General features: G+C 32.2%; 2 protein-coding genes across 2 annotated transcripts; both read left to right on the top strand.

Annotated features, from left to right (window-relative positions):
* The first annotated feature begins 24,662 nt into the window (after window positions 1-24,662).
* On the top strand, window positions 24,663-61,052 carry LOC123670193. The gene is made up of 11 exons (XM_045603701.1): window positions 24,663-24,878; window positions 33,466-33,574; window positions 36,312-36,336; window positions 36,590-36,745; window positions 44,500-44,644; window positions 44,929-45,152; window positions 47,439-47,937; window positions 48,324-48,521; window positions 54,721-54,828; window positions 55,933-56,445; window positions 59,608-61,052. Exons 1-11 carry the CDS (start codon window positions 24,663-24,665, stop codon window positions 59,623-59,625), a joined length of 2,211 nt encoding a protein of 736 aa, XP_045459657.1. The 3' UTR covers window positions 59,626-61,052.
* Window positions 61,053-63,995: 2,943 nt separating this feature from the next.
* LOC123670387 lies at window positions 63,996-64,961 on the top strand. The gene has a single exon (XM_045603883.1). The coding sequence runs from the start codon at window positions 63,996-63,998 to the stop codon at window positions 64,959-64,961; it is 966 nt and encodes a 321-aa protein (XP_045459839.1).
* Window positions 64,962-65,140: the final 179 nt, after the last annotated feature.

Here is a 65,140-nt window from a genome sequence, read left to right as displayed (position 1 = left end):
GATTTTAGAAATAAGTTAAGCCTTTAATGGAGTTATATACTTTTATTGTTACGAAATTGTACGAGTAAGTAACGATATTTATATTTTTTATAGGCACGTAAGTGTATTCAAAACAATTATTTACGTTTTATTGAATAAAATCCTGAAACTTTATATTAATAAGTAACAAAAATGCAATAGGTAAATCCCGCTTAGTATTCAGTAACATGGAACATATAAGATTCTGATACTTTTTTAATAATATGATCCGGTCCACAAATATGGTATTCCAAGTGTGTTATAGTTGCTGATTAGTAGAAAGTCGTTGGCATCAGGATGTGTAGTTTTGGTAATCTACTAATTGAATTTTGTCATGAGGATTAAGTAAAAGCGTCTTAATGACACAAAAATTTATGAAATATTAGCTAATTTCTACTTAATTCAACGTCTATATACATTTATTAAAAGCTAACAAATATTTTAAGATTAAGTAAAATCGACAATATCTTAAGTTTTTATGCAATTTTACTTAAAACCTAAAAACAACAACTGTTAGATAATAGATTACCTAACAGTTGTTGTTTAATATATAATATATACGAAAATACCTCTCTTGCATTGCGCTTTTAAATAGCCATCTTTATTTTTTTAAAAAGAGTATTTGTTTAAAAGGCATTTAAATGTGGACTGGAATTTGACGGCCGTCTAAATATGCGTATTGTGCAGTTCTGGAGGATTATGAGTAGAAAGAGAAAGGGTAGAATAATATATCATATTAAACAGTTACTAAATTAGTTTTTCCAGATTATTATAAAATATCATAAACATAACCGTAGTTACGTACAAGGTACCGTAATAAGCGGATATTACTTTTACCAACAGCATATAAAGGAAATTGTTATAAAAATTATTAGATTCTATAGTCCGTTTAAAAATAAAATTATCAGGCTCAAATTTTTATGTAGTGCATATTATAGGAGATGTACGAGTACGTCCAGTTATGGTATCATTAATTCATCCGTCTTCATTCCGTAAATCTTTTTTTTTTACATTATTACTTATAATTGAATTAGTAATCGCTCAATAATCAAAATATTTAGAAACTATACTTTATCTTGTTTACTAATATATGTACGTATTTAGACACGATACACGGTGAGGCATATGTACATGCCTACTAAGTGTAAGTAATTTACGTAGTCTAAATTATTTACCTTCATTGTAAAATAATTATTTATTTATTGATTATTAATATAATCCTTCTATTTTTTGTTGTTTACGAGTAATAAAATAGTTCTGTACTAGACTGAATGATCCTAACTTTTAACTTAATATTGTTACATTTTCTATTTTTACTTTAACTTTGATATTTTTAAATTTACTGTAAATTTTATTGTTCGGGGATAAAGTTAAAGTAATTATTAAATTATGATCTAGATAATACATTGTCAGGCACAATAAACTTTTATATAAAACGTATTTGTAAAACGTATTTATGATGAACATTTTAAGTATCTACTTTTTATCTTATACTGATTTTGTATTTGTTGGATAAATTTTTTATATAGGTTGTTCAACTCCTAATTTTCCTTCAAATGGGAGGTTCTGTAGGTGTAATAGATCACATTCCGTTCCGTCATTTTGTGTACATAAATAGACGAGCTACTTTGATAGACTCGTTCTGCATGATACATTTCGTGAGCGCGTAAGCAATAATTTACAATATATTATATTCTACGAGTAAAATAATTCGATTCCATGGGGGGTTCGTTAGTTGTATGGAGCTTTATCGACTTTTTTAAGGGCTAACATAATAGTAATTGCCGGTTATGCAGAACTATGTTCCCAGAGTAGCTCATATATTTAGACAGAGTAGAATTAAAAAAAAGGGATATACCTACCTATATTTTTTTCACTTGGAGCCATCTTGGAGCGTGATTATACTTTGTGCACATTTGAAGAAACGTTGTTTGGAATCGAACATTCTATATATGTATATACATATATTGTTTTAGTTATGTTTTAACTTTTAGTCCTTATGGGCTTTCTGAGATGCCAATTAATTGTTATTACATCCAAGTTACTAAGTAAATTAAATAATGCTTGGGATATATCAAAATTTGTAAGAAAAAACTGCAGAAATATAATGTTTGTTTTTACGTTGCTTTTTCTATTTGATAAGGCGTACTCATTTTTTATCAAACCTTATTAAAATTCTATATCTCCACAATTAATACCTACAAGATAATAATTTTAATTTTACAATATGTGCATGTTCTATAAAATACCTCTGATTAGGTAGAGGTTTTTATTCTTAATTTGTATTTTCTGTAGTTTATAATTTAGGAGCCATAATTACAATATATCAATTGGTATTAATTTCCAAAGTTATTTCGAATTATTAAAACAAGCATCATGTTCTTTAATTTTGTGAATAAAAATGTAAAAGTAATGATTAGTTAGAAGATAGAAGCAGAATTGCAACATTCTATGAGTAAAATAAATCTATTTGAACAGTTGCGTATAAAAGTAGGTACGTAGGTACCGTATGATATACTGTTCTATTAAATCTGATTAGAAATAGACTAGTTGTTTAGAAACTTTACTCAATTTTTAGACTTATAGCCTGTAGGTAATGATGTTATTAATCCTATCATTTTTTAGACGAATTTATTTTGATAACTATCAAAGTTTTATTCTTATACCCGATAGGGTAAAAAATTTAATTTTGTACCCAACTTTACAAATTAAATTGGCCCATTTGGTTTGAAAATAACGATGTAGCAAATTTTTAATTATTATTGTAGGAAGGAAATATCGTTTGTAGTTAACAGTGATGTTAGTTGGAATTAAGATCTAGGTAGGAGCTTAGGTGCGCGTTGGAGTTGTCGGTTATTGTAGTCATACTTACCTTGTAAAGTGCCATGGTTAGCATGGGGAGTGACCTTCGTCGAGGGAAATCGGGGCCGAACTCGACGTTGCAACAGCATGGGACGAAAATGATTCCAGTATTTTTTACAACTGTCATTTCCCTTAAAATACGTATGTTGCTATAAATGTATATTGCCTAAGTACATAGACATTGTTGTTAAATCTTGATGTATTTTAGATAATTATTGATTAAATCGATGTTACATAGATGTTTATTATGTAAATATAGTATATCTATATATTATGCAGTTGAAGAATGAGATTTGAATGTTTTAGAAGGCTGTATTTTTGGGTGATATTTTAGATTCGGAATGTGTCATATCTTTGATAACATTATTAAAAATGGATATCGAAAGCGAACGTAATAGAAGATGTAATGATGTGATATACATAAGACAATTAGTTTTAGTGTTGTTGTGCTATTATAATAAAATATGTTCAGATGTGGTTACGGTGTTTTTTTCATTACCTGATTCTTTTTACGACTCATTGCAAACGAGAAACTCTCTTACTTATTTGATATTTTATTTTTGATTATTAGAGTATCAAGGACACATTGTTGACATCTATTCGTTAGTACAGTTATCTACACGAGCAACATGAATTATTAGCTTTCAATTAAGTTAGTGAGCAAGGCTTTTAGCATGGTGTGTGACGTCGAACTTTCTTTGAGTACCTAGTGCACTGATTTTACCATTCGTATCGGTTCGGAGTGCGGAGCGCACGTCTGCCGCGAGCGCTCCCTAACAAAGCCATAACTCTAACGGCTTGCCGTCATTGTCGCCATAATCCAACCGTGAATTTGTTTTTCAAACCGTAACATCAACGTTAACAATTATACTCATACATTTTTTGTAAAGTGAACCAGTGATAGTAATCGCGAATTGTTACAGTCCAGTGAAACTACGAGACACTGATCAACAATGTTCAGTTATATTCATTTAAGTCTTGGAAAAATGTACTTGTTTTAAAATATTGAAGCCTACGCTGGACACGCAAAGGTTTGTTGCTTGAATTATTTTATCATATAAGTACAGTTTAACTTAAAAAAGAGCTGATATGATGTCAATTGATTTGAATGGAGATAATGGTCAATATTATTCTGAAGATTACTTTTCTGAGATAAAATATCTTGTCTGTAAAATTTATACTTTACGTGACAAACAACTTTTAACCATATGACCAGTTCATGTTTTTATAATATTGAATATATTATATTACTTGATATTCCACTGTGAAGTTCCTGGTTCTCTGTTGGTAAAGGCGTTAGAATTAGAAAAGCTCGTTTTATTAGGTATTAGGTCAATTAAGTTTTTTATGTAAAATATATATTCATAAATAGAGACTAATACTACACATTTTTGACAAAATATTAAACATAAAACTTATTTAAATATATAAAGTTTTGGACATCACTTTGAGATAAAAATTAAAAAATATAAGTATTCACATACATGTACGTATCGAGAAAGTCCGTTATATTTGTAAATCTAAAGCTGTTTTATGACGATTTAATAAAACTAATTTGTTTTTTTTTTTATAAAGTAAGCATAAAAAAACATGTTATGCAGCAGCAGCAGCACTAATAATAATAATAATAATAATAATAATACACTTTATTGTACACCTGAAACAGAAATAATACATAGCAAAGAAAGAAAATTTTTAACAATATATTCATTAGGTACAAAGGGCGGCCTTATCGCTAAAAAGCGATCTTTTCCAGGCAACCTTAGCGCAAAGAAAATGGTCTAGCGTCAGCATAGGTAGCACTATTTATTTGTAATAGTAAAATGTAATAGATTATTTATCGGCTACCCTCGATATCGCTATACCATATTTATGAATTAGGTACTTTAAATTTAATAACCTATTATGAAAATATTAAGTTAGTTAAACTAATGTTACAAAAATAACTGTTATATTATTTTTTAAATTGATTTGTTTGTCTTTATGCGTAAATGTCATGAATGCAATAAATTTGAATTATTCAAAATAACGTTTAACTACTATAAGTTGATGATAGTAGAATTTTATTGATGTAAAAATATTAAGGTTTAATCAATAAAACATTATATTAAAAAAGTCGGGCGTGTTATTTTGTAACAATTAATGAAAAGAAAACAACTTATGTCAAAATTGTTTCGTAGTCTAAGTGGAACATCCGCAGCCAACCCACAGTGGAGTAGCATGGTATTAAGTAAACTCCGACCCTTCAACTACATGTAGAAAGAGGTCTATGCCCAGCAGTGGGATGTTACAGGCTGAATCGTACTATGTAAAAATGTGTTTGTTTGCTTAATCAATAATAGTTTATTTTAAAGATTTTTTTTTTTTTTAGATTACCTATCTATATATTGTGTTTCCTTTTCACAGTTATAGTAATCTATACTTTATTCAGTTTGTTATTTTGTATACATAAGTTTGATTTTTCTACCACGTGTTTTTCGTTTAAAAAATACATTTTGATTAAAATAAAAAGCACTGATTGAGTAAAGATAATTAAAGACAATAGCAACACTTGACTAATTCACAAATTACACAATTTTTAATTTTAAGAAGCTTTGTTACATTCACTATTTTATGGTTTTTGTTACTGTTGCTAATTAATGAAAATTGTAAAATATCGAAAAATATTTTTCTATAAGTAAATTAGAAACATGAAGGATGATAGCTATTAATATTCTTACGATTAAACGGAATTCGTTATACCTAATAATATTGTTTCGTCATTGTTGCACATATTTATATCCTGAAATAGCAATAAGTTGAACTAAAAAAGCAAAGTATGTAATTAGCTGACTACTGGTCAAAGTCGTCTTACTCTATAATAATTTCCCAATTTAAAGTAACCTACGCTATCAAATGTTTATTAGGATTTCCGGACTGACGGTTGAACATATTGACAAAGGTTCCTTTGGGATACACACTAGGACAGACAGAAACAACCGATCCAGGAACAATTATTTGTTTAAATACATCCGTTTCAAACGGGAATGCAACCCGCAACCTACGATCGATCATTCCTAAGTAGAACTTTCGTCAATAGTAATGTTAGTAGAATTTGAGTGGCCATACGCTTGTATAGCTGTGCTTTGCTGTTATGTTATTTCCGATCTCAAAATGTAATGTATTTTTTAATGTGAGATTTATTTTTAACCGACTTCCAAAAAAGGAGGAGGTTCTCAATTCGACTGTTTTTATTATTTTTATTTTTTTATGTATGTTACATCAGAACTTTTGATTGGGTGGAGCGATTTCGACAAATTTTCTTTTAATCGAAAGGTGGTGTGTGCCAATTGGTCCCATTTAAATTTATTTGAGATCTAACAACTACTTTTCGAGCTATATCTAATAATGCGTTTTTACTTGACGCTTTTTTCGTTGACCTACGTTGTATTATACCGCATAACTTTCTACTGGATGTATCGATTTTGATAATTCTTTTTTTGTGGGAAAGGAGATATCCCAAGTTTAGTACCATGATAAGGAAACCAGGATCTGATGATGGAATCCCAGAGAAATCGAGGGGAAACTTTTGAAAATCCACAATAACTTTTTACTGGGTGTACCGATTTTAATAATTTTTAATTTAATCGAAAGCTGATGTTTGTCATGTGGTCACATATAAATTTTATTGAGATCTGATAACTACTTTTTGAGTAATCTTTGATAACGCGTAGTTACTTGACTATTTTTTCGTCGATCTACGTTGTTATTACTAGTCGATGTAATTGAAGTCGGTTTTTTTTTCGTTTGCGAGCAAACACAATTATTTATTTCTTTCTTCATTCCTAGGTTTTGCATTAATAAAACATTCATATATACATGCCCAATAACTTTCGCATTTATCATATGTACATATAATTATGTATAATTTACACGTATTTGTGTTACTCTCGACTAAATCTTTCAATTTCGACGTCATTATTTTATTAAGTTATGAGTTATCATGCCGTTACATAACAACTAAAGATCTTATATATAAAATTCTCGTGTCATAATGTTAGTTACCTACAATACTCCTCCGAAACGGCTGGACCGATTTTTATGAAATTTTGTGTGTATATCGGGTAGGTCTGAGAATCGGCTTTAACTGAGGTGGGGCAGAGCAGGAAATTTCCTGCTAAAAAATGGAGCAGCCCGACTGGTGTACTACCTCGACCTTACAGAAGATCACAGCTAAATCATAATGCTTTCAAGCAGTGTTCTGTTCCTGTTGGTGAGTAAAGTGACCAGAGCCCCTGCATTGGGGATAGGATTGGCAACGCGCTTGCGATGTCTGTGGTGTTGCAGACGTCATATAGGCTACGGTATTTACTTACCATCAGGCAAGCCGTACGCTTGTCTGCCGACTTAGTTATATTTCAAAAACAAATCGGCTAAAATCTATTTTTTAATACCCCTAAGTTATAAGGAGGGTGGATTAAGGGGGTTAATAACATATATGACAAACCAACGTTTGCAGGGTCAGCTAGTAATATATAAAATCTAAAACCAATTCAAGTTTAGAATCAGTAGAAAATAAGTGTAATTACAATAATATTATTTAATGAATGTTAGTTTGAAATGTTATACCTATGTGAGTTTTATGCAGCATCGTGTGAACAGAAACTGCCACATCTCGCTCGTCAGCTCACTTTCCATCCATTCAAGGTATCTCCTGTTTTTTCAAGCGATTTCTTTCGACCTTCTTTAGACATTACTAACTTGTGTTAAGCTATTACTGGCTTTCTTGTTAAGTTTTTTTAAATATTTCACTTGATTGCAACCATCTATAATCGTATAGAAATCTTAGTTAAATAAAAAAAAAGACTTGACATATCTGTGTTTTATTTTTTAATTAATGGAATTGACTGCGAATTTTGTTTTAACAATAAATATGTGAGTTTGCTTATAATTAGCTACTATTTTATTATCAGTGTGATACTTATAATTGATATTTACATATATCATTGTGTTTGCGCCTTGTCCAATACGAAGTAGAAAGTTGATAAACAATCAATTAAAAACGCATTGTTAAGAGGAAAAGATACCAGAGAGACTTTTGAAAAATAGGTATTTGAATAAAATGTCTCTGTCTCGCTGTACATAGGGTCATGGTCATGGCAGTTAAAGTTTTTATGTTAAAAAAAATATTTGATCTAGTGTCATTTTCCAAAGAGAAAACAGTCGACTACGTTTGTATGGAGAAAAAATCGGTATCCAGAACTCAAAGAGTATTCTTCAGACCTCCATCAAATTTAAATGGGACTACGTGACAAGCGCCAGGTTTTCATAAAAATATAAAAAGTCATCAAAATCGACACACCCAGGAAAAAAATGTGGGGTTAAACACATAAAAAAACTACAGTCGAATTGAATACCATCTTGTTTTTTTTTTTTTTTTTGAAGTCAGTTAAAAAGCAAGTGTTTAGTTCTTTCATGGAGGAGAAGTCTGGTCTTTTCGCCGAGGCCAGCCTGTCGCTGAAGGGATCCTGTTGCCTGCAGTTCCGGGACCCTCCAATTAAAGCGGCTGAAGGCTCCCGCAGGGGTTTTGGTCGGTAGTGCACCCTCAAGTGCTAAGCCGACATACGGTCTAGGAATGCCTACCCGGGCATCCTGGATATCACCCGTAAATGGGTTACCCTGCGATATCAAAAAAAAAAGTGTTTAGTTCTTGTGTTGTTTAGTGTAAATAATTTTTAATGTTTTGATTGCTATTATTACAAATAGATGTTTTGATTGCTATTTTTACAAATAGGTAATAGAAAATAATTATAGGTAGTGCTTGTAAGTTATTTTTTTTAATGTAGGTACTCGTACTCTGAAATTCTGAATAACTAGACCATTGTGAAATATATTAAGATATTGATGTAAATCATAAAGATAACCATCAAAACTTAGTTTCCACTTCAAATAGGTTTATTTCGTAAAGGAAGTTAAGAATATAATTTATTGAATAACTGATCGTAACGGACGGCAAAAGATTTCACATATTTTAGGACGTAATAGAACGCAATTCCGGTGGATTTTAATTTTTTAAGTTGAACATTAGTCTGTGATCGAAACGAATTTTGTGCAATGTTTCAACTTATTTGCCTTCTACCCGATGATTCAATCTTCATCTTCCTACAAAATCAGGAAAAGGGTGAAATAAAAACATAATCAAATTCTTAGAAAGAAGATAACGAGTTATGAGAAAGCAGCGGACTAAACTTTTTTTTAGTATCCAAAATTAAAATTATGATCCAGACACACTCGTTTTAAAGTTCTTCCGACGGATATTTTCCGTTAGTCGGATTTATTGTACAGTTGAAGTCGCCCGTATAAAATTTTATGTATTTATAACGTTTTGAAGTAATTTTTCGAAAAAGGAGGTGGTTCTCAATTCGACTGTATTTTTTTTTTTTTTTTTATGTATGGTACATCAGAACTTTTGACTGGGTAGACCGATTTCGACAAATTTTGTTTTAATCGAAAGGTGGTGTGTGCCAATTGGTCCCATTTAAATTTATTTGAGATCTAACTGTAGCGAACGCAGCCTTACGCTGTCCTGAACGCAGCGTAAGTGTTGTCCGATATATATATAAAAATATATCGCGATATACAAGAGACATGTAATTAGCTCATAAGTATTAGATATTAAAGTTGTACACTATTATAAATAATTTTTTATTAATCCATCAACAATACATGGCGCAGTCGCTAGGAACTACTTTTCGAGTTATATATAATAATGCGTTTTTACTTGACTCTTTTTTTGTCGACCTACGTTGTATTATACCGCATAACTTTCTACTGGATGTACCGATTTTGATAATTCTTTTTTTGTTGGAAAGGGGATATCCCTAGTTTGGTACCGTGATAAGGAAACCAGGATCTGATGATGGGATCCCAGAGGAATCGAGGGAAACTCTCGAAAATCCGTAATAATTTTTTACTGGGTGTACCGATTTTGATAATTTTTAATTTAATCGAAAGCTGGTGTTTATCATGTGGTCACATATAAATTTTATCGAGATCTGATAACTACTTTTTGAGTAATCTTTGATAACGCGTAGTTGCTTGACTATTTTTTCGTCGATCTACGTTGTATTACTTGTCGATGTAATTGAAGTCGGTTTTTTTTTCGTTTGCGAGCAAACACAATTATTATGAAAATTAAGCGGACGGAGGAGTATGAAATTTCGCACACTTATAGTTTATAATATAGAAGAAGTGCAGAATGCTCATATTTTTTTTAAACTATGCTCAATAAGTACATTAAATCAATAAAAAAACATTACACACACTACAATGTATTTGACACACACACGCTTATTATACTTTTTTGTTGATTGTCAGTTTGTAGTCAAATTGAAAATTTAAAGAAAAGGTTCTTTATTTTCATTATTATTTGGTTTTCTTTAATTTAAATTTGTAATTATGGTCGATTTTCGACCTCTGGGCGACCACTAGTTCTTATAATTTTGTCAATTTTGCTGTTTGGTTTAATACTTACCTAACTGTTGCGTTAAAATGGTCATCCAGCTTCGCTTATGAAGGTACAATACCTGGGTGACCGAGCTTAGCTCGGTATTTTTAGTAAATCGTGTTTTTTGGAAATCATATTCAAATACGAATTACATATTTATAAAATATGAATAATATTATTTTTACCGACAGTTATAAAAAATATAAATATATAAAAAATCAAAAATTAAAAAATAATTAAAAAAATATAAGATAAAATATAAATAATATTTTTCGATTTTACATACATTATTAAATAAAAAATAACGAGTGCAATTAGAAAAAAAAAGAAAAAATAACTAATCGATCGGAGATATGAACCATGGTTCTCTCGGTCGATCGCGACTGGCCGATTTCCCACCTTAGCTATTACAACTTTACCGACATTGGCGAAATTTACCCTCTTATTCTAACGATATTTTTTCATTGTCTAAAAACTTGAATAAAACGAAATTTTTTAAAAATGAATCCGAGCTAGATTTATTTATCTCCCCCGAAATTCCCTGCATACTAAATTTTATGAAAATCGTTGGAGTCGTTTCCGAGATTCAGATTCTGTATATATATAAGAATTGCTCGTTTAGTAGTATAAGATTTTCAAAGATTTCCTAACTTGACAATCAAACAATTTCGATTTATGTTACAACTTAAATATAAATCATAGATATAAGTAGCTGACGAAGATAAAATTTGTTATATTAAAAAAGTTAACCAAATTATTGAAGTTAAACTAGTCTAATGTGATGATGAAACGAAAATGCGTCACGATAAAGAAAGAAACACAAAAATGTATGGGAGAGAATGAGATAGAATGTATTACACGGAAGATTGTGTGATATTCTCAGTGAAAAAAATATCACTTAAGGCTACTTTACAAAAATTTAACTTCTATCGTGTGTCAATTACACATACACATTTTTTTTTAAGAAAATTCGGAATTGAAAATTTTATATGAAATATCAGGTGTTTATGCTTGAGAGAATATTAGATTTAATTAAATGTAATTGCACAAAGATGTGCTGCCGTTTCGTCACACGTTTATTTTTTTTATAGCGTCAATTGTAATAAAAAATAATATGAAATGTGTATTGAAACAAAATATATGTATATATATTTAAGATAATATGTTTTTTTTTTTGAGTAAGCTAAATTGCAAATAACGTTTTAATATTTTTAAAAAGCTGAAGATGTAGAAAATATATTTACCTAAAGATCTTTTACCTCTAATAGAAAACACACTATAGGTGTTAAGATTCAAACTACTTGGTTATTTAGTTATGTAATGCGGTTGAGTCACATTGTTGAAGCGAGTTGCAATATGTCCAGATGGTGGTTTGGGGAGTTGCGCTTGGTATCTATGAATAGCATCAGAGGCTCGCGGGGCTCAGCCTCAGAGGTCGGACGCGGTTAATTGGCGATGAGTTGCTGAGGCCGGTTTCTCCGCCGATTATTCGCGGCATTTCTAACATACTCGCCTTCCTTTAGTCTTGCGAATGTCCGTACTAAATTATTTCATTACAATAATTATAATGTATTGCTTTTAATTTTTAAAAAGTAATTAAGATTATTATCCCATTATATCCCATTATAGTTTTATGTTAAGGGTAACCTAAGTCAACGCATCAACTTTCACGGTTTAGCCGGAAATAATGAATCCCTACAAAAGCGTAGGGAGTTGTGTATCCTAAAAGTTTTTGTTTTGTTGTTACTTAGCAATATTGATCGTCACACAGTCAAATATACTCTATAGTATAGTTTCTTTACGTCTAAAACAATACTATCATGTACGAATCTTATTATTTAAAACTTTTTAATGAATTGATTATCATAAAATTTCTAACGTAACTTTTAACCATATGACCTTGTTGTTGAGGGGTTAGTTTTAGTTTTGACAGTTGTAGTTGTATTTAAGCGGGGCCATTGCACTTTACCAGACTGAGAGAAAAAACGGGGAACAGTTGCTGTCGACAGGGGCGAGAGGGGGATTCACGGTTGAGCGGCCCCGCCACCTGCGCTCTAGCTTGCCGAGTGCTGACCTGCCTATGAGTTGTCACTGTTTCGCATAATCTACAAAATACATGGTATCAGGTCCTATTATTTAATTTAAGTACTGTGAAACACTATCGCGCAAAACCTGAACAAACAATTAAAATATTATATTACTATACAATTTTATAAGAAAGAATAATAAAATAAAACCATTTAACATAGTCATGGAGTACCAATCGTCAATGTATCACTTCGGTGTTTAAGTTATATAGTTATAAAAATCTTTAACACTTTCTCTTTTTATAAACACTACGATACTGATACTTTGTTATGTGTAAGTTGAAATGCTAAAATTATTACTTTTTATGTCATAAATCCTGACCAAAATAAATATTCTACTGATGGTGATCAGAAAAATCAAGTATTGGTGACCCAGAAAGAAGCGAAAAGCGATCGTTTTATTCGTCTTACAAATGGTAAGGCCATTCTACTACCTGGAATTTATGTTAACTAACAGCTTATTACCATAATAGTGAACGCTATTTGATCGTTAAGGTATCAAGCAGAATATAAGTATAAAATATTAATTCATTTTCTTAAATCGATATTCATTTTATATCATTCAGAATTTATTACAGTGTTTATTTATTAAATTTGTAAACATAATCATTTTACAAACAAACAAAAATAAACTTAACTATCGTTATTAAAAAATAAAAAGTGGTAGCATGTCGTCCATACATTCATTGAAGTGCAATTAGGTATTAAAAAAGATAAAAATAAAAGTTTGCTTTAAATACTAAAAATTATATTAAATATTATATTATACTTAAAATACTATAATTTTTACAAGGTTCTAGATTTTTTTCGCCGCTCAAAATTTCGTAAGTTAACTAGCTAACTCGGCAAACGTTGTCTTGCCGCTAAACGCTATTTAAAAATAGGGGTTGGTGGTAGAAGGGTAAAAATTTAAGGTTGTATGTATTTTTCAACGCCAAATCATAATAAAATAAAAAATAAATAATTTACCTAAAAATTAAAAAAAAAAAAATAGGGGTGGACTACCCTTAACATTTAGCGGGATGAAAAATAGATGTTGTTCGATTCTCAGACCTACCCAATATGCACACAAAATTTTATGAGAATCGGTCAAGCCGTTTCGGAGGAGTTTAACTACAAACACCGCGACACGAGAATTTTATATATTAGATTGTATTTGAAAGATCAAATGTAGAGGTTTTGACAGAAAGTTAAGTGTTTAATATGTATACTCTATAGATACAAATAAATAAAATTGAAGCGTCTGTCTGTAAAATTAAATATACCAAAATAACATTTTTTACAATTTTTGTCTTTCTGTTTGTCTGTCTATCTGTTTGTTCCGGCTAATCTTTGAAACGGCTGGACCGATTTTGACGGGACTTTCACTGGCAGATAGCTGGTGTAATAAGGAGTAACTTAGACTTTTATTTTAGTTTTTTTTATAACTCTGCGAACTGAACAATAACTTTTTTGTTAAATTCCACGCGCGGACGAAATCGCGGGCACAGCTAGCTTAATATATAAAATTCTCGTGTCGAGCTGTTTGTTAACAAAGTTCTCCGAAATGGCTGGACCGATTTTTATGAAATTTTGTGTGCATATCGAGTAGATCTGAGAATCGGCCTACATCTATTTTAAATATATATTATTTATTTATTTTTGTCCATTGTTTTTAAATTTTCTTTTATTATGATTTAGAATTGAAATTTACATACAACTTTAAATTTTCATCCTTCTACGATCAGCCCCTGTTTCTTAATAGGGTTTAGCAAAACAACGTTTGCTGTGTCAGCTAGTGTATACATAAATCCTTCCCTGAAGCCTTAATATTTATTTACTTTTTTAGTTTGCAGATGTTGTCAACTGGATATGAAATATAAAATCAACACTAAGGATTGCTTCAGTTTTTTGGTACAAATATAATGATGTAAGGTTTCTTATGTATATGCTATAGCATTTCTTACAATTTTAGGTAGTGAATTTAAACTGATTATAACACAGATCGATCATATTGTTGAAACTGTTGTAGGAGGTTTGTGCATTTTAAATTAGAAAAACATGAAAAACTTCATACGCAGTGGCGTCGACGAGGATGATTTATTTTGATAAAAACCTCAGTCCTGCTGTCAGATTTATTGTGATGTAGTAACAGGGCTTAGAATTCCATGAAATGGCCTGAAGCAAAGCGGGCAAAAAAGAAAGGTTAATGGGTAACAAATTATTGGAAACATAAAGACACAAATTAAGCATAATAATAAACTACTGTATCGTAAAATATTAAATTTGTCTAACAACAAGTTGAAATAAAACGAAGTGGTCTTGACAAACTGGAAAAGGATTATGGGCTGTTAAAATCTTCTTAAGTGGAACATTAAATAGCTGGCCCACGTCCTGGACGATCGCTCAAACGATTACTACGATACTTAGATGGCCGCATAGAAAAATCTCAGTTTTTAGTGACTTTTTGTCGTTTGGTCTCACACACTTATTGGAGTAAAACTGCTTAAAACTACTTCACTTACTTAAAGAGTTACAAGAATTTAATCGGCTGATAAATGCACAAACAGTTTACTTCCTAAAGCTGTTTTGTGTTATAAATATCGATTGAAAAACTTGTTTCATTATTAGCGTGGCAACTGACAGCCTCGAGACGGTGTCAGGTTCATCATACACAAGATGTTAATGTAATATATGCTTTCCAGTCAATATTTATTTAAGGGGTTACATTTACGCTAACATCGAAATATTTCGCAAGATTTATAAGAATACCTCAAAACACTTATCTTGTACACTATACATAACACAAAAAGCCGGCACCAAAAATAAAAGTTAGCTGACCTGTAGTTGTTTTATTTATATATAGGTATGATATACCAAACTCAAAACAACCAAAAAAAATGATTATGATATACCAAACTCATTGAAACCGAGATTTCACAGCATGAAATTAGTATTCTCATTTAAAAGATTTCGTTTTACAATCGGTTAGTGAAAATATGCTACTTGTAGGAGGTTAAAACATAGGCTTAAAATATTTGTTTGTCTAACTCTGCAGTTTGAACCCCTAGCTCCTGCCACGGTTCAGAGCCTCAAGTCAACGTTGAGGCTTAGGATTGACCAGTGACGTATTTTAAGATTCAGCGCCCCGTGCCATTTTAATTTGCCGCCGCATAAATTAAAGGAATAATTGTGTTTCCTCGCAAACGAAAAAAAAAACGACTTCAATTACATCGACGAGTAATACATCGTAGATCGACGAAAAAATAGTCAAGTAACTACGCGTTATCAAAGATTACTCAAAAAGTAGTCATCAGATCTCGATAAAATTTGTATGTGAACACATGATAAACATCAGCTTTCGATTAAATTTAAAATTATCGAAATTGGTACACCCAGTAAAAAGTTATTGCGGATTTTCAAGAGTTTCCCTCGATTTCTCTGGGATCCCATCATCAGATCCTGGTTTCCTTATCATGTTACTAAACTAGGGATATCTTCTTTCCAACAAAAAAAGAATTATCAAAATTGGTACATCCAGTAGAAAGTTATGCGGTATAATACAACGTAGGTCGACGAAAAAAGCGTCAAGTAAAAACGTATTATTAGATATAACTCGAAAAGTAGTTGTTAGATCTCAAATAAATTTAAATAGGACCAATTGACACACACCACCTTTCGATTAAAAAAAAATGTCGAAATCGGTCCACACGGGCAATAACGTAAAAAAAAAATACAGTCGAATTGAGAACCTCCTCTTTTTTAGAAGTCGGTTAAAAAGGTAAAAGCAGCGTATGTATCAGAGTTGGGTTGATAAATAATCGATTATTTTTGGTGAAATTTTTAGGCTAATCTTTTTTTAAGCCGCCAATTCCATAAAATAATCGAGTCAAGGAAATATCCGAAATATATTGCTGTTGTTGTTGATTTTAATTGACCCATAACCATTATTGTGTCACCGGTCCATCTTGCTACAGTGCATGTTTTTTTTCACCGTTGACAGTTGGCAATTCCCAAAGTAGTCTTTTCATAGAATGAAGGTATTGGACAGTTTGTCAGCTCTATAGGATGTGAAGGACATATTGATTGAATTTCACCTTGATCTTTAGATACTAAGACGCCGATAAAGAAAAGTCCTGACAAAGTTTGCAAATTATTATTAAAACCGTTTTTTTGCTGGTTTCTACATCGAAATTTATTTCTACCAAGCAGGTTGTTAATTGTTGATTGATTTCAACACTGTGTTAAGTCTACCTCTTTACCTTAAGCAAGCCTTTAGCTTTCCTGCGTTTATTAAATACTTAGAATTATGTAAATTACTAATAATATAAAACAAAAACGTTTTAAGCTGTTTTCATATTATTTTCTTGTTTTTTTTTTTAAATTCGATTTTTAAGTAAACCAACTCTTAAATGGCACGCACATATTTAGCACTTGTTTTTGGATAATTTAAATTGTAATTTAAATAAGGTTTAACTAAGAATTGTTTGTAAATCTGTGCATGTAATGTTTTTATTAATTAATTATATTATTTACTAAGCTGTGTGGTTACGGCAGTAAAGAATATAGCCACCCCCTCTCTTCCCATGGGTGTCGTAGGAGGCGACTAAGGGATAACACAGTTTCACTACCACTCTGGAACTTAAAAAGCCGACCGATGGCGGGATAACCATCCACCTGCTGGCTTTGAAATACACAGGCCGAAGACGGGCAGTAGCGTCTTTGGTGCGACTAAGCCAGCCCTGCGGTCATCAACCCGCCTGCCCAGCGTGGTGACTATGGGCCACACACATGAGTTCACGCCATTTTTGGCACGAACTTGTGGAGACCTAAATCCAGCATTGGACTGCGATAGGCTGAAGTGAAATGAAGTGATATTATTTTCTTATATTATAATTTTATAGTATTTTACGCAAATACCATATTAAAATTTAATTTCTTAATATATTAAACTATTACATTATATTTATTGTCTTATAATTAAAATTATTTTTATCTAACTTTTCATCTTAATTATTTACTTACTATTTTATTACAACTTAATAATATTTACTACTAAATAATATTTACTACTACATTAGAAGGTATAGGTACTACGAAGCAATAATTTGATAAATGATAAGTGATCAAATCTTACGTATTACATAAGTACGAACACCACAAATACACATTTTTGGGAACGCTAAACGATTTCCTTGTTGAATATTACGTCGATCAAATATTGTGTCAAGTGCAGTACTGTAGGTAATATAACGAAACTTTCACTTTTATGGTTTTGTCATACGCGAAAATCGATAAATCATTGTACGCACGTGAACTTGCTTAATGATCTTCGATATCAATATCTGTATCGTTATTAATACGAGTAAGAAATCTTAACTCGTAACAGGTACGTGGAACTACTTACTAGTTTATTACGCTTGAGTGCTCATTTTCTTTTATCTATTATTGTTTTGCTTATTTTATATTAACGATAATCGTAACAATACATTCACGTGTAATATAAATATAGATCTTTAAAAATCCTCTGATGTAGCGGATATCTATTCATCTTGCTTTCACTTACCACCAGCTGAGCCAACTGTCCGTTTGCCCCCTATTCTATTTAAAAAAAAGAGACGGCTTTTTATTTTATTTTCAATTAGTCGGATTTCTTGTGTCTTTTTCGTAAAACGGAGTGTCGTAAATGACCATGGTTTCAATGAAATTTTTGCTTTAAATTTGACGACGAATGAGACTGACATCTAAGATACAAGCAAGCTATGTCTAGATTAGATGTCTTGATGTAAAATAAAGAATTGTAATTGTATATGTATAAAAAATGTATAAATTCATTAATTTGATAAGTAAATACTTAGTAAACGTTACGTCTGTAAAGCTAGAATGGTAAAATGGGTAGAATTACTAAAAAAAATCCTATAAATTTAGTGCTGCAAAATCAAATTGTACGCCCTAATAGCAACATCAAAGTTGTAAAACTGCTAGCTTTTACGCAAGCTAGCATAGTACTGCCTGTTATAACGCTTATAGTGCTAAGCAGAACTACGTAGTAGTTTGTAAAAAAATAGTCAATTAAATACGCATTATGAGATATAGCTCAAAAAATGCTTGTCAGATCGCATATAAAATTAAAAAGGACGACATGACAAGCACAACTTTTCAATTAAAAAAAGAGTCATCATAGTCGGTTCACCTAGTATAAAGTTCTGGTAGGTAATATACGCTTCAGTCTGTAATATCCCACTATTGGGCATAGGCCTCTTTCCCCATCTAGGAGAAGGATCAGAGCTTAATCCACCACGCTGCTCCAATGCGGGTTGGCGGATATATTCCCTACTATGAGTAACGATCTGGATCTGGTACGAACTGGTAGGTAATATGTATTTAAAAAAATACAGTCGAATTAAGAATCTCCTCCTTTTATGAAAGTCGGTTAATAAAGAACCGAGTTATAGCTGGGACGCTGCACAGACGCAGGGTGGGGTCAATGTACCGCTCAGAGAAGCTGCAGCCATGCTCTCCCCTCTTGTTCTCCACCCCCGCTATTCATGACCTGGCTTGCACTAGTAACAATAAATTTGCATTTTCAATAACGCTATTAAAGATTACCAAAATAATTACTCTGTTTAAATATTTGTTTAAAAAACAATAAAACTTATAAACATTATTGCGATGCTATGTCTATGGTCCAAATATGATCGAAAATGTTAGAAATTTTATATAACATAGCTTAAATATAAAATATTGAGTACGGAGTAATAAAAAATGAGTTAAGCTGTTGTGTAAACTTATTACAATTGCATAATAAGCTTTACGGATACCTATGATTAATTTGTTTAAGGTTCAGGAACGTGTGAAAATAAACAAAAAAGGGTTTGTGTTGCAAGCAACCACAAATCGATTATTGTTTTTTTTATATCAATTATCTGATCTACATTGACATTTTTGATTTTCGATTTGATTGAACATTCAGCCTTAACATAACTACTCGTACCACTACACCAGAGCGGTTGGTACATTAATGATAACTGCTTCAGTTTCATGAGTCACTGCATGATGTTTTACAGCCTAATTTATTATCACTCAAGTAAATCAATTCTAAGTATTGATTAAAATTTTCGCGTTTGTACAGTATATACTTGTATAGAAAACAAACAAAAATGCAATAAAAAAATGTTGCCTTGTTACCCTTATCTTATATAGTCTTGCTATGATTTAATTATTTTTAAGATATATACAAAATATCCTTTTAAATAACGATATTATATACGGTAAATTTAATTTTCTTTTTTAAGAAAATGAGCTCTATTCAAAAAATTGGGTTCTAAGAGTCAAAATTCACATTATTATTTTTCTAAGGCGAAATTATATTTGTTCTTCATCTCATCACAAAAGCACAACAGTCAACTTGTTAAGAAGGAATACTTAAATTCGTGACCTTCGTATTAATGCCAACAATACAAAAAGGGCATGCGCCGGCCTACAAAACAGAGTATATAAGTGAGCACTTAAGACGTTTTTCTTTGGCTATACAGAAATACAATAGACTTTTAAATCCAGCATTGAAGAAGACCTTTGCGTAATATTGATTAGATCGCCTATCTAAGATTAAGATGGATTGAACAGATTTGACAGATGAAATTAAGAAGCGGATATTTTGAAATGTTTCAAGAAATTTTAAAATTACCATACTGAATACTTTTTACTTGAGTGAATAGAAGTGATTAATAGTACTTATAAGTTAATATGTAATTATGTATAAGAAATACTAAATATTTCTTCAAACAACGATTTTATTATTTTGACAATTTATTTTAAAATTAGTAAAACAAATTAATATGGATATAAATAAGAAAGTTCTTAGGCGAGTCTCTATTTATTTTTTGAACTTTGGGAAAGCAATAACGTAAACATACCTATTTGTTAACATTTTTTAGTTTTGTGTGTATATATATATATATATATATATATATATATATATATATATATATATATATATATATATATATATATATATATATATATATATATATATATATATAATCAACCAAAATAGAATTAATTTTCATTATATTAACAGCACAAATAATTGTGTTTGCTCGCAAACGAAAAAAAAAACCGACTTCAATTACATCGACGAGTAATACAACGTAGATCGACGAACGCATTATCAAAGATTACTCAAAAAGTAGTTATCAGATCTCGATGAAATTTAAATGTGACCACATGATAAACATCGGCTTTCGATTAAATTAAAAATCATTAAAATCGATACACCTAATAAAAAGTTATTGCGGATTTTCAAGAAGTTCCCTCGATTTCTCTGGGATCCCATTATCAGATCCTGGTTTCCTTATCATGGTACTAAACTTGGGATATCTCCTTTCCAACAAAAAAAGAATTATCAAAATCGGTACATCCAGTAGAAAGTTATGCGGTATAATACAACGTAGGTCGACGAAAAAAGCGTCAAGTAAAAACGCATTATTAGATATAGCTCGAAAAGTAGTTGTTAGATCTCAAATAAATTTAAATGGGACCAATTGGCACACACCACCTTTCGATTAAAGGAAAATTTGTCGAAATCGGTCCACACGGGCAAAAGTTCTGATGTAACATACATAAAAAAAAAAAAAAAAAAAAAAAAAAAAAAATACAGTCGAATTGAGAACCTCCTCCTTTTTTGGAAGTCGGTTAAAAAGTTATTAAAAATGCTGGATACGCCAAGAAGTTCTAATAATTTAGGAAAGCTAAAGTTATATTTATTTGAGTGAGTTCGTCCGCGTGGAATTTAATAAAAAGGCTATTGTTCCGTTCGCAAAAATATATATAATAAATAAGTTATAAAATAAATAAGTTTCTAAAAAAAAAGTATCCTAAGTTACTCGTTATTACATCAGCTATCTTTAAGTGAAAGTCCCGTCAAAATCGGTCGAGCCGTTTCAGAGATTAGCCGGAACAAACAGACAAACAGAGAGACAAAAATTGTAAAAAATGTTGTGAGACACAGACAAAAATTGCAAAAAATGTTATTTTGGTACATGTAACGTGTATACGTCCATACGAATTTAGTAAAAAGCATTTATTTCAATATTACAGACACACCAATTTTATTTATTTGTATAGATTTAAAAATAGTAATGTAGCAAAATATACCTTGGAATCAATTTCTAATAAACATTAGCTGTGCCCACGACTTCGTCTGCGTGGAAAAGTGACTTTGGACAGCATTTATTGGAGAAATATTTTGATTTATTTTGAATTAGAATGATGATGATGATATGTATTAATGATGATAATTACTAAATAGCATCGAAATAATACAAGGCATAATGTACGCAATAACGAATAACGGATGGAACTCTACTAAGTATAACAAATTAGATAATATTGGCCCTAACCTTTCAATAAAAAATATATTGATGTATATTGATGTATGTGATAAAGATTAATATATATATAAGAAATACTATTTTTTACACACGCATATATATATATGACAGAAGAACATAGAACATATTTAAAGCAATCACAACTTTTTGATTTAAATGAAATCATAAATTTAAATTTCATCTTTTGTTAAAATCTTTGGAAGATATTCCTTGCGCGATTCTAGTCTTTGATTGGGGTCATTACGGTATATTATAGTATATTTTTATATCATTTTCTTTCATTTTAATCTAATATGCAAATGAAGAATTGATTCTAAACGCGCAACTGTGATCTTTTTTAGCGTTACTACTTATAGTCTGTTATGAGTGTGAACGGTACAATATATAATTAATTAAGTGATAGATTTTGGCGCTGTTTAGCCGAAATAGTCTTGACGACGGTTCAAGCCTAACCCTAGGTCAGGACAGGTAGGTTATTCGAAGCCTGTACTTTTAACAATTTGTAAAAATAACTCTTATCTTTCACATGGAATTGTATCTGGCAATTATGTAGAAAAGCTGACTCAATAAAACCAGCTGTCTCTGACTAGATACGTACTTTGCGTGAAAAAAAGCACATTTGCTGAACGAAGATATTAGAAAATAGCAATAATTATATTATGACTAAAGAGATCGAACTGCAATAATACCAAATAAAAAATTCCCGAAGGTGTTGATACCCACTTTGCTAAGCAAGGCTTACTTATCTATGGGGTTAAAAACATTATTTACATTAACTGTATTGTTTTCTAATGTTTATGCGAATTTCACTCATTATAGTGGCACAACTGTTGTGTGAGTTACTGCTGTTGAGTTTCCTTTACTATCCGTATCTAATTACTTTACATGGCAGATTAGAGATTATTAAGTTAACTGTTAATTTATATCATCATCATCATTTCAGCTTATTGCAATCCACTGCTGGACATAGGCCTCCACAAGTTCACATCAAAAATGGCGTGAACTCATGTGTGTTGCCTATAGTTACCACGCTGGGCAGGCGGGTTAGTGACCACAGGGCTGGCTTTTTGGCACCGAAGACGCTGCTGCCCGTCTTCGGCCTGTGTATTTCAAAGCCAGCAGTTGGATGGTTATCCCGCCATTGGTCGGCTTTATAAGTTCCTAGGTGGTAGTGGAACTGTGTTTATCCTTTAGTCGCCTCTTACGATACCCAAGGGAAGAGATGGGGTGGCTATATTCTTTAATGCTGTACCAATAGCCGTAGCCGTTAAATAGGCTTAAGGTAGTTCCAATATCTACTGGACGAATGCTTCCGTCTCTGTTTTTAAAGACACATTTAGTAATAAACAACATTCAATGCATTCATGTTATTTCTATTTCTTAAAGTAAATACCCACAAATAAAAAAAGCCATAATAGTCACGTACATCTAAGGCTTCTTATTAGAGGTTAATGCGGGCTTTAATTTCCCTGAATACAGTAAAACTTTTAAAGTACCTACTATATGTGCACTGTACCTACGTGCTTTTATATGTATGAGAAGTACTGTGTACAAATAAATAATTCTGTAAAAGTAGCACTGTATTCTATTGAAATAATAACGTAATACAAACGAGTAAATAAAAGTTCGCGATACCATGTGTCTCTTTTTCAAGATAGACTTTAAACTAGTATTAAATACTAGTTTTAAGTGTATCTAGTTTAAGGATGTACAATTATTCCTTTAATATTGTTATTTATTATTCAAGTGTTCGTGTTCATTACCTTGAGCATTTAATATAGTTTAAATTTGTTTTTACACTACATCATTCGCATAAATATTTAAGATATTACTGTCTTAAAATAATGAACAATCAAAAAAATCGTTCAAAATGAAACGGTTGGCTGACGCGCTGATAGTGCCTTACTTAAAAATCTAAAATATTATTGTATTTACCGGGTGTTTTGTATTATATTATAAGTAGGTACTGTTCTGAAGTTTTGCAAAAAAAAATATCCGTTACGTATTGAAGACTTAGACTGTTGACTTATTATAGCTGGTGGATAAAGGCAAAGCGAATATCTTACATATCCTACATATTTAATACGTGAATCAAAAACTTTATACCCCTTTTTACGAAAATTGCGCGGACCGAGGAGTATGAAATTTTGCACACTTATAGTTTAGGTATATAGAGTAATGCAGAATGCTAATATATATTTTTAAATTAAGTATAAAATGTTATTAAGCATATATATGTATTTATATAAAATGAATAGAAAAAATATTACACACACTACCATATATCTGACACACACGCGTCAATCAAATTGAGAATAGATTATAGACTATAAATTAATATTGTTTGTCTTACTAACTAATATACTATATGTTCAAACTTATAATTTAAATTAATTATGGTTGAATTTCAACCACTGGGCAACGACTAGTAATTAAGAATAACGCCACAGTACTCGGAGAAAAATCGATTGTTAAGTATTTAGCTAAACGTATAAGTATATAGATTATTATGGCATATGTCAACTCAAATATCTTTTGCTGATAACTCATTCCAGATAAGATTTCTCCTTTTAGTTGACACTGGCAAAATCATTTCGAAATTGTGCTGTTTTGGCACCATTGAAAACGGTTGAAACAAATGAATAAATTACCTGAATTAATTTGTATTATAATAAAATTTTAATCCGTATCTATTAAATGAACAACAAAGTAATTCTAAATTTTTTTTAACTTGTATTTGCTTAAATTAATACAATTTAAGCATGAATTAAATGTGTATTTAATTTTTGTTATATGCACGTAATTAACTATTATTTTTCGTACATTTTCAGTACGATAATGTACGCGATGTCGACGGCGTCAACCACGACGTCAGGTTCGCGTGCTGACCTGACGGCAGGTGTAGAGCGAAGAGTTCGGGTTGTTCGCCTTCTGCGGCCGAGGAAGGCAGCACCTGCCTTCGGATTCTCCTTGCGAGGTGGACGAGAATATGCCACAGGCTTTTTTATCTCTAAAGTTGAGCTTAACTCTGAGGCTCATCTTCAAGGTTTGAAGGTAACGTGTTCATATAAGTTTTTAGATTTTTCTTATGTGTCGGTTATATGTTTTTTTTAAATATAATTTACTCTAATTTTATGTTGTGGTAGAAAATTCCTAATGTATCCATAGATCTGGTATATATACTTCACACTATATACACACTTCACTTCGGCCTATCGCAGTCCACTACTGGACATAGGCCTCCACAAGTTCGTGCCAAAAATGGCGTGAACTCATGTGTTTTGCCCATAGTCGCCACGCTGGGCAGGCGGGTTGGTGACCGCAGGGCTGGCTTTGTCGCACCGAAGACGCTGCTGCCCGTCTTTGGCCTGTGTATTTCAAAGCCAGCATTTGGATGGTTATCTCGCCATCGGTCGACTTTTTAAGATCCAAGATTGTACTGGAACTGTGTTAGCCCTTAGTTGCCTCTTACGACACCCACGAGAAGAGAGGGGGTGGCTAAATTCTTTATTGCCGTAGCCACACAGCGATATACTGTAAATGACATAAAAACAATGTTTTGTCGTATATTGGTAGGACAGAAACGAATCAACAATTTCAGTGGCAATTAAGTATACTTAAATCGTTGCGTAATAGCGATTGCTTAATAGTACTTGGTGGCAATTTTACTACATTGTGTTTGAGTTTTTATTATAACTAAACTTTTTGCATAGGCATATGAGCGATTGTGCATTATTTATTGTTTGACAAAGTTTTGCGGTGTTAATGTTACAAGATTTTTTTCCATACATTATTTGCCTGTACAGATCTAATGATTTTTTAACCGACTTCAAAAAAAGGAGGAGTTTACTCAATTCGACCGTATATATATATATGTGTATATATATATATATATATTATGTATGTAATTCCGTCGTTTATGAACCGATTTTGATAATTCTTTAGGCAAGGAGATATCCCTAGTTTGGTACTATGATAAGGAAACCAGGATCTGATGATAGGATCCCAGAGAAATCGAGGGAAACTCTCGAAAATCCGCATAACTTTTTACTGTGTACCGATTTTGATGATTTTTAATTTAATCGGAAGCCGATGTTTATCATGTGGCCACATTTAAATTTCATCGAGATCTGATTTACAACTTTTGGAGTAATCTTTGATAATGCGTATTTACTTGACTATTTTTTCGTCTACCTACGTTGTATTACTTGTCGATATAATTGAAGTCGGTTTTTCTTCGTTTGCCTGCAAACACAATTATATAATTATTTAATTGTCTATTTTGTTATGTCACTATAAGACATTTCTTGTAATAAAAAAATTTGTAAGTACATAAAAACTAAAAAGACGATTATCAGACTATAAAAAATTTAATACTAAGATTAAATCGCTATTATCAAATCATTCAAGTAATTTTAGAGTTTATAGACCACAAATAAGCAATCTTACATTTTTTTAAATAATTATAAGTATATATTATATTATTATAATCGTTTGTTATGTGTACATAATTTTCGAAATAAATATAAAATTCATTGTTGATATGTGGTGTGTTCATTGTGCAGTAGGAATCCCACGAATATGGTGTGTCCCGTCGTTTGATATAATATGTGAAAACCTCTCACAATTAACTATAGTTTGTTCGGAGCCCGCTTGATAATTACACGCGTCCGAGGTTGAATTGTCGCAAGAAGCATTCCATTCTTTTGAGCGCTCACGTAACAATTGCTGTTGCCTCTAGATCACTTGTAGATGCTCTGAGAAATATGAAATACAAGAGCATAACTTGATTTCTATCAGTGCCATAGATTTGGTTATATTCTTATGATTTTTTTGTACTTTCTGTTAAAGTTTATAGTATAAGAGACCGTCCATAAAATAACTCACGTGAATCTTTACGGTTTCGGACCTCTCTCCTTATGTCAATAACGCACGCTTCTAGTGAAATTTTCCCCATTATCATATCGAATCATGCTAAGAAAAGACACCAGATTCTTATTGCAAACGTATTTTATGGACAACCCTTAGTAGTAGAAGTAAAGTTAAATATCTTTCACTTCTTTTAAGCATCCCATTGCTTATCAAAAACTTCTGAAGGACAAATCTTAATGGCTGGAATGCATATATGTATAATGACTCCGAATTTTTTTAGAAATATAGAACTTAAATTAGGATATTGTCCAATGAGTCTGAGACAAATTTACCACTTTGAAACAGCAATGCCAAATCAGATTTGAACCCGCCATCGTTTAATATTAGTTTAGATATTCTTTTACTTAAGTCCTATCCTACCTATTTACTGAGTAACCTTATTGCTTTATTTGGCCTTTGTAAAATTCGATACCTTATTATGAACAAACTTTACGCAGAAAAGTACCTATAAAGAAAAACAATATATTTTATTATTTGCCAGCATAATTCGCGCACTATATTTCCGGAATTCATGAACCCCGTCTTACTTGTGGGTAAAATTAAAATATTTATCCACTTATTTTCATTGTAAAGCAAAAACTCATGATATTGCGTACGCAGTTAAAATTTTCCACTTTGGAAAAAATCAAATGTATGCGTGTATATATAATTTTATTACTGAATTTATAACATTACAGAATAAATTCCTAATCCGTATCCTCAATTAAAAACGTACCAAATATAATTTTTTCTCATGTTATTATTTATATTATGTATAAGATACTGACCCAATTGTTAATTAGTTAGAGTTCAAATACTTAATCTACTCTTTATTCTGACATCATTTGAAACACTTTTTGCTTTTATTTATTTAAACGTTGAAACGATTACGTTAATTATTGTATATTTATAAATTTTAATGTATGTTAATTGGACTTTTTGCGTGAATCCGGAACATATAAACAAAAACTTCTTTATTATATTTGTAAGATGATGATATAAAAGAATGAGTTATCTAATAAAATGTAGTAGTTTACAGTCTTATGATGAGCATTGTATTTAAAAAATAAAATTTCTCACAATTACTTCCTTGATAAAAACTTACGAAACATCGTCAAAATGTTTATGTCCGCTGTTCTTAGGAAACAATAAGGTCGTTTTGCGCACATATATAAATCTGAGAAGTGGTGAAATTTCTTCTGGTATCACCTTTTTTGTGAAATACGAAAATTACAATTGAATATGATCATGGATGTACAAATTCACAGTACAGAACGTGGTAATAACCACAATATGTATATGTATAAATAAAAAATACTTTAAAAAAATACGTGACTTCAGAAATTAGAAGATTCTGTAGGTGAGTCACTGAATTATCTGCTGTGGTCAATAGTAGGTATACTTTCTATGACTAGCGTGCGCATGCGCCTCTCAAGCTAAACTTTTCTTGTATAACGCTTGCTAAAATAGAAAAGCAATCATACTTCATTCAACAATTAATTCGTTTTAAAGTTACGGTAATTGCTGTTTTATGTTTGATTTCACGTAAATTTACGTAAATATTAAAAATATATTCATGAAACATTACTTGGGATACAATCGCAGCGTCTTATCAACCACATAATGCGATACTAATGAATTATAATGCATGGTGCATTATGCATCATTTACGATTTCATTTGACTACATTTTTACGCGTAATTTATAATATTTGTAGATATAAAATATCAAAATATCGATATCAAAAGCCTGTACTGGCCCCAGCTCTACAAATTAGCCTTTCAATCAAAGCAGGAACTAATGTTAATCATAACCTACCACGTAGCTCTATTGCCAATGTAGATGTCTCGAAATTTCTTATACATGAGTGACATGTAGGTTCTGCGATTTTGAACTTCACTGCAATGAGATGAATTTTAAACAACGCTCGAAAAATCTCTCTGGAATTTATTCCATTGCCGTAATCGCCTTAAGAAGTACCTTAAAGTAAAAGCATTTGCAATAACAAATGACGAAAAATAAGGATAAATAGTTGAAAAGCGAGCGATGTTCGATTATTATTATATATAATTTATATATTAGCTATGATTTTTAGATTGAAAGAAAACATAAAACTTAAATGTTCGAGTTAATAATATTATGCTTGTACTGGAATAAGAAAAGACGAATGTTTTAATTTCAGTATCAAACATTAATTTAATGGTATATTTTTAATTTAATAGTTAAAACGCAAGAACGTCCAGACCAATTCTAGCCGAATTATTCGAAAGTTTTCTAACACTAATGTATAAGATTCCGGTTGAATTTAAATTTTAAAAAATCTGCAGAAAATTTCAAAAAAACTTAATGATTATTTAAACAGCCGTTTAGCAGTTTACAATACAAAACAACGTCTGTCAGGTCAGCTGGCAAATTTATAAAACGTTCAGCATATAAATAATTTACTTAATATGGCTGTATTTGTAAAACAAAATACAGATACAGATTTTATTTATTTATTTATTTATTTATTTATTTATTAAACTTTATTGCACACACAAAAAAGAAAATACATTTTAGAACGATTTGATACAAAAACAAATAATGTATGCAAAGGCGGCCTTATCGCTTAAAGCGATCTCTTCCAGGCAACCTTTAATAAAAGTAGTATAAGAAAAATATGTCGGTAGTAGTGCGCAATCAACAACGCAAGTTTAGCACATATAATTAAATTAATTACAATACATTTAAACGGTATATATCTACATAAACATATAAACACATATGTAAACACATACACACTATATTTATACACATTTATTATTTATATATCTTATACTAGTATATGTACATTAAAATAAATTTTGATATTATAAATATACAAACTTTCATGATCACTAACACTATGATTTACAAGAAAATATGATATTTAGCATGTTTGGCATTATGAGTACCTATCTTTATACGACATTTTAGCAGAATTGCAAGCGCCGTGGTCACGGCTGCAATGATCAACAAAAAATAAGATAAATCTGCCGTTTTACGTTATATTAATTGTTTATTTATTCTGTTATCTATCATAAATTATTTTATTGTTAAATATTATAAAGCAGGTGTTATCAGTAGGTGGGTGAATCATCACTATGTATCGAAATACGTTAAGCTTATGTAAACATGGCATGACTAATCTGTAAAACTGTATCGATATGTGGAACATAAATAATATTTTACTTTTTATTTTATTATTAATTTAATATCTTTAGAGAGATTTATAAAATTCTTTTGCGTATTTGAATATGGTCTACTTCTACGTTGAAATTTGTTTCATTAAAACAAAAAACAATACAAAATCTAGTAAAATATGAGTGAACACTACGTATCATTCTTTTTTCTTCTCGACCGCCTGACGTGTGTGTCAATCCCAAATCTATAAATCTAATTTTTCGGAATATGAATACAGATGAGTAGAAAACCCAGAATTTTATTTGAGAAACTTTCTACATTGCTGGCAATTTGATTAAAGAATATATTACGACGGAGGAGTCTGAAATTTCGCATACTTATAAGTAGTTTATATAGAGAAGGAGTACAAACCTTGAAAATGTACAAATCACAACACACAATACAACAAATGTCGAATTTCGACCACGGGATGACCACTAGCTTAAACAAATCGTTGAAAATAATGGCCTGGTAGTCCCATCCTAGAACTATATCGCGTAGGACTATTTGTATTTTCTAGTTTGTCTTCTAACTGTTTTACAGCTTACAGTTAGTTTTGAAAAACATATGAAATGTGCAAATCCGTAAAATTTTGTTTTAATGTTTGACCATGGGTAGCAAAATATCAGTGGGGCCTGAAAGAGGCAAACCGACGAAAATTTAAATACTTTTTTCTATATATAAATCTGTAGTGCTAGTAAGTAATGTACAACAAAGTATATTTTAGTAAAGCTATTTATAAAACAAGTAATAAGCTACCCGCGATTTCTTTCGCTTTTATTTTTTACTAATCTGTTTTTATGCGCCATAGCGTAATGTTTATTTACAACTTTCCCTGGTACATGCTTTCTAGGATTAAAATCGAATCTATAGATTTCGTTATTCGTGTTCAAACAAAAAACATGCCATTTGCTTTAAAATACTACAAACAGGCTTTTTCGGATATACCTTTTTACTAACGGCTTAATACACTTAGTTTCTCAATATCTCGAGCAGCCCGTTTGAAGTACCTTATGCTTGTTTGGCTCCCTAGTCGTATGTAAAAAAGTATATATAAATATAGCACAATCAGTTAAAAGAACAACATTTAATCAATCGGCTATGTCAGACTGGTCGAGGCTGACGCCTAGCCCGTTGAAGGCCGCTCTAACGGAGCGCGCAATCCTTGGCCTTGTGTTTCCCGACCAGAAAGATAGCAGCTTACCAATGAGGGCCCTGGCCAGACCGATATGGCGTTCTACTTTCCTATTCCAGGCTGATACATCGCTATTCTTATGAGTAGCGCAACCAGGCTCCTGAGTATTGGCTCAGACAAGACGTTGCACCGCTAGAGTGGCAACGAAGAGAATAGAACCCGCATAGTCCAAGCCGAGGCTGCCTTCCATGTACGTAGGTAACAACCTGTTGGCTGCCTCAATGGCACTCCGCGACGCATCATTGAGGGGGAGACGGGAAAGTCATTTTCTCTGTTCCAGAGGAGCGCCCCGAGTCTCGGAAATTGCCTCTTGCAAGATCCTTCTCAGCTGTTCTACTTTTTGGGAGACTGATTCTTCAGTGGCTGCCTCCACTGGATGCAACTCTATTTGCCATAGTCTAGACAACTGATGCCAAATTGTTAATGACTTATTTACTTATTTTGGCACATTAGGGAAAAATAATGACAAGTTAATTTTAATAATACGCGCGCATACCATCACAAAAAACCAATACCCTGAAGTTAGCTAGTCAATGAAGAAGAAGTTAGCAACGTGAAGTTAGCTAGCCAATGAAGTATAACTTTTTATCTTTATAATTTCCTTATCGAACTGATAAAAATATGACCTATCATTGCATTATTATCAAAAGAAAATAATAATTGAAGATGTCATAAAATGAAAGGATATTTGTAATAAATGGCAATTATTGAAATAATGTGATTTATTGCTTCTCTACTTATTTTAAAGAGTATGTCGTTCGTATAATGTTATTGAGCACTAAGTGCATAATAATAGCCTTCAATTAAACTTTATCATTCATAATAAGTCTTATTTATTTTAATTTTCTCTTAATTTTTATAATATGTTGTTTATGTATCTGTTCAGCAGTTTCAAAATACTGACAATTTCTTTATATCACGAGACAAAGCATATTTTCATATTCGTTTATCGTAGACAAAATTTGTGACAAATATTTATACAAAAGGAGATCACTTGAGGTTTAAATAATCAACATTCTAACTTACAAGGACATGAATTAAAAATGTGTTATTTATTTTTCAGTTAGGAATATAGATCAAAGTGAAAACTAACCAACGGCAAAGGCTAAAAATTTATATTCAAATTTAATTATTAGTATCCGAGTTTCTATTTCGCCACCATCATTACGTCTACAGGATGCGTAGTAAATTTCAACTATGAGATCGTAGTACTTTAGCAATTATTGAAAATATATTACCAGAGTCTATAAATAAAGTAACAAAATACGATAACTAAAAGTTAACTAAGGAACAAAAAATATTTTTTTTTAAGATTTTACACTTTTTTTCAAAAACAATTGACATGACATACATGTATTACCTCTTTACATGATCACACGTAGTGTTTATGGTCAGGTTGTTTCAACATTTTAAATATACGTTTAAATATGTTTTTATTTGATACTTTACAATTTTTTGTCATAACCTAAATACCCTAGTTTAAAAAAATTTAATCAATTTGGTTTTGTCATAAACATAATATAGAATATAGAATTACAATATCGTATGAAGAATGTTGATGTTATATCATTTAATATGCTAGGTAATGTAATTTAGGAGAATTAGTTCAGAAGCAGCGAATGTCCGCTTGTATACTTCTACTTTAATAGCTTGAAATATTGTGCGTTAATTTAGCGTTGCCTCATTATATCATTAAGTGACATCAAATAAAAAAGTATTTCTGTTATGACTATTATTATAGTAAACATATTGAAGGTTTATTTAATTGTGCAGTTAAATATTTGTTGAAAGAATTTATTCTTCTGTTTCACTTGACCTAACTATTTTTTACGCGTAAGCGAAACTAAAAGACGCCGAAACGTCTGGGAGCAATGTGTCCAAAAAAAGGTGGTACGAAAGTCCGAAGGAAAGTTGTCCGATATGTGGGGCATGAGGCGTATCGTCCGGCTTCTTTGCGAGAACGCAAAGAAAGTGGTGCTTTCGTCACATTACGACGTGGCTGACATCAGTGCAGATTGCGTGCGTGACGTCACTCATTCAAAACTCCGCCGTATTCACGCAACTTCACCACATTTACATATTTAGTTGATATGCTTAATTTCGAAGTACATTTTAAATGAATTTGTATATTAATTTGTAAAAGTCCATCAAACTGTATAATATATTTATTTATTTTATATCGCCCTACTATAATAATATTTAATCCTATAAAAATTACTTGGAATTAGATCGTCGCCTTTTTTACTATTACCATTTTAGTTATAGTCTTTATTTAATGGGTACAAACATTTTATTTTTCTAATTAACTTACCTAATTTTTTTTATTATTTGCAGGTGGGCGATCAAGTGATTAGCGTGAATGGTTACCGAGTAGACGATGCGGTCCACGCAGAGCTGGTTCATTACATCACCTCACAGTCTAGGCTAAAGATCAAAGTTAGGCGTAAGTTATACTCGTAACCTTTCCCTTCCAACTAAATTTGTTACGTTACGCTTTATATCTGAATTATCTTTAAAATCTTGTCTCAAACAACTAATTTATGTAGGATAACTGTATACTACCAAACCAAATATAAAATCGGGTAACAAAAAAAAAAACTTTCAAATTAAAAATAGCATGGTGTCGTCTTCTGTCAAAGATTTTCATTGTAATATGAAACTTTGAATAGTTACGAGTTTCTGTAAAGAACTCACTATAGACGGCGCCACGGTCGCTTAAACCGAATATAAAATCATCATATCAAAAATTTCGATCTAACTGGTACATCGTTACATAGCTTAATTGGCTAAAGCACCGACACGGTAAGTCGGAGATGCAGGTTCGATCCCCGCTGGAACTGTCGATTTTTGATATGATAATAAAAAATTGTTTATAGTCGTTTAAGATAAATATTAGATTATTAATTTTGTTTTACCAGGTTTTTAACATTCATGAGATTGCCTGAAAACGTACGAGTAATTTAAAACACAATAAAAACATCGATACGTCGTTGGATACTGGTTTGATTATAAACATTTCTTTTCCATTGGAAAGCATGTTTTTAGGGAAAAGTAATGGGATTAATTTCAATGTATTCCGCATATATGTGATAAAACCAAAGTTCGCTAAGTAAAATAAATACAATAATAACTTTACTAAGCACGCATCATTTAAACCCATTTCTGTAATTTTGTTTCTCATTTAAGTTTTTACCTAAATATATTTAAAGATTCTAATTGAAATTCTAATTAAATAACAAAATATTGTTGTTATGTTACGGGCACTAATATGCTTAATAGGAAACGGAAACAATTTTGGCGTAGCCAATCGACAGGAACGCTAATGCAAATAGCAGTATCTACACTTGATAATTCATGACAAATAGGACAGAGGTCATATGAAAAGGACACGTATTCAAACGGATAATTGGAGTTGCCCGCAAAATCAAAACAATTTCGAGTTAACACCATATTTGTTGCGTAGCTGCACTGATTCCTAACTTTCCATTTTTATCAATTCAGAGATAGCTAGGCTGAGCTCGCAATTATTTTTGCACTTTAGAGTAAGTTTTTATATCGTCGGCAACGCATATACATTGATGGTCATTCTTCCAACTGGTGTATGAGTAAAGCTGGCGTACCGCAAGATGGCGTGTTGTCCCCTCTATTACTTTCGATTTTTATTCCATCTGTCACTAATCGCATCTCTTCTCTCTGTCATTTGTACGCGGATGATCTTCAAATCTACTCACAATCTCATCTCAGTGAAATTTCACAATGTATAAATTTGTTGAATAAGGATCTTACATCTATTCAACGATGGAGTAAGTCTTATGGTTTAAGGGTTAATCCTACAAAAACGCAAGTTATTGTCGTCGGCAGTCAGAAGATAATTTCCCGTATTAACTAGACGCAAATACCGCCATTAATAATTGATGGGATTTGTTTACCGATAAGTGATAAGGTTAAAAATTTGGGAGTTACTTTTGATAAATGTCTTTCTTGGATTCCTCATGTTAATGAAGTAAGTAAGGAAATTGTTTGCCTCGATGAAATCGCTAAAAAGGCTATGTAACTTTCTCCCTATTTCCACTAAAATAATAATAGCGCAATCTCTTCTTCTTCCCATTCTTAATTACGTCGATACGTGCTTTGTTAATCTAAATGAGGAACAAGTAAATAAACTTGAGCGGCTACAAAACTTCGGTATTCGGTTTATATTTGGACTTCGCACATATGACCATGTTTCTGAATTTCGAAAAAAAGCTCAAGTAGCTTCCTATACGACTTCGCAGGAATACTCACATAGTAACCCCTTTATACTATCCTCTTCAATCCTACTGCTCCGCACTATTTAAAAAATCGATTTGAGTTTCTCTGTAATTCTCACGAACGGCCTCTCCGTTCGAAAGAAAGTCTGATATTGAAGATCCCTGTATATGTATGTGGTGTACATGTACGTATATTATTTGTGTGATATTTGCGCCGCATCCCACACTCCTTATTTAGTCCTCTGCCCAAAAGTTACCTGGAAGAGATCGCTGTATTAGCGATAAGGCCGCCTGTTGCAACTAATGCAAATTCTATTTTTATATATCATTTGTAATACTGTTAAAACTTTGTATTGGTGCGCGAAAGTGTAAATAAAATAAATAAATAAGTTTTTATTACCACTATATGGTGTGTTTCAAACGTTGCTGTCTTTTTGATTAGCAATTATTGTGATCGTCCATATTCATACATACTGGAACAAAAGTTTGGTAAGATTTCGATCAAGCTTACTAATTGACTAAATATTAAGATATAATATCGTTTATAAAGAGTAATTTTGTGTGATATTACATGTTGTGCCTTTCAAAAATGCATGCGTCCCTTTAAATACCGCATGTTTATGAAAGGAATAAAATCTACATATTTTTTGAATGCTTTAAATATGAAAGAATTGATAAAGATAAATGACATTATTGTTTATTGTTAGTTATATAACGAAGGTTTTATTATAAGGTTCTACAAATTTAAAAAAGGTCGTATTTATTTTCTGGGCCATGTAGAACGAAAATTTCCTTTTCATATGACCTCTCCTTTAATCGCTACATGTAATGAAACAAGTTGATCTAAATAACATATATTTTTGATTTCCTATGATCAATTTGTACCAACCCACACTTTTTTCCACTACTAATTTCGGATTTTTTTTTCAGATGTCGGAATGATTCCAGTTAAAGAGTAAGTTTAAGATATAATATTTTTTATGGTGAAATTAGAATATTGTAAAAGCTTTAATTTTCGCTAACATACATTTGTTACTTTCTGTTTCCTTTAATTTTCTTTTCCTTTAATACGGTTTGAGATTAGTAGCTATTTATCAATAATACTTTACTTTTCACTTTCCTTCTAACAGTGTAGTAAACAATGGATAATTATTTTATAATTAATTTGTGTTGTATAAAATATGACATTTAATTATTTTGTATTTCAGTAAAGAGCACGAATCGTTGTCTTGGCAGTTCGTATCTGAACGGGCGTCACTAGCTTCAGATGTTTCCTCATCACCAACACTATGTCATAATACAGAACAACTAACGGATTTGCGACTGTCAATATTAGTGCCTCCGCGAGCAAAGCTTGGTTGCGGGTAATCAATTATTATTTTAATATTATAAATAAGTATTTTTCATGTAACATTTTGGACGAGTCCTGACTGGAAAAGTAGGTATCTCAAACTTATAGAAGACAAATAATACTGCTTTCAAGTTTCAAGCGAGGATCAGGGGTAGAGTTAATAACGTGCTGGCAAATCGTGTCACAGGCTTTGAAAGGTTAAGGTATCAACTTACCATCAGACATATCGTGTACTTACAAACATAGTGTTATAAAAATTTCCAAAAATACCGAAGTTAAGAAAGAACTTAGTGGTACCTATACGACCTGATTACGGTTGCAATAATCGTAGGAAATAGCCTCTTCAAAATCTGGAGCAGCCCGTCTGAGGAAGTACGTCAACCTTACAGAAGATCACAGCTGCATAATACTAATCTCAAGTAGTATTGTGTTCACGTAGTGAGTAAGATAGCCAGAGTTCAATGGGAGGCTTGAGGGTCGGAAACGTGCTTGCGCTGGTAACCATTAGGTGGGCCGTACACTTGTTTGCTGCCGTGGTCGTATTGAAGCGATTTCATACCGTCCATTGAGGTGTTATATTTTCAAATATAATATGATTTCATTGTTTTAATTTTGTTTCAATGATCTATAAGTGACTTGCAACTTCTAAACAGTGCTGCTATGTGTGCTGTGTGGTTACGGGAGTAAAGAATATAGCCACCTCCTCTCTTCCCGTGGGTATCGTAACAAGCGACTAAGGTATAACACAGTACCACTACCACCTTGAAACTTAAAAAGTCGACCGATGGCGAGATAACCATCCAACTGCAAGCGGTGAAATACACAGGCATAAGACGGGCTGCAGCGTCTTCGGTGCGACAAAGCCCCTGCGGTTACCAACACGCCTGACCAGCGTGGTGACTATGGGCACACATGAGTTCACGCCATTTTTGGCGCGAGCTTTTGGAGGCCTATGTCCAGCACTAAGTAGACTGTGATAGGCTGAAGTGATGATGAGTGATGATTAAATATTGACTGGTACAGAAAATGATGCCTTAGGACAGTCCGTCAATATTCTAAGTTTGTAATTTCAATAAAGAGCTTAAATAATAACTACAAATGTTATTTACGTTTACATTACATTTTAATAATAAATACAAAACGTTTTTATAGCATCGCGTATTTGTTAGTCTATTTTTTCGTCTACTTACGTTGTATTGTCAATGTTTTTTTTTATAGAACTAAGTAGATTGGTAAACAAGCGTACGGCTCTCCTGATGGTAAGCGATTGCCGTAGCTTATAGTCTGCATCATCTAAATCTAATGATGTCAAGGACAATTTTGTTTAAAAAAAATACTTGTGATGAATATTTATTAGGATAAATATTTTATCATGTATATAAAACCACCTACAAAGCCAGCCGTGCGGTCACCAACCCGCCTGCCCAGCGTGGTGACTATGGGCAAAACACATGAGTTCACGCCATTTTTGGCGCTAACTTGTGGAGGCCTATGTCCATCAGTGGACTGTATTAGGCTGAAGTGATGATAAAACCACCTATAATAGTGACCTAACAAGACCACCTAAATAGTGCATTATTTTAGAACAAATTTGATTACCATAAAAAAGGTTATAATAAGTTATACCTATAATCGTATATCTTAAGAGGAAAGGGTACCGAAGAGACTTTTCAAAAATAGGTATTTGAATAAAATGTTTCTGTCGCGCTGCATGCCGCTACCGCGCCCCGCGCCATCTCCGCCCCGTTTTTTCTATGTGTGACTGTCGTGTTGTTAGTGTGCGTGCGCCGGCTATTCAGCTATTAATTGTTGACGATATTTTAGTATTCGCATCTTTCGTTTGTGATTGACTACGAGTACATATAGCGCATAGTGCTATTTTTCTGAATTTGGCTTGTTTTATTGAATTTGTTCTGCATCGTATTGCTGTGACTCGGCTTACTATTATTGAATTTCGTAAACTACTTATTATTTATGTTTTATTATTTTGAATTGGATACTCTTTGTGACTTGATACATGTCTATATTTTTGTGGGTAATTATCGAAATACTTAGGTACTTTATTTATGAATTAGGTATGTAATTACATGGTTGAGGTGTGTGTAAGAATGGGTAATGAAATACATACATAATTATAGTGTATACATGTAGTACATAGTATAAGTGTAAGTATAGTATATATATGTAATGTAGTACATACACAGTATAAAATGTTTGCCTTAGTACCTATATAATTTGTAATGTCTCATGTTTGTCGCAGTTATTAATACATAGGTATAGGTTATATATATTAATTAACATATAATTGCGGCGATATAACAATGGTTAAAAATAATATTATAATTAAAAAAAAAACGAGAAAAGCCGCCTGCGTGAAGAACAACTATTAGAAAGTCAATTGAAAAAGCTGGAACAAGATAAAAATTCAATAATTACACAAAGATAGCTAAATAAATCACACCAATTTCAAACATTATGTACTGTACACTTACAAAAATCATGAAGGCGACTTTTTAACCGACTTTTAAAAAAAGGAGGAGGTTCTCAATTCGACTGTATTTTTTTTTTTTTTTATGTATGTTACATTAGAACTTTTGATCGCGTGAACCGATTTCGACAAATTTTGTTTTAATCGAAAGGTGGTGTGTGCCAATTGGTCCCATTTAAATTTATTTGAGATCTAACAACTACTTTTCGAGTTATATCTAATAATGCGTTTTTACTTGACGCTTTTTTCGTCGACCTACGTTGTATTATACCGCATAACTTTCTACTGGATATACCGATTTGGATAATTCTTTTTTTGTTAGAAAGGGGATATCTCTAGTTTAGTACCATGATAAGGAAAACCAGGATCTGATGATGGGATCCCAGAGAAATCGAGGGAAACTCTCGAAAATCTGCAATAACTTTTTACTGGGTGTTTCGATTTTGATAATTTTTAATTTAATGAAAAGCTGATGTTCACCATATGGTCACATTTAAATTTTATCGAGATCTGATAACTACTTTTTGAGTAATCTTTGATAACGCGTAGTTACTTGACTATTTTTTTGTCGATCTACGTTGTATTACTTGTCGATGTAATTGAAGTCGGTTTTTTTTTTCGTTTGTCTGCAAACACAATTATTCAATTATTATTTTATTTATGTTTTTTTAGTTAGGCAAATTACGTAATCGATTGAATTTTTTTAAAGAGTGGTTGATTAACATGACAACATAACAATACACTTTATTGAACACCAACAGAAAATAATAATACGTATCAGATTGATTTTTAACCGACTTCCAAAAAAGGAGGAGGTTCTTAATTCGACTGTATTTTTCTTTTTTTTTTTGTATATATGTTACTTCAGAACTTTTGACTGGGTGGAACGAATTCGACTTGTACGCAAAGGAAAAAAAGCCGACTTCAATTACATCGACATGTAATACAACAAAGGTAGACGAAAATATAGTCAAGTAAATACTCGTTATTAAAGATTACTCAAAAATTTGTTATCAGATCTTGATGAAATTTTAATATGACTACACGATAAACATCAGCTTTCGATTAAATTAAAAATCATCAAAATCGGTACACCTAGTAAAAAGTTATGCGGTATAATACAACGTAGGTCGACGAAAATAGTCAAGTAAAAACGTATTATTTATATTACTCGAAAAGTTGTTGTTAGATCTCAAATAAACTCAAGTGAGACCAAATAACACACACCACCTTTCGATTAAAAAAAAAATTGTAGAAATCGGTCCACCCAGTCAAAAGTTCTGAAGTAACATACATAAAAAATACAGTTAAATTGAGAGCTTCCTCCTTTTTCGGAAGTGGGTTAAAAATAGAAACCGATTTTACACGTCTATAGAATTCCTAAGTCGACAAGCTTGAACAGTGAAAGATTTAGTATAAACGAAAGAGGAGTGAGAGGGAAATTCAAGAAGTAAGCTTTCCTCAGAACGAAAACTGCGTTCATTGGAATCACTAAGAAACTTAAATGGTCGTTTTAGATAAGCAGGTACAACAGGATTAAAAAGAATAGAGTAAAGTAAGTTGAGAATATACGTATTCCCGAAGTAGGGAAGTGGGTGCCACTCAGGGCGTAACTACTGCTGTATCAGCCGTATCAATGATACGGGGCCCCCTATTTACAGGGCCCCTAAGGTGTGTAAGCAAAAATTAGTAAAATGTTATCCACAATGTAACTTAATCTTGTGCTTCCTGGAAAAAAGAATAAAAAAACTGTCATACATACCTATAGAGTTTTAACTTCAGAAATGACTGAAGTCTGAAAAGCAGTCCCCTTTTATCCGAGTCAAGCGTGCGCCCAATTGTTGATAACATTCTGTATCGTTTATTTCGGGATTTAGTTAATCATTATGAACAATGAATTAATCTTTTTTATATAAGAATGGGGCACACAAGCAGACGAAGCCATCTGATTTATAACGGCTACCGTCACCCATGGCCTTTAGAGAAAAGATGTAGACACTAGACGCTTTAAAACACCCAAATTTTAGCAAGGTCATTCCACACTTTGAATGTACGCGGAAACATTGCGCACGAAGCTCGCACATTGGTTGCAAACCACTGGTGGATACAATTAGCACCACTAGACTTCTTGACATCGAAATAATGCAGAACACGACAAACGACACTGCTCATAGTGCACATTACGCATCGCGTGTTCTCACCGTGGAATGCTCGGTGGTGCTTTTCCCTCATCGTCAAGAGTTGAATTCGACGCAAAAAGAGTGCAAAGAATTTCGCTTACTTTTTCGCATAATATGCCAGAGAGCCTTCAGGTTCGCGCAATGATGGAAGTGTAGACTAAAAAAAGTTACCTTCGACAGCTTTTGTAAGAAACAAAAGGCATGGGTTCCATTTGGAAAGCCCAATAGTCTCTCGCCAATTCTGCTGTGTTTGAACTTTGCCCTAGCGATTTACTACCTGTAAGACCTGGAGGCAGCGTTGAATCTCTTCTTCAGGTTATGCGCCTGTGAATCCCCCATATAGATGCGGAAGATTCATAGGAATTCACTAATAGTATTGGCCTCACAGGCTGAAGCGAACGATCCCCCGCATCTATTGCTGCAGGTCAAGGCTAATAACTCTCCAGCTTGGAACTACAAGCTCTTTAAATTAGCTTAATCCGAAATTCAAAACATTCATTCCATTAAAGAACTCATGGAATTATTACTGATAAAATTTAATAGCCTTGCATCCAATTTTCCGGAGGTATTAACTTGATGTTTTTCAAAACTAAAACTGATAAAAAATTACCTAAGGATTTCGATGGAACAGGAACAGCTACAGCAGACTACACTCACTATTGTCTATTCTAGGAGGAAGTTATAACTTATAATCAATAAATATTTATTTTAATTCAATGCAAGCATTTTTTGTGAGAAATCTTTACCCATCATTTGCCTGCCAACCCACTTATTTTGATACAGGGTCCCAAGGTTCCCGGGGTTCCAAGGAATGCTACGCTAGTGGGGCCACCTGAGTTTTTTACGCAATTCAGAAATATGATTCTATTTGCGAAGTCCAAATACGAATCGCATAGGTACATAGATTCGACCAAATTTAATAATCTGCTCCTCAGTAATGTCAAGAAAACAACTAAGCAATTTTTTACCGATGAAAAAAAACAGAGGAGGTTCTAAAGTCGCTACGTACCTATATTTATTTATGTTTGACCATGCATAGCTTTTTACAAAGTATTCCGAAATTGATAAAAAAATATATTGGAAAGAGTAAACCCCGAAGTTGTTTTTCGCCTAGGAGGCGAGGAAGAAGCGCGGCTCGCAGCTTGCTTGGCATAGGCATGGGAAAGAGCAGTCCTAATTTTTTAAACTTTCTTATTGTATTTTTTATTAGTATTACGGTAATAATAATCATATTATACTTTTTTGAAATCCTTATATTGAGCCCTTGTGATACCAAAAACAAACAACACAGTTATTTACCATAATTATCATTGTTATTTGTTAGCGAAACCCTTCGTTAGCCCAGGTTTGCACAGTGTTACAATAAAAACCGCATATACAAATACGGTTTTATTGTAGTTATGAAAAGAGAAATTATTTAATTTTGTTAATAAGAATTTTAGAAAATATCGACTAAAAATAACATCACTAGTGTATCGATATAATTGTCGACTATGAGGCATCACTTCGCTGGCGTATATACGTATTGTTTTGACCCTTCCCTCCCCCAGACCTATCCCCCAAAAAGCAAGAAAGGGACAACTGCGGCTCAGACCGTTTTAGGTATATAATTTTTGACCAAAACAGTGTTTCGTAGTCGACTGTTTTCTCCTCAAAACATGGCAATTATTAAAAAAAATTTTTTTTAGAAAATAAAAGAAGACTTCGGCTATGCCCCTATGTTTTCATTTTTTTGAAAATATGCATATATTTTTTTTAATGAGTGTCTGAAAATGTACAAAAAATTATGCAATATTTCGAGTTTTTGAAGTCTCCTAATTCCTATGATAATAAGAATATGAAAAAAATCAAAACATAGGGGCATGGTCATGGCAGCAAAGAGTTCTATGTCACAAAAATATTTGATCTAGTGTCATTATCCAGGGAGAAAACAGTCGACTACGTTTGTATGGAGAAAGACCCGGTACCCTTTCCTCTTAAGAAATGGACATAATTATGCTGTTTTGGTCTTTTTTTTAAATTTTTAATTGCGGTCAATTAGTCCTTTATAGGCAGTCCTTTATACATAGTTTTTTGGTGGTTTTAATCGTTTACCCAGCGTAATGTGAAGTAAGTAACGTAATGTAAGTGAAGCTCGCAAAAAAAAAATCTTTTTCTCATGCTCAGCTCCTATTGGTCGTAGCGTGATGGTATATAGCCTTCATCGGAGAATGGACTATTCAAAATAAAAATATTTTTTCAATTTGAACTAGCAAGTCCTGAGATTAGCGCGTTTAAACAAACAAACTCTTCAGCTTTGTAACATAGATCTATCTCAATGATTCCTACTAGGTATATAAATACGATGTTATATAATTAATTAGTAATAACATTTATAAGAGATTAAAAGAACAAAAAATATTCAACAAAAGTGTAAGTTGTACAAAAAATTGTAGTATCTACATACAAGTGAAGTTACTTTCATTAACAACGCAAGGTATATGTTATAGATAATAAGTACTCAATAACTAAAAATGATAATGGATAATTTAACAGGTTTTTATTGTTCGAATTTATTTAACTTATGATTTGATAACATTCCAATTTAAAAAATAGTGTAATCCAACAAATTTTAAAGTGGAAGGAAACGACTAGAAAAACTTTTTGTAACATTTTTTAATGCACCATCCACGTATCCACCACGTTATAGTCAGCTGATTTTATTTTTCCTTCAAGATATTAGGTAAACTATAATCAGACATAGTTTAAAGTAGGCGGAAGTTACTAAAAAAAACTTTGTTTTTTTTTCTCCATGCGTGGAAGGCTGCCACTGCCCGCCCCACCTACGAAGTCGCAGGTGATTGTTGCAAATATGTATTCATAATATAAATCTCTAATGCATTTTACCAAGTTTCGATAGGGAGGAAATTCGTAATGAAAATCTGTCACTGGCAATAGAGATATAGTTGGCTATTGTAGCTGATATTTAAACAATATATAATTTCATACTTAGTAAATATTTTTTCGTCATGTTTTTTTTCATAATAAGTTCTTCTTAAACACCGAACTCATCTGTTGCAATTCATAATATTAAACAGTTGGTACTTTTATTTGTTACAGAATCTGTAAAGGACCTGATTGGAAACCCGGAATTTTCGTACAGTTCGTAAGAGAAGGAGGCATTGCACGAGAGGCTGGTTTAAGACCGGGCGATCAAATCTTATCGTGCAATGGCCACGATTTTGCTAATATATCTTTTAATGAGGTAATTATTTTATCTTCAAAACACACGGCTTACTGTTGTTTGATAAATAGTGATTTAAATGTTTTTGATACTATTAGATATATCGTTTTTATCAACTAACAACATTAGAAAAATTTTGAGAATAACTATAGTTTTAGCTATCACTAAGGAAAGTAGGTACCGGGTGTATCCCAATACAAGTATCTTTGACACTTATCCAGTGATAAACTCGGTGTTAAATTTTAGTAAAGATTACTGAAATATATGATTTTTATTTGTTTTATATGTAAAATTTAATTGACCAGGCCATATCAGCAATGAAGGCGAGTGGTAGGCTCGAACTCGTGGTCCGAGAAGGCACGGGTGTTGAGCTCGTGTCGCCTGAGAGTTCCGGGTACAATAGCTCCGCGTCGTCAGCGGCAGGCGAGCGCAGTCCAGCAGCGCCGCCTGTCATCCCTCTCGCACCCCCAGCCGCACTACGGCGACGCCTGGCTAGCGTCGCTGAAGAAGCCGCGGATAGAGCGGACAGGTATCCTATATATCATACAAATCATTTCAAATTCTGTGTTTATAATTTTTGTTTTATTATTGTGTTTGTGCTGTGTGGCTACGGCACTAAAGAATTTAGCCACCCCCTCTCTTCCCGTGGGTGTCGTAAGAGGCGACTAAGGGATAACAAGGTTCCACAACCACCTTGGAACTTAAGAAGCCGACCGATGGCGGGATAACCATCCAACTGCTGGCTTTGAAATACAAAGGCCGAAGACGGGCAGCAGCGTCTTCGGTGCGACAAAGCCAGTACTGCGGTCACCAACCCGCCTGCCCAGCGTGGTGACTATGGGCAAAACACATGAGTTCACGTTATTTTTGGCGTGAACTTGTGGAGGCCTGTGTCCAGCAGTGGACTGTATAGGATGTAATGATGATTGTGTTATTGTCATCCTTGTCTACAGTTTCAATTATGTTTTCGCTATCTGAACGCAAAGTCTGATTATGTAACAATAAACAAATATTTGGGGAAGACGCTGTGGCCTGTAACACAGCTTTTCTTAAGCTAGCACAGGTTGCAGGGCTTCTAGATAATGTAAACCACATATTTGAGCAAATAAAACTATTTTATTATTATTATTATTATACATTACGTTATACGATTAACCATGTTAAGTTTTGGCCTGCCAGGTTCATTCGCATCTTTTGCTACTGTTCCGCTCCTGTGAGATGTAATTGATGTAAAGTCCCATGCTTTTTATTGCTACAAGTAGCATAATATAATTAAAAAGTAAAAGTCTGGACGACCAATTTGGTTTCGGTATATAGTCGTGTGCATACACGAGTTGTATCATGGTTTTGTGTAGCGTATAATATTCGTCAATAAAGAGGTTACAGGTAAAATTCAAAAAATCTTAAAAAAACCTCGAACCTCTCCGTACTCAAACAATAAGTTACAGTTTGATCTGTAAAGTTTACTTATTGTAGATTAGACCCGATCTGTCAACTCACGCAAATATTGTTTTGTAAAAGTAGTAACCAACTTTAATATACATTCATATTTCGTCATTAATGAATGTCCTGCTTAATTTCTCCAATTATTGTCATAAAAATATACAACAAAAATATGTAAAAAAGTATTTTATAAGGATTAGCTTCATATGTTAAGATTTAATGTCGCTTGGTTTTTAAACTGTGAGTTAAAGTTTTTACTCTTTATTGACAAAAACGAACACAACTAAAATGAGTAATAACCTACAATTTATGAATTAATAATATCTATAAAAATATATTCCTATATGAGTTATGAAAATAAAATAATGATTCAGTTATATTAAATAATCCTTTCCATATAAATATAATAATCTTATTTTTATTTTTGATAGCAATCTTTATTACTTTTTTCGAATAGCGCGGCTATCAAACAGTAGCAATCAATAATTTAATAGATACACGAAAACAGATCTGAATACATATAAGGTATTTTTCATTTTTCTACTTAAGGCTGTTTTACGCCGAAGCAACAACGTGCGGCATTGTGGTATGCGGCTTAGTCGCATAAAAATGTTGCACATTGTGCCAAGAAGCTTGCGGCATGGCAACACCTTGAGTCGTGTGGCAGACTATCGCAGCTTGTATCCAAGCTTAATGGATTCCGTGCGACATTTTTGATGCGTCAAATCGGTTTTTAGGTTATGTTTTGATTGTACTTATTTATTTTAGAATTTACATAATGAGATAAATCGGTCATGGATGGTTTGCTTAAAAACTGTTGTCTCAGCGTAAAATACGCTGCCGCATGCCCCAAATACACCAATCTGTAACATGCCAAAGGATGGCACATACCACAATATGCCACAGTATGCCATAATGCCGCACATTGTTGCCTCGGCGTAAAACGACCTTTACGCTTTCACAAGTCGTAGTGAGCTCGGGTGGCCAAATCTCTACTAATACTAATCCCGGGATGTAATGAAAACTGTATATATTTAGATTAAAAAATTTTTTGGAATTATTTTTTGTTTTGATAAAAAAAAGTATCACCAATGTTACCGCGTAGTTGTCATTAATCATATAATTCAGTAATAGAGGTCATATAGTTAGACAATCAAGAATTGGGTCATCCACCCCCTATAAATAACTGTAATAACAGGAATACATTTGTCGTTTACAAATTCATATTTCATACGTACACTTAATTTTTTTATTTACTGGAGTAGTACATAACCAATAAATTAATAGTTATAAAATATGAATAAATATTAACGAGATTAACGTGTGATAATTTTCACTTATCGTTTTTATGAGACACGCAGCTTGTTTTTAGGTTGACAATGAATAGAATAAAACGGAGAACATGGGACAACTTAGACTTTGACTGGAAAAACAAAGATATTCATAATTTCGATGCACCGTCTGATATAGAGCCCGATTACGATAGTCCCAGTATACCAAATAATCCTCACACGTACGAAAGTAAATCTCATATCAAAAGTAAAACTATAACAGAATATGAGTCGACGAAAGTAACAAGTCCATTAAATAGAACGATAATTAATTTAACCGAAGATGGCGCTACAATTCAATGTAGTTACGACAATAATGCATCTAGAAAAAATATGTTTACATCGTCTCAACCGAGTAGAGACAAAGAAAAGAAAACAATTGTAGTAGAAGTACATCATATGAACACAACGACTTGCCCTAAAACTCACTGCAACTATCCTCCAACGTTTGTTAAAGAACTTGATGCAGATACCACTAGCATATCTAGTTCAACAACATTATCAAGTGCCATTGCTGAAGAAATACAGAGAAGGAAATTGGTTTGTATAATATTTTTTTTATATTTATGAAACAAGTTTACTTCAGTTACATTTTATTTTTTGAATTTAATCAAGCAAAAATATAATATAAACTAGTCATGAAGAGGAATATGTATATCTATATATGTATATAAAATCATTAGGCCATTCATCATCAGGCACTCGTCACGAAATCTCAAAAACTACAGGACGCAGAAAAATAAAATTAGGCAGGGATATAGTTAGTAGTTAGTAGAAGTCCTCTAAGAACGGATCTCGTGATTAGAGCCGCATTAATGAGGTAGTTTATTAATATAAATATGTCAAAACTTTGCCTTCTATTTTCTGTTCGCTTGTTTTAACTTGTTAGTAATATAAAATAAATCCAACATATTTTTTGTATATAGAACAAGAAATCTGCACCAGAAAAGGAAACTAACCCAGCACACATCAAGAAAACTAACGTACCCAAGACTATAGATAACGACCAAAAGAAACATCACGATGCATTGATGGACGAGTTTAAGAAGGTTCACAGAAAAATGTTTGCGAATATAGATACAACGAATGGTGATTTAAATAAAGAAAATCAGGCGGACAATTTGGTAAGTGCACAAATTCATTTTTGTATAAGTAAAAGCTTTATTTAATTAGAGTGCTTAATTTATTGGGGGTTATTTTATTTGACTTCGAAAGTATTAAGTAATGTAAAAGACTCGTCTTATTTTGGCGAAAAAGTAAATTGTAAATACCCTTTTTGTATAATTTATCATTTTTATCATTTTATATTTGTCATACTTTCCAGTCAAGTATCACTTTTCCATGAACAGTGTAACTTCCATGAACTGTGTAGCTATTAGAGAACAATGAAATTTCCTGTACAAAATGACTATGACAACAATTATTGTAACTGACATCGCTATTGTGTCTCGTTGTTTTATAATCAATAAACTCCTAAAATACTGTAATGTTTGCTTTACTCATCCTAAAACCTTGCACAGCTCACGTCATTGATTAAATAGCCGATATTTTTGCAACGTCGTTGTTTCAATTCTTAAAATTTTTAACCGACTTCAAAAAAGGAGGAGGTACGTCGTTTATGAACCGATTTAGAAATTTCTTTTTTTGTTGGAAAGGAGATATCATAAGTGTGGTACCATGATAAGATAACCAGGATCTGGTGTTGGGATCCCAGAGAAATCGAGGGAAACCCTCAAAAAATCGGTATAACTTTTTACTGGATATACCTACCGATTTTGATGATTTTTAATTTAATCGAAAGCTGATGTTTATTATGTAAATTTCATCGAAATCGGATTACAACTTTTGGAGTAATCTTTGATAATGCGTATATACTTGACTATTTTTTCGTCTACCTACGTTGTATTACTTGTCGATGTAATTGAAGTCGGTTTTTTTGCGTTTTTACAATGACTAATAAGTAATAAGGAATTTCTAGCTGTACTTTAAAATTGTTTGGTTTGCCTTGCATGTGTGAATTTTTTACACAAAATTTCTAAACGATATAAAACCTTTAATTACAAAATAACTACAGTTTTTTTTTGTCAGTTGTCAAATCTACATTACTCTCTACTATTGTTTTCTTAGGAAAGCCTATATTCTGCAATGCAACAAGGTACGATTTATATGTGTTTTGGTTTTATTTAATGAAATATCTATTAAACCTTTATATCTTCGGTAAAAAAACACGCTCTACGTACAGCACAGTTAAATAAAACAACATGATTTTAATGTGATGATGATAAATTGATGATGTGTAATGATAATAAAGTAAAACCATTTCGATCAATTATATTAAAAATATTAATTAAAAAAAAAATGGTATCCCTTATTTCGTTTCTCTATTCTTAGCCTTTTTCTTACCTTTTAGAATAGAATAAACTTTATTGCACACCACTCAGAAAAAAAATTAAGTACATAAAACAGTTATTTACACATAGAGATAGTAATGTACAAAGGCGGTCTTATCGCTTAGTAGCGATCTCTTCCAGACAACCCTTAGAAATAGGAAAATATGCATTGAAAAGTTAGGTGCAGCAGCGCAATTATCTGTATAATATGTATAAAAAACTTTATTCATGTAAACATGATGCATTTTTGTTCCCTACTCAAAAAATACAAAAAAAATATACTTTATACATACACATATACACATCATCATAAAATATCTACATACATACATAGCATACGTACTTACATGCATACACATATACATATATACATACATGCATACATACATACATACATACATACATAACATGTCGTTACAATTTAACAAAGTTAATAAGGAATAGAAGATAAAATAAGTTAAAGTGATGCAAATTGGAAATGTTGAAGGTTTTGCTCGTGGACGCTTTTCATCCCACTGTCTCCATCAGAGAACATTTCAACAATATTAGGATTTTTAAAAATTTATCAATGTTCCAATTATATAATATTTACAATAAAACCAAATATTTGTAATAAAATATTGCGAAATTTATACTGCCGCTTCGACACAAGTTATTACCGGTTTACATAAGTGAGTATTGGAGCGTAAATAAGTACTTTGTATCTATATGAAATGTTCTAAATCTATTTAAATTATAAAACCATCAATAATATGTGTAATATTTACATACTTTAATTGCAGTTAATTTAGTAAAAGTAAATAAATAAAAAAACAATTACGAAAACGTAAATCTATATAGGTACTCTTTTGACATTGCCTAATTTATTTTGTAACTAAAGGTTTTGATGTTTGACAAAATTTAACTATTTTACTAAGATACTAGCTGTGCCCGCAACTTCATCCGCGTGTCGTTCGTTTTAACAAAAAAGTGATTGGTTCGCAGAGTTATAATATAAATAAATTTCTAAAATAAAAGTAACTTAAGTTACTCCTTATTACATCAGCTATCTGCCAGTGAAAAGCCAGAACAACCAGACAGACAGACAGACAAAAATTGTAAAAATGTTATTTTTGTATATGTACCGTGTATACATCCATATGCATTTAGTAAAAAGCGGTTCTTTTAATATTACTAACAGACACTCCAATTACATTTGTTTGTATAGATAAGAAAAACGTTGAGTACCTATAAATTGAATTATATGCTTATTGATTTTTTGCAACGACTAGACCGTTTTTAATTTAATTTACCAGACGTTATACTTAGCTCATTAGTATCCTCAGACAACACTTAATAGTTTAGGGTTACAGTCATATAAGAAATGAATAAATTCTTTAAACAATAATCTAGAAAGTGTTTTTTTTTCTGAAATTGGTGCATTTTTAATATTAGATAACGAAACTAAATAAATGTTTGTTTCTGTATTATTAAAACCGGGAACAAAAGAGATGTTATTATTAAAATTTGTAAAATAAGGTTCTTATGTTTTTTAAGTGTGTTTTTTTAGATAAAACAATTTTTAAGATTTTTTGATAGGTACACAACATTCAAATATAACCTTTTAGTAATGCTATCTTTTAATGGCTCTACACTAGTTGGTCGATAATTTTCTTTAAGGTATTTATATATAGGCATATATGTAATAAATACAATTATAAAATGACAACCCTAGTAGCAGGGTACTGACCTCGTTTCGTAATATGAATGACAGTGCGAAACCCTTCACATAATATTTTTTATTTCAATTCCATTGTTTTCGTAAGTATTTTTTAATTAAAAGTGCAATTTAAGGTCAATATACTTATTAAATAAGTGATTTTTAGTGTTCAAATTAAATAAATAGTAATGAATTTAAAGTAAGAATATTTGTAACATAAAATATTTTATCGTTATACCGAATCTTTGGTTTTAAGGATATTAAAACTATTTGAGTACCAATTACCTATTAACTCTTAGCAACAGTTACAGTTAAAATTTATAACCTTTATCAGTTGTAAGAATTTTGGACAAAAATTTGTTTTTGTGCATTGGTACTGTCGCATTTAAACGGTTTATCACATCATCGTCCGCGTATCACATAATCTAATCTCAGCGTGACATTATCACATTTTAAAAAATGTTATACACAACTGCGTTTTCTATCTGTAAATATTTATAAATAGGCAATAGCTATGCATTTAGCTATTATTTAAAGTCATCTTATACGGACAAATTCTAGTAGGTACTTATTGTTAGTTTTATTTAAAAATTAGATTTTAAAAAGTTATATAAAAAAGTGCGTTCGTACAATGTACACATGTCAAAAGTTAAACTTCTTACCTGAGTGATACATGAGAGAAATCTTATCCATTAAAAAAAATTGTGTATAAAAAATTATATGTAGATAGATATGCTATCCAATCCTATGATAGTGGAGGCCAAAAAGCTAAATAGGTATTTATTTAATCGAGCGTCGTGGGGACCTATTGGATTGTGAAGATTAGGTTCCAAAAGGAAATGTTTGTTGAATATCTTAGGAACGTTAAATTAATCTAACATAAAATAATTCAGCAAATATTTTATGAACTTTCTATACCGACAATTCAAAAAGATTTATAACTAAAACTTTCACACTACTTTTTCAGAAGAAAAAATCAATATTGCATAAATAGTATCACACTTCGACAAGTTAATAGAACAGAGATTTTGCATGATTGTGCCTCGCACTGATAACGTCGGCCACGCACCTGCGGCGCTCAGTCGCCTCGCTACATCCGTCGTCGACGTGCACCGCCGCGCACCGTCTTGCTATGTATAATAGTTTACTTGTAGTCGCTCTTAGCTGTTTGACGCCAAGCGAAACAGTCGCGAAATACTGCGATTTCCCGATCATCGGAAAATTATCGTTGACCTTCACGCGCTCTTGCTTCATTTTTATGGTTCTCAATTTTGTATGCATTGTTGACATCGAATATTATTAAATTGTGTCCAAATACCGTGTTGTTTTCAAGTGATTACAAACTAATATGTGATTTGTCGTCAATAATGAAGAAGAATAACAAATCAGTACCAATTTTCACTCTTCAGTGCTATGAAGTTAGTCGAAATTTAAGAGATTATTTTTTTTTAGAAAAAATAAGTTATACTAGCTTTAATTTGGATTGACTGTAATTAAATAATGTACAGAATTAATTAATATTTCAGTTTTATACATTGACAATTGATATGAAACTATATTTTAAACATAATAAGCAATAGATCTGTTTACTTGCTTAATTTAAATTCTTTAAAAAATATTTAAGCAGATAAAAAAAACATCATTTCATCAAACGTACATGGTCCCTATCTTCAATAAAGAACCTCGTAATTAATGGTAATTAAAAAAAAAACAATAATTTAAATGAATAATATATTCTTTATAATTACTAATTACTTTATATACCGTTAAAAATTTTCGGAGATGCTATTAAAAACGCATTGTTAAAGTTTTTTGTTCCACGCCCCGCGGTTTCACCCGCGTCAATTTGAAGGAAAAACTTAGTCAAATATTAGGTATATAGCCTAAAGCGTTCCTCGGTAAATGGACTAACCAACTCTAAAATAATTTCTTAATTCGAACCAGTATTTCCTGAGATTAGCGCATTTAAACATACAAACTGTTCAGCCTTATAATATTAGTATAGATAGCACGAGTATTATATGTAACATATACTTATGTTACGTTTTCCTTGTAATGAAGAACATTACCTACTTGACGTCATTCTTGTTGGTAACTAATTAAGTTTATTCATTCAGGGTTAAAGGCTTTACTGCACGGCACGATTTTTGTAACTATAAAGTTCAATGTCAAAACACAACTTCATGTATAGATTTTTATGTAACTCTTAAAAAAATTAACTTTTAATCGTCTAATGCAACAGTATACTAATCAACCTATACATATAATATCGTTTCAATTACTAGATAGATAATAAATTTAATTACAAAAAAAAAAGTTAGAAAAAATTGATTAGCTACTACATTTACATTCAGAATACCTAAGGAATAAGCTTTTTGGGCTATCTTACGTACATATACTCGTACATTATATAGCAATTCAGGTGTCACTTATGCTTAAGTACCTAGGTATATATCGTTTCCCCCACTAAAAACAGGTGATTGATTATTTATTATTTATAATCTTCTTTAACCACAATTAATATTTTTTCTAACAAAATCTATTCATTCGGACGATTTTTATTTGTTAAGATTGTGGAAATAATTTATACAGATTATGTAAGTTTGTTTCATGATAGCTGACAATAGCACTTGCACTTTCTAAGTTGTTAACCGTGTTAATCTAATAATAACTTTTCAAGATATTTCTTCAAAATACCTTGGCTAACACGGTAGTCTTATTTGTTCCTTTTATCACCGTACTCGAGTAAAACCGGTCCAGTAGCAGGAATACCATTTGTAACCTTTATTTATTTATTTTTTGTTAACAGTCCTTCAAACTTAAACATTTTAATTAAAAACAAAACACAAAAAGTATTTAAAAAATGTGTCTTTATATTATATGATATTGTTCATAGTGATAAAGTAAATGTATGTACGAGTAATACGTAGGTACAAAACACATTTGATATTTGTAAGTCTTTAATTATTGTTGTTATAAGTAAGCACTGTTGCAAGGAACCTGTTTTAGGTGTATGCAATTATGTAAATAAATTTGGACATACGGTTAAAAAAAGGGAAATAAAAACTAACAATTTGGCTATAATTAACTTACTTAACATGATATTTTTTTATAAAAAAGGGTTACTGTGTCAGCTTGACTACTTATTCGCGATAAAAGCGGCTGGATAACGGGCGCAGTGTTTAATTTAGTGTTAATTGCTATAAAATAAATTAAAATAAGCTACTGTTTCAGGATCGACAATCAACTTTGCCGATTAGAAAAGGTGATACACCAATAGAAATTATAAATGATAAAAAGGAAAAAAAGGAACCGGTACAGAAGCCACCACCTCCTCCTCCGGTACGTGTTTTTTTATTTTTATGTGAAATTATAAACCGCCACTTCTTATTGTAATTATAGGACAGTCTATTAACTCGCGGAGACCGTTACTTGGAAGAAACAGCTCATAACAAAATTAATATTTATATACTCTTCTTAATAGATTGTAATCTACGTATACTTGGAAATTAAAATATCTAATTATACTTACAGTAAAATGGCGACGAACCGCATTTTGTACATAAAAGATTATTTTAAAAATAATAATTGTTACGCGCTGTACATATCTTCAACCGCTTAACGGTCAACAATCACTCTCGTGTAGTGGTAAACACAAACGGATTGCGGGTACGATTCCCGCTCTGGATGGATATTTGTATTTGTACAAATGTTTCCCGCAGTGGAGCAGCGTGGTGGTTACGTTTCAGCCTGTAATATCCCTCTGCTAGACATAGCCTCTTTCCCCGTGTAGGAGAAGGATCAGAGCCTAATCCCCCACGCTGCTCGAATGCGGGTTGGCGGATATATTCCCTACTATGAGTAGCGATCGCTATCAGATGTATATGATAACAAACAACCGGTACCGACGGCTTAACAGGCACTCCGAGGCACGGTGGGGAGTACCACAAAGACCGCACAAACACCCAGACTACGGCAAAATATCTGTATGGCAAATACAAATGTTCGTCATGTGCGGGGATCGAACCTGCAACCGCAAGCGCAACAGCTACAAACCTTCTCCAATCCTTCTCCTAAATAGAGAAAGAGACATATGCCCCACAGTTCGATATTAAGGGCTGAATACGTACATGTCTTTGACTGTAAAAAGTGTACGGAGTATTTTTATCTGTTTGTACGAATGCTTATATTTTTTTTAACCTAATTATAAAGAAATTTATCTTAACTATAACTTTGATACTCGGTGATAAAATAAATTTTAAAACAAATCACTACGATTCCTATAAATGGAACTGAAACAATTAAAAACGCAGATAAAACTGCACTGGTCTATTAGTTACTTGTGTTAAAAATTTAGGTGTTCTAAAATTGCAGTCGCTTATATTCCTGAATTAAAACACTTACATTTCGATCACCTTCATAACTTAATTTTTATTTACTTTTCAGATGCCGTTTTCGAATGGGCATTTGACACAAAATGGCGAAAATGGAAAATCTGATACAACTGTAATTAAAACAGAGGATTCAGATATTATTAAAATTCCAAACCTAAGAAAAGTTGGAACGTTAAATAGAATACCAACTACGGATTTTAATAATAAAACCCAATCAACGATGAAAACGCATAGTTTAAAAGATGAAAACGCGGAAGTGGAGTCATTAGAATCTTACAAACTAAAAAATCCTTCAAATGTTACACCCAAACCTCCGTCGAACTATTTCATCAAAGCACCTAATGGACCCGCCACTATGAAGAAACATGCGCGGCCCGTTTCAGTGACAATTGGAGAATATGTAAATAATATTGGAAGAAAAGAACCGTCGAAACTAGATTTTCTTAATGGTGATAAATCCGATGTTCATAGAATACCTGGAGATGAAACAATTACTAGTAGACTACAATCTGAGTTGGCCCTTACGTTATCTAGATCGAATTTACGTAAAAAGACCGAAGCTTTAGTAAGTAAATAAGGTTAAATTATCAATTAATTTTGAAAAAACAAAAATACTTATTTTACAAAAAATACTTAAATTAACTTATGTTATTGTAAAAGTCCGAACACGTGTAAATACTAGGTTTTACTTATTCAGTAAAATTTTGAGAGGCATAAGTTGATAAATGTCAGGATTTTAATATACTTACTATACGCCGACTGACTGAAATATGACTGATGGCCGGGTATAAAGTGGCACCACAGGCTCTGACTCTGATAGTCAGATCAGATAACTGTTGAAAGAAACTTTCCAAAGTACTATTAAAGATGTTGCTCGAGCTGATTCCATTGGTGATTTGTGATGAATACAAATTCTAAATGACGTTATTACTGATGTCCCGAATACATCGGATTCAGCCACTCGAAACTGCGTACTTATTAGTAATATAATAATTGGTAACCCAGTGTAAATCTTTATTAATAATAATTATTGGAAAAAAAGCGATATTTATGAATTTTTAATTCACAAAAAAAAAAATTCAAATAATTAAACAATCTGCGATCTTGAAATTTTTTAAATAAATGACGTTTCTAAGGAACTTTGTCAAAAATATTAAATATACAACAGAATAGAACTTCTCATAGAAGTTTTAACATTTATTAAATGATGACAGGTATGAAAAAAACAGGGAAACAATAGATTGCTAAGAGTAATATTTAATTTGACAGGAAATTATTATTATTACCTAAATAGAATTAATAGCTTTCACTAGTGCCAAAATAGCACAGATAATTTCGCCAATATCACGCAGAATAGAAAGGAAACTATAAGATGCAGTAATGTTTGTTTAGATTGATGCATACTCCCGACAAACCATATACCTCAAATAACGGATACTTCTTAAACTTAGTTTTATGAGTTGTTAAAACCGATTTCAAGTCTCCTTTGGCTTATACTCTAGTAAAAAAATTAAAATTTCTTTTGTATGATATACTTTTTGAATACATTTTGTAAATAATAATAGACATGGAACTTAAAGTATTTAAAGAAATGTTGAATATAGATCAACTTTTTTGAAGAATATAAACATACAGGCTTAAAAAGCACCATTTTATTTGTGAAGGAGTTAGCTGAATTACTAGAAATTGAACTTATGTTTAGAACCACGAAATAATTTGATTTGTTAAGCGTCAAGCTAGTGAATTTATCGGCGATAAGCCTATAACTTTTTGAGGAAAAATTGAGGTTGATCTTTTTTTAAACGACGTCAAAAAAGGAGGTTGTCATTTCGGCCGTATTTTTTATGTGTGTTCGTGGATAACTTCGTCGTTTATAAACCTATTTTGATGATTCTTTTTTTGTTAGAAAGGAGAAATCTGATGAAAGCATTCCCGAGAAATTGAGGGAAACCTTTGACTAGCCTGGTGGCGCAGTTTCTAGTGACCCTGCTTTCTGCTCCGGAGGGTTGTGGGTTCGATTGCCACCCCGAGTCTGGGTGTAATATGTACATATATATGTATATATATATATACATATATATATATATATATATATATATATATATATATATATATATATATATATGTATATGTATATGTATATGTATATGTATTATTTATAATTATGTTTATCGAAAAAAATATACGTAGATATATCAGTTAGCTGTTACCTATAACACAAGATTTAAGTTGCTTACTTTAGAAACAGCCGACCGTGTGTGTATGTTGTAACTATTTATTATTTATTTATTATTACTATCGTAGTTTCAACTATCGCGTTTGTTAATTTTTTTTTTCGTCTACTTATGTTGTATTTTTTGCCGATGTAATTGAAGTGTATTGGATAATACATACATTTTAGTAAATAAAAGACTTGAAGTTAAATGAGACGTCAGAGAAACTTCGATCTTATCAAATTCTGCCCTGATCTGCAATTGTAATTCACTGTAGACTCTAAATCAGATGTATAGTTTAATATTGAATTATAAATTCATAAATCTTAAATCGTTTTGGCCTGATCAATTTTTTTTTATAAAATATTGCAACTTATAAGAACTATGCTCAAATTGATGGTGTGTTTTGTGAATATTATTGACTATACCTGTAACGGTTCCTAGTGGGATGATGTTTGATGACTTTTTCTAAGCTTAGCCTTTTAAAAAACCTATTTGCAATTGATAATACCTCAATTTAGATTGACAAATTTTGTCAATCGAAAATTAAATTGCTGGGAACGATGACGAGAGAAGAAAAGTTAGATTTCATCCGTTTTCTTTTTTATTTCGAGGGTTATATATTTTAATGAACACTTATATTATTACATCCATTGCTTTCTTTCATATGGTATTCAATTGCAATCAGGAGGTGCCGTAGAAATCTTGCCCACGGCGCTGAGAGTACCAAAACCGGTACTGCTTGTAATAAAACTCTTGCGCAGTTTGTGATTTTGCTACTTGATTATTACCACTTTTGAGAGCACCTATAATAATACTTATTAAAGTTAATATTTCTAACGATATTAGTAATACGTAGAATTTACTGTACGGGCTTTTACAAGAACATATGTATTTATAAGATAATTTCTTTCAGGCCATTGCTTCCAACAAAGAAACCTTAATATTAAAACAATATGGTAACGATGAGAACTTTCACGCTAGATATGGCAATAATCTTTTGCCGTTACCTCCATCGATAACAATCCCAAAAGTGTCCATTTCAAAACACTGATTATTGCTTATTAAATTCCTTATTCATAATAATGGTTTGTCAACAACGCTCTTATAATATCAACTTTTGTTTGAATGTAAGAATATTATTCTTATTATGGGCACTAATATTTCTCTGCTCTTAACACCTTCAGACTTCATTTTTCTGGCACGTTTTCATTTTTTAATATCAAAATCAAAACAACACTAAGAGCACGTATGTTATAACAATTTATGTCACTTTTTTTAAATTTTAATGGTAACCTTATTGGATTGGAAAATAAGAATCACCTGTTTTAGGTCATAACGATCACATGTTATTATTTCAAATAATGTTATATTTGGGACTTTGGTGAAGGCAAATCAGTATTAACGAAAAGAAGAAAAGTTCACTTTAATGTTTTCACCGTCATAAGAAATGTGTATATTTTAATAAGAGTGTGTATAATTTACTCGTACTAACAAAACGTGTTTACTTACAGGGCGATGGAGGTCGATAAAAATGATTATCATTAGATGAAGAATTTCTTTACACAGAGAACGTGATACATATCGACCGCTTATATTTATTTCCAGATAAAACATCGTAGTGAAATATAACGATACCGTAGAGTTTTGTTTTCGTTGCTGTCTAGGCGAAACAGAAAGATAATTATCTCAATTTTTAACTTTCTTATAATTATATTAATTATTCAAAACCTTATAAAATAAAATGTAAATTAGTATTAAAATTAAAAAAAAATAATCGAATAAATTTATTGTGGCTTACTGATAAATAAATATTAAAATCATGTAGTTAAGAAGATTCGGAAAGAATTGCCAAAGCATACTTTTTACAAACAATCTCAAGTGTCTCAATCATTTTTTTATTATCAAGAGATATTAAGTGTGCACTATGTAAGTGTTAAATAATAGAGGTTGTATTAAAATACTTATTTAGAAAATAAAGCTGCCTTAAACACTTGCTAGATGTAAAACATCCGCAAAACACAACGAAATTCGTATACATATACTTTTAGTATTAGTTAAACTGTAAAGTATAATGTTTGAGTTATTCCTTCTTTAAAATCAGTGTCGGATTTACCAATAGGTTAAATAGGTTGGAGCCTAGGCAAATTTTAATGTGCGGCAAATTTTGTCTAAATTTTATTTATAAAACATGATCATACATTATACATCCAACAAATGAATCGGCATGCCCACAACATTTTGTACAGCAGTGGATAACTAAAAAAAAAAGAATAATTTTTCCTTGCTTCGATTATGTTATGGAGTTAACATATAATCCCGACTAGCACTCAACCGATTTTCGGGTGGTTGTGACCAATCTTGCTACCACAACCTTTTTACTCTTACTAGGAAATAGGGTATCGCGTTTCAACGGTTAGTAGGGACGGTATAAATTGAATAGCCTACTGTCTGCAAAACTGTAAATCCGCCACTGTTAAAGTACTGATTTATGTAGCAGAGGCGTCTGACGAAAAATCTTAAAACAGGTTTGTAAGAAGATGATCAAAAACTCAAAAATAACCGACTAGTCACAAATTGGACGTTAAATTTTTCCATTGAAATGCTTCCTACCAACTATCCAACTTACAATTAGATGTTTCACATCAATAAAATCATAATTTACCTCATCATAATTATGAATAAATATTTGTAAAACACGTAGCGTAGTTTTAGCTTTTAGCGTAGCCAGGTTAAACACCAAAAAGGAGTTTCTTTTGTATGCTTAATGTATCATTTGTGAAATCGTAATATTTATTAATGTGTCTACGTGTAATTGTCCGAAAATTAAAAAGTGAGATACTTAAGTATTTGAATAATATTTTAAAAAGTAACTACATAAACCTTGTATACTTTATAATTACGATTAAGTGCCTAAGTCATTTTGTGTAATTACTATAATTATATTTAATGAATGTTTTTATGTGATTTATATATAGTTATAGAATGAATTTCAAATAAAAACAATAGTAAATCAATATTTTTTACAGTCAATTCAAACTTCATAAAAGGAAGCTTTTTTACACTTTTAATTTACCGAAACTCTACCAGTTTTAATCAAGATAAATGAAAAATAGATTCTTATTTTTAAAAAAATAAATTAATTATCATATTTTTCAAAAATCACATGTGGTACGTCACATAATATGAAATTGGCGTTTTGTATGGTCGGAACATAAAGTCGATTTTTTTATCTATACAAATAAATAAAATTGGAGTGTCTGTTTCTAATATAAAAATAACCTTTAACTATATTCATATGTATGTATACACGGTACATATACCAAAATAACATTTTTTTAAATTTTTGTCTGTCTGTCTGTATAAATTTGAATTCGGAATTCTTAACCAAAGAGGAAATATTTGAGATCAAAGTGGCCAGTAGGTACGACAAAACGCCAATTTCATATGTAAGGACCTAATATACGAGTATGCCTTTTATGTTAAGGTTAATGTCAAGTGTCATTCTAATACACTTGAACCCCCATTTCCACTGAAACCCTACAGCAGGCCTACCATCACGTCTTAAAGCAGTATTATTTTAATGTTACTTCGAAATTTTCGATCTTCTTTTCTAAATCGATACACTTTATTGACTCAACCGCCAAGCCGAAGCAAAAAAGCCGAGAACAAACTTTATTAGCTCAAGGACGAACGCTCTACAGTCTTACATTCAAGATCACTGAATCATTATTATTACAGCCTATACAGTCCACTGCTGGACATAGGCCTCCACAAGTTTACGCTAAAAATAACGTGAACTCATGTGTTTTGCCCATAGTCACCACGCTGGGCAGGCGGGTTGGTGACCGCAGTACTGGCTTTGTCGCACCAAAAACGCTGCTGCCCGTCTTCGGTCTGTGTATTTCAAAGCCAGCAGTTGGATGGTTATCCCGCCACCGGTCGGCTTTTTTAGTTCCAAGGTGGTAGCGGAACTGGGTTATCCCTTAGTCGCCTCTTACGACACCCACGAGAACAGAGGGGGTGACTAAATTCTTTAGTGCTGTAGCCACACAGCACAGATCACTGAATCGTGTTGAGTAAATTGTGTTTTTTTTTTAATTTATTAAAGAATAACGTAAGTATTTATGTTAAGCACTTTCTAGTAGGTACACATAGAGAGAAACAGCATTCGTTCATAAATGATTTTTATATTTTTGCTATGAAACGACTTTTCTGGTTCAAAACAATCTCATTGAGCAACAAATATTTAATATAGGTAAGGATACCGAATTTGACACACCATTTTCATTTTGGTTTGGAGGATAAAGGTAGAATTTGATTGGTTATAGATGCTAATCTCAAGAAGTACCTACTGGTTCGATTTTAAAAATTATTGCAGTATTTAAATAGCCCATATAGCAAGGAAGGCTATGGACACATTATATAACGACTAATTGTAGCGGAGCATAAATGAATAATGTCGCAAAGGCGAGATCAGCTGGCAGCATTACGGATATACAAAAAATGTTTCTCCTTGTTACACTAGGAAACATTCTTTACCCTTGTTTCGTGCGGGTGAAGCCGCGGTCGGGTGACAATTTAATAGTACAGGCAACAACAAGATTATTTTATTCTCTCTTTGTTTGATAAAATTATAGACTTAGATCTGTGGTGGTGTGAAGAACAACGTGTTGAGTTCCTCGTCCGCCATCGAAAAGGGAGGATCATCCGACCAGACGAGTGTAGTGTTTGGTGGGCTAACGCCTCCAACGGTTGTTGTCGGTTTCTTGTATATATACTCAATCGCTCCGCAAACTTTGGTAGCATACGTCATATATGTCAGTTTGTGGCGTATACGTCAGTTTTCTCTATTTACGTAGTTAGTATGTTGCGCGATAAATGTCGTCACATCACTCCCCTCCAAGATCGGAGGTCCATAGCAGGTTAGGTCGTCCATACATCTTGTGATGCTTGCCGGGTCATTGAAATGTTCCAGTGAGTCGGAACCAGGTGCCGCATAGTTCATGCTGCGTCAGAATTGTCTGCGGTGATGCGTAGTGGCTGAATGCTGCGTTGACAAGTCGGAACTACATGCCGCATAGTTCATGCTGAGTCGGAACTGTCTGCGGTGATGCATAGTGGCTGACTGCCACGTCGACAGAGAGAGAAGTGCGTCTCTGTTTTGTGACCGGCTTAAGTGCAATGTGCTGTGCCAAAGTCGCTGAGAAGACTGTGGGCGATGACCAGGAATGCGCGTCCGCTGCATGCTGATGGTAAGGATACCCGTGGTAGTCATAGATGCTGGCTGGCTGTGCTTGAAGCTTGAGGAAGTGATGATGACGGTCAAGGTTGCGCTGATGTTTATGCTCGGGGTTACCAATTTGTGGTGTGTGAGAAACGGGATGTGAAGTTTCTAATCCACCGTTGAAAAGGAATATATCTATAATATAAAAATGAGTCGCTGAATGTGTTGCTAAGCGCAAAACTCAAGAACGGTTGGACCGATTTCGCTAATTCTTTTTTTAAAATATTCCTTGAAGTACGAGGATGGTTCTTACGGAGAGAAAACTTCTAAAAAAAAAGGTAATAAAATTAAAGAATCGACTGTTAGGCGATACGAAGTTCGTCGGGTCAGCTAGTATATAATAAAACTAGCTGACTCGGCAAACGTTGTTTTGCCGCTAAACGCTATTTAAAAATAGGGGTTGGTGGTAGAAGGGTGAAAATTTAGGGTTGTATGTATTTTTCAACGGCAAATCATAATAAAATAAAAAATAAATAATTTATCTAAAAATCAGAGTGGCTCTTGGCTCGATACGGTACGCACGACTTCTTTGTTTTTACGCCTGTTCTCCGTATTCAGGGCTTGTTAAGCCAGTGGGTCGCACCATAGCTATATTTTATTTTATTTCCTTTCATCATGGATTCTCTTTGCGGTCGTTGCCAAGAATCTGTACATGATGGTGTGATGTGTAATTCATGTGCACAGAGCTTTCATTTTGCTTGTGGCGGGATTACTGAACAAGGATACCGAAAGCTTGGTGATCGTAAATCTCATTGGCGATGTTCCACTTGCAAGTCATCTAATAAAGCAACAGGTAAGACCACTGCTTCACCTGGTTCGCTAACACCTCAACGCTCTCTAACCCTTGAGAACGTCATGCAGGAGTTAGATAAGATCAACCTCAAACTATCACCCCTTCAAAGTTTGTCTGCTGATGTTGATTTAATCAAGAAGGACATCGCACAGTTCAAAGTGGTTGAGGAAAGTCTTACTAATAAAATAAAATTGCTTGAACAGAAGGTGCAGATAGTGGAAAACTTCAAAGATGAGCTAAGTTCGCTTAAGTCACGAGTGGGAGCACTTGAAGAAGACATGCATACTAATGAACAATGGCTTCGAACAAATAATGTCGAAATCAAGGGTGTACCACAAAAGGCGACGGAAAATCTCTTTGACATTGTCGGAAAAATTGGAAACCTAGTAATGTATCCAGTTGCGAGGCAGAATATCAATTTTGTAACTAGGATTCCATCACGAGGCAGAGCATCAAACGCCAAATCTATCTTGGTGTCTTTCATTAATAAGTATAGTAAAGAGGATTTTGTGGCAGCGGCTCGACAAAAATCGTTTACTCCTGCTGATATCGGATTGCAGGGGTCACAGAAAATATATGTCAATGATCATCTGACTACTCGTAATAAGCAATTGCTGACAAAAGCTAAAGCACTCGCAAGAGAAAATAATATACAGTATGTCTGGGTTAAGCATGCTAAAATCTTCACTAGAAAGAACTCCACGTCTCCAGTGGTACCCATCATGAAGGAAAGTGACCTTGAAAAAATCGGTGCTAACCTAAATAATTCAGGATTTGATTTAAACTAGTTCACTTACTACGTATTCGTTCAATTTCTATTTTTGTTAATTTTCTCTTTATATCTTTTAATCTATTTTTTATATTTGCCATAGTGTGCACACGATCCTTAGTAATTATATTTCACTCTTTACTGCTTATTACGTCTGTTTTATATTATAACTCACTATTGGAGTTGTTTGTCATATTG

This window comes from Melitaea cinxia, chromosome 4 (genome assembly GCF_905220565.1).
Source record: "Melitaea cinxia chromosome 4, ilMelCinx1.1, whole genome shotgun sequence".
In the NCBI taxonomy this organism is placed as follows: Eukaryota; Metazoa; Arthropoda; class Insecta; order Lepidoptera; family Nymphalidae; genus Melitaea; species Melitaea cinxia.
This window is presented reverse-complemented; position numbering and strand designations above follow the sequence as displayed.

Coding starts and splice junctions, on each gene's coding strand:
- LOC123670193 (XM_045603701.1), top strand. CDS start 24,663: ATGTACGCGATGTCGACGGCGTCAACCACGACGTCAGGTTCGCGTGCT. Junction 36,746..44,499: donor CGAGCAAAGCTTGGTTGCGG/GTAATCAATTAT, acceptor TATTTGTTACAG/AATCTGTAAAGGACCTGATT. Junction 54,829..55,932: donor AGCCACCACCTCCTCCTCCG/GTACGTGTTTTT, acceptor TTTACTTTTCAG/ATGCCGTTTTCGAATGGGCA.
- LOC123670387 (XM_045603883.1), top strand. CDS start 63,996: ATGGATTCTCTTTGCGGTCGTTGCCAAGAATCTGTACATGATGGTGTG.